Below are 66448 nucleotides of genomic sequence, written 5' to 3'. Positions count from 1 at the left end.
GCTGAGATCCCAGAGAGCCAGGGTGGTTGATGGTAGAACTGGATGTGTTTATTTCAGTTTTATGCTACTTTTTTTTAAAGGTGAAAGTGTCTGGGCAGCTCCAGCAAAGGCTGTGACACTGGAGGCTTTTGGAAATGGATGGAGATCTTTGTGTCACCACACGATTGGGATTTGCTTGTGAAGTATGCGGGTGTTGAACGGTCTGGTTTATAAAGGAGAAAAAAATGAAGGAAAAAATTTGGCAGGGCTGATTGTTCCTGTCTCTGTTGTGGTTGGTTACAGCCAAACAGGGCAGGTTTTCTGGTAGCAATTCCAGTGCTTAATTATAGTTCAGTCACATCCGCAGTCCAGGGCACGGATTCCTTCATGGGCAGGAGCTGTTTCATGTAGCAAAGCCATGCTGGGCTGTGTCTGATGGCTGCTGGAATTCTGGTGGGTGATTTTCTTTTTGTATCAAAGCTAAATAAGCATAAGCAAGAGCGTGATGGTTGGGAAGTGAGCTGTGAGGGGTGATGTGCTGTGAGCTGGAGCTCCCTGAGACAGAGGCTGTTTTTGTGTATTTATGATGCTTTAATGCACGGTCATTGGTTGAACAGCAATGAGCATCACGGTGGTTCATCCAGATCTGTTGCTGCTTATTCCTTTGCAGGGGTTCACAGGGCTCAGGTTTTGTCAGATGGTCAGTTCCCCACTGTCTTTAATAAGTTTGGGTAATTTCACAGTGGTTTTCTTGCCCTTAAAATCAGAACAGATAAACTGTATTTTTTTCCAAGGAGCATCTTCAGGATGAAACCTGGTCCATGCATAAAGACCACTCTGCTGGAGAAATGCACAATGCAAACAAAGTGTGCAGCTCCCAGGATGGCCCAAAAGTTGGCCAGGAGGAGAGGAGACAGAGGAGGAGAGAAGGAAGGGAGGAGGTGCTTAGAGCACATGCCTTGGGAATGGCTCCTGTGCCAGAGCAGGGGCAGTGCAGAGCAGCTGTTTGTATGACCCACAGGGTGCAGTGACTCTGTGGCTGAATCAGATGAGGAATGTCCTGGTTCCATCCTCCAGGAAGGTGCCCTGGGGTGATGCCAGAAGGGCCCAGCCTCTGCTGTTCCCACAGTGTCAGCAGCTCAGGGTGGGAGGTGATGTGTGGTGTGTGACTGATCTGACTCTCTCATTGCTGGGAGAAGAGAAACAGCACCCACACTGTGCTTTGAGCCAGTTGAACATCCTCCTGCCCCTTTTACCTCTCCCCAGCCTCATAACACTTCTGTCCCTTTGTCATCTGCACCCAGATTCTCACCTGTCAGGAGCCACAGGTCTCTGCCAGAGAAGATCCACCAGCCCGAGCATGTTGGATTCTTATGGAACACAGGAGCTTTCCTGAGAAATCTGCCTTGGTAGCTCTATTTTGCCCTAATTAGGTGGCTTTGCTGTGGGTTCCTAGTCTGCCCAGCTGTGGGAGTCCCTCTTCATATTGTCTCATCCCTGCTTATCTCTCAGTTTCTGTAAAAACCCACCAGCTCCATCACACACAGTCCTGCTTCCCCATGGAGCAGGACCTGCCTCTGTGTGGTGGCCTGCTGGTTGAGCACATTGTGTGTTAAACCTACTCCAGATCATGGGGAAATTCATGCACTTGTTCAGTTCTAGCAAGTCCTGTGAATGCCTGATCTAGCAGGGTTCCCTAAACCTCGAGGGAAATAAACATCTTCACAGAGAAGAACAGTCTAAATAGGGATGGACTAGAAATTCACCTTTTGTGATTCAGAACCTCTGTGATCCAGGATGGAGCTCTCAGTCTCTTGCTCCTTCTGCCCAGCTCCTCATCTTTTGACTATTTGTGCTCCTGTTTAATTCAAAAACCCTTCCTGCATCTCTCTCCACTGAACATCTTGGTATCACCTTTGTTTTCCAACCTCCCCTTTCCCCATAGAAACAGACCTGAAGGAAAAATAATATGGAGGAAATTAACTTCCCTGAGCCTTGATTCACTCAAACTGGGATGTTGGATTTCTGCTGTATAATTCTGGCTGGGACTTCTGAGCTGGGTCTGGATTTGCCTGGAAGAAAACACGATTTTCTTCTCTAAGTCTTCTTGCAGAGCAGTTATTTGTATATGTCCAGCAGTGTGGAGTGAAAGGGAGACCTCAGGGAAAACCACAACTCATTTACAGCTTAAATGAAAACTGAAAATGAGTTGAAAACAAGATGTGCAAGATTTCAAATTCTATCTTTTATAAACAACAGTTATTGCCTATGGATGAATGGATGTAACAGAGGGATTTAATCTCTGTAAACAAGAGAAAAATGCATCAAAATAGACCCTCAGGCATGTGGCAGGACCTGGCTTGGGAAAAATGGTGAAGAAGAGGTTGAAGCAACCTAACTGCTACTAAGGGTTTTATTGGCACCAGGAGCTCTGTGAAGGAGACAAATAGGGGCATTTGAGGCCTTTGCTCTTTGTATTTGTTTTTTATTAGAGCCATCAGTTTGAGCACATATTTGCCTGCCCAGGTGGATATTTGCAGGGCCTGAGGAGCCTGAACTCCACAGCTTGGAGTCTCCCATGCCAGCCTGGCCACCTCTCTTGGGGCTGCAGAGTCAGTGCCAAAGGTACAAAAATGGAATCTCAGAATGATTTGGGTTGGAAGGGACCTTAAAGCTCAGCCAGTCCCACTTCCTGCTATGGGCAGAGACACCTTCCTCTAGCCCAGCTTGCTCCAAGCCATGTCCAACCTGGTCTTGGACATTTCCTGGGATGGGACAACCTGTGCCAAGGCCTAACCAACCTCACAGGGAAGAGTATCTTCCCAATATCCCAACTAACCCTGTCCTCTGCCAGTGAGAAGTTATTTCCCCTTGTCTTGTCCCTCCATCCCTTGTCCCCAGTCCCTCTCCAGCTCTCCTGGAGCCCCTTCAGGCCCTGCCAGGGGCTCTGAGCTCTCCCTGGAGCCTTCTCTTCTCCACGTGGACACCCCCAGCTCTCCCAGCCTGGCTCCAGAGCAGAGGGGGTTCAGTCCTCAGAGCATCTCTGTGGCCTCCTCTGGACTTGCTCCAACTGCTCCATGTCTTTCTTGTGCTGAGAACTCCAGACCTGGATGCAAAGCAGAGAAAAAACAGAACTGACCTTGCTTTAAAGCCTTTAAACCAAGGTATTTTCAGGCTGGTCTGTTACATTTGTTAGCAAGGCCCTTTTGGCTGTGCAGGTTTTGCATCCATTTATTTTGCTTAGTTGTGTTTTGTTTTCTCTACTGGGTGAAATCCCTCTTCATCTTTAGGTGCATTTAGAGGATTTCCTCCTAGTGCCTGTTTCACAGGTCTGTTATTGCTCATCTTATCCCTACTTGGACAGGAGTTTGGTAAGAACAGAACACCCTAAGAGTAGACTTGGAACTTGCTGAAGGAAGTTGGAGGCTTATGGCAAGGTGAATCCACAGAGATCATCCCCCTGGATTTCCCAAAGGTATTTGGCAAGGTCCCTCAGCAAAGGCTCCTGAAGGAAGGAAGCAGCCTTGGAACAGGTGGCGAGATCCTTACAGGGGAAATTGTTTGTTAAAAGGTAAAGAACAAAAGGGAGAAGGGCGGAGAGAAGAGACTGGGTAATAAAAAGGATGAAATTTAAATGTACATAAATATAAAATGGTGCACAGGGAGAAAAACCAATTTTACCTCTATTTATAAAACAACGGGTTCCAAGTTAAGTGTTACTGTCTGAAACGTCGGGGTTGTTACAGATTGTGCTGTGAAAATGTCAGTTCTGTGGTCAGCAGCCATCCAGAGTAAACCGTGTGTGTCAATTGCTGGGGAAAAACAGAACAAAACAACCCCTGCTCCCTGTGGCTGCAGGCATCTGGGGAAGCTGAAAATCACTGGAGCTCTGAGGTGTTTTGTGTGGGAAGGAACATTCCTGGAAGGTGTGGGGCTGTGCAGGGCTGCTCTCACCCAGCCCTGGAGGGTAAATCCTACAGAGAGGGGAACGGGAGCTCTGTGCAGACCCTCCTCTTCCTCGAGGACATAACCACTGTCAGCCTGCCATTTTCCAAGGAGTCACCTCTAGGTCTGCCAACAGCCCCATCTCCTGCATCACCTGTGAAAGCCAGTGTGCTGACCTCTGCCAGCAAAGCTGATTTATAAAGTAGAATTTCTACAGGGTTTGTTTTGTTTTGTTTTGTTTTGTTTTAATATGTAAGCTGGGAAGATTCCCTTGGAGGCTGGTAGCTTCTGGGAAGGTGAATCTCTGCTGAGCTGGAGAGAGCAAGTGGTGGAGAAGCACTAAAGTGTCAATTCCAACCTGGAATGCTGGAAGTCCCAGCAGGCTCCAGGCTGGGTGCCTTGCTCTGACCCACCAAAGTGGGACAAAGGGAGAGGCAGAAAACCTACCACAAACCCCACCAGGCTGGTGACCAGGTTCTGGAGCTCAGGTCCTGGTGCCCTCCTCAAGCAGATGCCAGTTCTTTTCCCCTAAAATTAGGAACAAGTTCTTTGTGAAGACTGAAAAAATCCAGAAAAAATCTGGTCTCTTTGTTGGTGTCTGGGGCTGGTATTTACCAAGGCTGCTGTGGAGGAAGGAACTGCTGTTCCTGGAGCCCTGCCTGGATCACAGCACTGGTGCTGCTGCTGCTCAGTGAGAGCTGAGCTCAGGGTCCTTTTGCCAGTTGTTTTCCAAGAAAGCCCCACTGGCTGCCCTGAATTGTGCTCCCACTTCCAGCCTCCAGTACATCTCTGAGTAGCTGTTCTGGTGCTCTTTCCAGGCTTGAAATCAGGGTTATGGGCTCACATCTCCCACAGACACTTCATGAGGTCAAGCCTTAGTACTCAGCAATTAATCTGACATCTCCTCAGTTACTGAGGGTTCATGGTAGCACTGCAAAAGGGTAGGAGCTCCGTGATTTCCTTTTCCCAGCCTTTCCCAAGCTTGCTTAGCAGTGCCACTGGGATGGAAAATACCTGTTCCTCTGCACCACCAGCTGAAAAAGAAGGGAGATCTGGGTGCATTTGGTTGTGCATTTAATTAGAGCAGTGCAAAAGCCTTCATCCTGTTTGAAACCCTGCAGCTTCCCACTGCTCATCCCTTGTCCCCTGGGGCTGCCTGTGAGGAGCACTGAAGGAGTGGGACTTAACCTTGTCACACTTCAGTTGGTGCCATAATTGCCCAGGGCTCTTTCATCTGCCCTCTGTAATTGGGATCACTTTATCCCTGGCTTCATCCTCCCTAATCCTACAGGTAACCCTTCAGCTTGCTGTTCCCAGTGGAAGATTGCTGCTCAGCTTTCCAAAAAACACCCTTCCCCAGGGTAAGGAGAAGCCAGACTCAGCTGTGCCAGAACTGAACAGCACCAGGATCAGATCTTCCTTCACATCCAGCACCTTCTCTGGACCTCACCTCCTCCTCCTCCTCCTCCTCCTCCTCCTGCCCTTCCTACATCCCCAACCTTCTGCAGACACCCCAAATTTCCATCACTTTGGCCACCATGAGTGAATTTGAAACTATTTTGAAGAAAAGGCTTGGGAAGAAATTTGAAGAAATGTCCATCTACTTTGAGCTGTGTTTTGTCAGTGCAATGGCAGTGCAGGACACTGGGAGAGGGACACAGGCTGAGGGAAGAAATAGAGGAGGGACAGGGGTGTTTTTGTCTGTCCAGATGCAGCACTGGCACATGGGCACTGTGAGGGGACACCAGAGCCTAAGCAGTGGTCCCAGCCACCAGCACCACTGGGAGCAGGGCCTCAGGTCTCCTCTCTGCTGACTCAGTGGGGGAGACGAGGGTGCCATGGTGTGAATGTGAGAGCTGGGGCTGTGGTGCTGCAAATGCCACATCTGGAGTGAGCACTGTATTCATGCACCCCATGGCCCCCTAAAGGGTCACTTCCTTGAGTGGCAAGCCCAGCACTGCCTGATCAGCCATTCTCCTGCTGAACACAGGGAAGGAGCAGGGTAAGAGAGCGGAGTGAGATCTCCCTTTTGAGCCCAAGACCTCCAGCACACCTGGACACGAGGCTGGCAGAGGTGTCACACTCAATGGCTGAGGGAGGAGAAGGCCCTGCCCATCCCTGTGGCACATCTCTGGAGCAGTGAGGGAGCCCATGCTGATCTGGACACCCAAGAGGACACACACAGTTTGGGAGGATGCCTGGTTACACAGGAACACTTTGGGATTTGTTTTTTTCTTCCTACAAGCTTAGAGCTGAGTTTGCAGTTTGAACTCTGACCCTCTGCTGCTGAAGGGGAACATGTCACCTCCAGTCCTGAAGGGCATTGCTAATGAATTCCCTCTGCCATTTCCCAGGAGAACGGGGTGATCTCATCCCCACCAACCAGCACCTCCTCGCAAAGTTATGGAACTGTAAATCCAGCAGAAGCTGTCAGGGCTTTTAGGACACTAATTAGCTTTCATGGGTCTCACCTGGACTTCCCTCTATGCACATGGACCCAGGAACCACTTGAGCTCAGCGCTGGGCCTGTGGTCTGTCACTGATCTGTGTTGTGGGAGCTCAGCAGTGCCTGACTGAGTGACTGGCTTGACCTGGCCCCAGGCAGGCTCTCCTCCTCACTAGGGACCTGCCAGGACCATGTCTGACCCTGGTTACCCCCACCAGACCTCACCCAACCTGCTCTGGTCCTGAGAGTATCTCTGTGTAAATATGGAACCTGGAGGAATCCCTGTTGGCTGCAGGCAACTGACAATGAGAAACAGAGCACAACCTGTGCCTTGGAGCCCTCTGATCAAATGTGTCCAGTTTCACCAGGAATTCACTTCACTGAGCCTGGGGCACACACTGTCTGTGTCCCAGGCCCCCACTACCTGTGTCCCTGCATGGCTGGGCACAGCTCCATCCTATTCATGGAAAAGGAGGAGCTCATGGGGAATGTGATTATCCATGGAAGGCTTGGGTGTAGGAATCAGGGAATAGTCTGCAAAATCTCGAAGGGAATGGAGAAGGCGAGAAGTGAGGCTCTGGTGCTCGTGCTCTGCAGTGAGTGGGATCCTCCGGGAGGCTGCTCGGGAAAGTGCAGGAGCTGGGCAGAGCCGGACGGTCCTTCAGGCGAGGAGCTCAGAGCATCCATCCCGATAATCGGGTGCGCAGGGACATGTATTGGGAGAGGGGTCTGAGCTAAACTGGAAGTGAAGCTCCTGACTGAGCTCCGGTGCAAAAAGAGCGTGGAGAAGGTGGAAGCACGGACTGGCCACGACGGAGAGATTTGGGAAAGGGGATCGGACTCAGCGGTGACTCTGCCGCCGCTCACCCCAGCGGTGGGTCCGTCACGTCCCCGGGCTGACACAGGCGGGCACGGGGAGGCTCGGAGCGTGTCGGGGCGGGCGGGGCCGGGCCGTGCAGCTCCCGCCCCCGTGGCTATAAGCGGGCGGCGGCGGCGGCGGGCGCGGGTCCCGGCGGCGATGGCGCTGCGCTGCCTCCTGCTGCTGCTCTGCGGAGCCGCGCTGGGACCCGCCGTGCACCTCGACTTCGCCGAGCACCGCAGCCAGGCCGCCAAGATCAAGGTCAACCCCCGCGGAAACCTCTGGGCCACAGGTACCGGGCGGGGGGCGCGGGGACCTCCCGCACTGCCCCGTGCGGAGCCCCCCGATCCCAGCAGGGCAGGGGAATGCTGGCAGTGCCACCATGGGCAGGGGGAGGCCAGTGCAGGCGTGAAGGCACCTACACCTGCATCCCTGGGCAGCAGGTCCAACATCCTCAGCAGACTGACCAGTCCAGCATCCCTGGGTAGGAGGTTCAGCATCCCTGAGTGGCACCTCTGTAACCCCAGAGATGCTGTCAGCAGGAACAGAGAGAAGTTTGCCAAAAATCCCATGTGCAGTGAGGACCTGGGGTTTCTGGGTTTCTCTTGACACCCTGAGCTGGTTTGGGCATTAGGTCACTTTGCTGGTGCAGGGAGGCTGGTGAGAGCTCAGCTGTGTCCCCCCAGACACGCCGTGTGTGTGTTGCAGGTCACTTCATGGGCAAGAAGAGCGTCACAGGCTCCCCACACCTGGAGACTCCAGAGGAGCCTGCTGTGCCAATGGTCTTTGGTCCCTCTCTACGAGCCTTGCTGGAGGACATGATGGAACTGCTGACCCGGGAGCTCCTGAAAATCCTCTTGCAAGAACGGCTGCTGGATGAGAACCAGGGGAAATACGACCTCGCTGACCAGGTGAATATTGATCTTGGGGGGAGATGCTCAGAGTAGAAAGGTGGAGGAGCTGTGCTGGAGATGGGAGTACCTGCACAGGTGCTAGAGGTGCAGTCCCCTCTTTATCCTCTTTTTAACCCTCCTTAAAGCACTTCTTAGGACTCACCATAAAGGGAGAGAGAAGTGTCCTGAGGGTTGTGTCTGGCTGGGCAATGACAAACAGTCCCAGGTGCTTGGGAAGGGTCTGGATATGAGCAAGTAACACTGTGATGGAGCTGTGACAGTGGTGGTCTCCAGGGGTTGTTAATGAGCATCTGCATCTTCCTCAGCCAAATGCAGAAGAGGATGGTGTCCCCTTTTCTGAGGACAGGGAAATCCTTTCTCCCTCTTATTTCCACAGTGGGAGACCAAGAGGGATGCAGGATGTGCAGGGAAAGGCATCTGTCAAACAAAGAGCTTTGGCTCTGTATCACTGTGGTTGGAATCCCTCGATGCTGAGGGCACAAAGCTTTGCAGAGGGTAGGTGTGCATTGGTCCTGCTGCTGCAGAGCAGCTTTTGGGGAGCAGGGAGAGGGCAGGAGCTCCACTGGTCCCACTGTGTATCAGCAGATCCTCTGCCTAACTGGCTTTTACCTTGGAGGTCATTCAGCTCCTGGTGAAAAACCTGCCCCTGGGAGCAATGCACAGGCACAGATCCTCAGGCAGGATGTAGAGATCAAATTGGTCAGTCCAGGGATGGAATTTCTGATCCACAGATGGAATTAGCATGTGGGGCTCTGCTTGTCTGTTGCCTCCTGCACAGTTCCCTGGTGTCACCCTTTCAAGTCACTGCAGGAAGTATCTGGGAGTCTAAAAAGGATGAAATCCTCTTAGGTCAGTCCTGCCTGTGCTGCCCCACAGAGCCAGATGCCTGAGGAGCTATCCAGTAGCACTGCATGCAGGTAAAGCTATTTCTGCTATGCAGGGTTAGGCAGGGCTTGCTCCTCTCTGGCACAGGTAGAGCAGAGTTGCAGGACTGTTCAAGCCCCTTTTGGACTCACTTTCTGCAGATTAAGATAAACTGATGCATCCCAGAGAGCTGTTCTCATTGGGTAGAGGGCTTTTCACAATGAAGACAGAGCTGGGCATGGCTGAAGGCACCAGCTCACCCCACTCCCTGTGTAGTGTGCTGTGCTGTGCTGCTGTGGTGTTTGCTTCTCAGATGCAGCTGGAAAGATGAGGGCTGTGGAGGTTCTGGACCCTTCCCCATCCCCCTCAAGGAACCTTTAAGCAGCAGGGCACTTGTTGGGAGGATGGGAGAGCTGGCAGATGTGCTGCCCTGCCTTGTTTCTGAGCCTGTGGTGTGAATTTGGTAAAGGTGCTCCCCGGGGCTCTCTCCTGCATAGATCACTGCTCACATTGCAGATATGCCTGTGCAAAGGCTGCCCTGAGTGCTGGTGCTGTGCCACAGGTTCCAGGTGGGTGCCAGAGCCCTGCCAGCCCTCCCAGTGCTCATTCCCAATGCTCAGGGGCAGGTACTGGCCAGGTGTGGCACTGGGGCCAAAGCTCTGCTGCTGGAGGTGATTTGTCCGTGGCCATGCAGGTGCTGGCCAGTTCCAGTGCCTCTCTAGGGCAAGGAGGGATGCCATGCCCACATGTGGTGTTACAGCTGAGCTGCTTGATGTGCAACTGGCTCCTGCCCCTCACTTTCTCTTCCCAAAGCCTGAAGCCTCTCTATGGCCACAGCCCTGGTCCCCTTGGTCACCTTGCTGGGTGCTGTTTCTGGTTTTGCTCCTTGGGCACCTCTGAGCACCTCACTTCCCCAGCTCCTGCCCTCCTGCTCCTTTCTCCCACCCATCCCCAGGGCATCCTCACATCTGTGCTGTTGTGGATATTACAGAACTGCTTCTCCCCAGTGCCTCTAAGTGCTGTCTACTTTATACTGTTCTATGTGACCTTATTTTTTCTTGCTCTTGTGGTTGTCACAGTGCCAGTCCAAATTCCTGCCGCCCTGACAGCTTTCCTTGTCAGCATGACTGTTGTTGGACACCAGGTGTCAGCACCCAGCCTGAGCTGATCTGTGTGCCACATTCCTATCTTCCTCACGGGCTTTTTCATCGCTCTGCCCTGTGAAACTCCCAGCCCGTGCCCTGCTCAGGATCTGTCATTTCCATCTTATCTTTCCAGCCATGTGTGGCAGACAGGGCTTGGCTCTCAGTGTGCTGGGGATTCACAGTGCTGCCGTGTTGCTCTGTCTGACAAAGATTGGGCTGGCAGATAAGAATCCTTCCCATCCTTTGTCATCTCCTTCCTTGGGTGTGTGGCATTGATTCCCCAGGATGCAGAGACCATGTGTGTGGGATGGAACAGCCTTGGGGGTGTGGGGAGAGCCCTTCTGCCTGAAGGCAGGTGCTGCCCTGTGTAGCTCTGGGATCTGTGGTCAGTGCCAATCCCACAAACCCCTCTGTGACTCTTCCCTGCTGTGTTTGCTGTCTCTTTTTGCCTTCTCACATTCTCTGCTGAATGAGGCTCTCCCCTGAGCCTCAGCCCTGCTGTGCTCTCTCACTGGAATGAAGTTTCCCTCTGACATCCGAGTCGTGGTTCAGCTGTTGGAGCACAGATGGGAGGCTTTTGGCTCTGTCCTTCTCATGTGCCATCCCAAGCCAGCCCTGAAAGTGCCATTGTGCTCCAGCATTTGTCTGATCTGCCCCATGGTACCCAGCATGGGTGATGATGGTGGTGGTTGTGTGCCTGCCCCTATGTCTCACCGTTGTGTCTTGTTTTGTAGGAGACAGGGCTTTTAACCAAGGTGCTGGAGAAGTACTTTTCAAACTGAAGAGGTGCAGCTGCAGAGGATGAGGTCTGCAAGGTCAGCTGTGTGTGGTGAACGGAGGAGAGCATCGTCCTTGTGGGTTTCTATAGCTACATCACTTTTATTTATTCTTTCTGAAATATTGTTAATAGTGATGGTGTGTGTGAAAAGCGGAGCCTGACGCTCCGCCCCTGCCCAATCCTGTATAGCTCCTCTATGTTTGGTGTTTTCTTGACGTCTGATGTGCCCAGGTGAATAAAACTGGCTCTTTGCACAGACTCTTCTCTGGGGGTAGGGAGGTACACCCCCAGGGCAGGGGGAAAGGGGAGTGGGAGCACCTTGGGGCAGGGTGAAGGGAAGCTGCTGGCTCTCAGCACTCGGGGGGTTGGATTCAGTTCCTGCAGCCTCTGCTCACTGAAGGACACCCTGACATGATAAAACAGCACACTTGGGTGAGCTGATGGCACCACTCACCACTGGAGCATCTTTGTGACCCTCCTTATTGGGAATATTACCAGCAAAGTCTTGGCATTGGTCAGTTTCTGGCTCAGTCACAGTCCTGGCCATGTGGCACTCAGTTAACTACAGGCTCCTTGGCCATCAAACCCTCAGTTATTTAGGAGGCTGCTTTGTGATGATGGCTTGGTGCACCCTCACCTTGTGCACACAGTTAAACACTCACAGGGGCAGAGGTCAGCCCTGGGGCCCTTTGTTGTGTGGGATGGCTGGAGAAGGGAGCTGGGGCCTGGCTGAAATGGGTGATGGAACGCTCCCATGAGCAGACTCTGGTTCTGTACCTTCTGAAAGTGCTGCTCACAGATGAACCCTATGGCTGCCAGCCACTTGTGGGGGTCATGGGATCATAGAATGGGTTGGGTTAGAAAAGACACCTTGTGGCCGTATTCCAGGACAGAGACACCTTCTATTATCCCAGGTTGCTCCAAGCCCTGTCCAGCCTTATGGGTCTGACCCACACTCTGAGGCCCAGCCTGGCAGAAACGTGGCTAATATTAATTAGTGAGATGGCACAATCAGGTGTGTCTTGAAAGATCAAAAAGGTTTTACTAGAGAAGAAAAATAACACAAAACCCAAAAACATAGCTGAGCACAGCACGGAGACAAGTCTACTTGCTACAACACCTTCAAAAGCATGGAGTTTCTTTGTTCTCTCTTAGTACTTAACAGCTTAGGTGGGCTTTTTGGCCCTTGGCCCAATGAGATGAACAACAGGCTTGGAGTTACATTCTCAGAGTCCAATCCACACTTCTGTGCTGGCTCCAAGCCAATTACAATGAGGAAACCCACAGAACTTTCCAGCTAACTCCCTAAAACGTTTAAAGGTAAATGGAGACTCTTTCCCTGTTTGGAAGCACCTGCTGGAGCTGTAGGGATTGCATCACCACACAGCCTGGCCTTGGACATTTCCTGGAATGGGGCACCCCCAGCCGCTCTTGGTAGCCTGTGCCAGGGTCTCACCACCCTCTCAGGGATCAATTTCTTCCCAATATCCCATCTAACCCAGCCTTCTGGCAGTGGGAAGCCATTTCCCCTTGTCTTGCCTCTCCAGGCCCTGGTCCCCAGTCCCTCTCCAGCTCTCCTGGAGCCCCTTTAGGCCCTGAACGGGCTCTGAGGTCTGTCCTGAGCCTTCCCTCCTCTCAGCGGAGGAATTGCTGCTGTGTCAGCCTTTTCTTGGAACATCTCCATGGCCGTGGGGAAGTCCCCAGGAAGAGCAAAACCTGGCAGCAGAGCTCAGAGTGATGCCATAAATGAAACCATAAACTTTCACACTCTGTTCCCCACAATTCTGATAATAAATTCGACCTGATCCTTTGATCTCACAGGAAGAGAGCCCTTTGTCCGAGAACAGGAACTTCAGAGCCATGTCACACCAAGCCAAGGGATGATCCAGCATCTGAGGATGCTGATAATTAGTAGAGGGATCAAAGCCATGGTAGGAGACCTTCCTAGCATGCTCCCTGTCCCTTCAAGGATAGTTCAGATCCTGTGAAGCCTCCTCTTCCTCACTGGAGCAGTTGCTTGGCTGCAGCCCCTGGGAAGAGCAGCACCTTGAGCCTCCCAGGTTCTGCATCGGGCTGCTGAACAGCCCACCTGTGGCACCACCTGTAGCTATTCCCTTTGTGAGTCCTTCATGGTCTCCTACCCAGCAGCTTTGCTCAAGGGGTTTTCCACTGTCCTGCAGTCATTTGTGCAGGAATCCTTCATCTAACATCTACTTTTTTTGCCCAGACTCACTGCTGTGTTCTGGGATGTGGGTGACCCCCGGCTCACCTTTTCATTAGCTGGAGTAAAGCCTTGACTTAAAACTAATTATTGGCAAGAAAAATAATGACACTGTGGATTGTATTTGACACTGAAGGAAACCAGATGCCCCTCAGACAGCAGTGTGAGGGACTGACAGCCTAATGGGGTTCCTGACTTGATCTGTCATGGGACCACCCTGTCAAGGTCACAGGAGGGGGAGCAGGTTCCTGGCCATGAGGCACCCAGGTGAGATCCTCATTCTCCCTCTGACCCAGCCAGAACCTGTCCAGCTGCCTCTCTGTCTGTCTGTCTGTCCCCAGCCCCCCATCACTCTCCTTTGGATTGAGATAAAGGGTGAGGTCACTTGTTAACTGCTGCCATGGGCAGAGCAGGCTCACCTTGGGGAATATAAGTTAATTTATTGTCAATTAATTTAAATATTTGATTCAAGATTTGGAAAAAAACAACCCTCCCAAGCATTTTCACACCTGGGGAAGGCACCTCCCCATCCCTTTGCCAGGCTCACTTTCAGCACCTCTCCTTCTCCCTGTTGTCACTGCAGGTGACACTCCTTGTGTCCCCTTATGGAAGCACCAGCTGAAGGCAGGAGGGATACACCTGCTCCTTCATGGATGAGTCTTCCACAGGCACTGCCTTCCCTGGCAGTGGTCCATTCTAGGAGTGCATGTTCCACCATGGAGCATCTTCATCCTCCTCCTCTGAGCTGCTGCACAGACTGGAGCAGTGTTGGGCCCCCGAGCCCTGAGTGCCCAGTTCCTGCCCTGGGCACCATCCTACCACCACAGGATGGCTCAGGCTGGAGAAAATCTCAGCAGATCTGTAGTCCAGCCATCTGCCCACAGCAGCATGAGCCCTGAGCTCAGACTGGGTTACTCAGGGCTTGAAAACCTCCATGTATGAAGGCTGGGTCCACTGCTCAGCTGTTTCAATGTTTCTGTTTCTCCCTCACAGGCAAACAACTACTCAAACCCTAAAGGGCTATTATTCCCTCTTGAATTTAGATTACAGACTGAGAGGGTCAGGAAAGCTTTTGAGGATGCTCATCATTTTTTGGCAATTTGCTGCCTCTGCCCTGTCATCCACCTTTCTGACATTCACCTGCTGGCCCACAGCATGCACAGGTTCAGCACAGTGTCCCATCGCTCACCAGGTCATGTTCTTTGGAAAGGTCCAGGACCAAAGCTTGGTGCCCAAGCTTAGAAAATGAGTAAATTCTTCCCTTTGGGTCTTTTCCCAGCTCCGATTTGTTCCTGTTGCTCCTCTGGTTTGAGGATAACCTTCCATGCTGCTGCTGGGGCTCAAGCCCTTGCTCCCACCAGAACTTGCTGTTTCTGTGCCCTGCAAGCAGAGATGCAACAAGGCCCCTCAGGGTCACTGGGACAACTTTCCTGGGGTTTTGTGACCTGTGACACATTTCTTTGGCAGCCCTGAGAGCTCATGGGCAGCTGTGACCATTGCTGTTCCTGGGCTTCCCCCAAAACCTGAGGCTGTGGCACGACCCCAGGGATGGGAAAAGGACACGAAGTAGATAAATAGACACAAGTCACCTTCACGATTGACATTTGTGTCTTTGGTTGTGGGACTGACTCAGAGTAGGAGCTGGCTCAGAGGGAGGGCAGTGAAAGTCCACTGCCACCACTCGGTGTCATTGCTGTCCCAGGCTTAGGGAAGTTCTCGCTGACAGGGGACACCCTCCTGCTGTGTTCCTGCAAAGACATCAGGCCCCAGCTTGGGGTGCTCCCTCCTCTGAGGTGCTTGGGGACCTCTCTTTCACAGGAGACCAACAAGGCAGGCAAAGAGGAAGGGAGGGAAGGAAACAGAAAGGGAAACAGGCTGTCACCAGGAAGCTGAACAGTCAAATTCCATTGCCATCCCCCATACTCCTCCAGGGAAAGCTCCTCACATCCTGATATGAACATCCGTGACCTGACCAAGGTAAATCCATCTGGGACAACCCAGGGAAGTGGGTTTCCAGAGCTTGGCACTGTATCCAAATGATTTCCAGGAAGCAGGGCATCCTAGTGCAGAGGAGGTGAGGTTAAATGCAGTGTACAGTCTCAAACCATATAGAGATTCCAAGTGGCCAAAAGGGCCAACAGCAACTGAGTTGTAGCAAAACCAGTGTGGCCACAGCCCAGGGCAGTGCCTGTGCTGGGCACTGCTGAAGCACCTCTAGCCCTGGGAGGAAGCTCTGGGCCTCTCACTCTTAGAGGGACATTGAGGGGCTGAAATATGTCCAGAGAAGGGAATGGAGCTGGGGAAGGGGCTGGAGAACCAGGAGCTGCTGAGGGAGCTGGAGGGGCTCAGCCTGGAGAAAAGGAGGGTCAGGGGGGACCTTCTGTCTCTGCACAACTCCCTGACAGGAAGGGACAGCCAGGGGGGTCAGGCTCTGCTCCCAGGGAACAGGGACAGGACAAGAGGAAATGGCCTCAAGATGTGTCAGAGGATGTTCAGGTTGGACATCAGGAGAAATTTTTTCACAGAAAGGATGATCAGGTATTGAAAGGGGCTGCTCAGGAGAGGGAATCCCCATCCCTGGAGCCGTTCAAGGAACGACTCAATGTGGCATTCAGGTGCTCTGGTCTGGTTGACAAAGTGGGGATTGGTCACATATTGGACTCAATGGTCTTGGAGATCTTTTCCAACCTGTGATTCTGTAATAAGGTGTACAAAGGACTTTTCCTTATATGACCCACCAGCTCACTTTTGCCTATCACCCACCAGCCTCTGGAAAAATCACACTGGTAGAGATGGCACTGAGGGGTGATGGGACCTTCAAACATTGAGATATTAACATTTAACAAAGGCAAATTACTATTCAGTCAACAAATTACTACTCTGTCCTGCCCAATCCAAACCTTTAGGTACAGTAGAATGGGACAAAGTTCCTACAGTGCACATAAAGAATATGCTGGATAAAACAATCTGGGTTATTCCTGCCTCAGGCAAAGGCAAATTCCTTTTTACTCAAAGACCTGAGTGCACTTCATGGGTGATGCTGGAGGATGGGAAAAGCCAATGTGTGCCTCAAGGCAATTTGATCTAGGGTGATAAGAGCCAATAAATTCAATTGTATGAAGTCAGTTGGTACATAATGCTGTGTATTATCACTTCTATGGCACTTCTGTATGCTCCCCATCCCAGCAGGCACATCATAGCACTGTCTGGATTTGGGGATCTGAACCTCACTCCCCTATGATCATCACATTAACAAAGGATGAATTTTGATGAAACTGGACAAGAGCAGTGGTGATGGAAAAAGAACTGGCTTTAACATGGAACAAACTTTTGCTGCCCTGAAAGCTGGAACCCAGTGTCATGGTTGAAATGAACTCAATGGACTTTTACAGGCATAGCCCATCAGCTGAGGGAATGACCTGTGTGTGTTTATCCATCAGAACACAGGAAAGGTGAGGGGGGCTTGGGAAGTGTGAACCTGGCGTGCCCTCAGTGACATGACTAAGGGGTGGCTACTGCCCTACTTTTACTGGGATAGAGTTCATTTTTTTCTCAGTAGCTGGTCCAGCGTTGTGGTTTGGATTTGGGATGAGAATAATGTTGACAACACAGGAATGTTTTGGCTGTTGCTGAGCTTACTCTAAATCAAGGACTTTTCAGTGTCCCACGTTCTGCCAGTGAGGAGTTGCCCAGGAAGCTGGGGGAAGCATGGCCAGGACACCTGAGGGATATTCCATACCACAGAACATCATATTCAATATTTAAACTGGGAGGGATTGGCCAGAAGCCTCTGCCTCTCAGGGGCAGCCTGGGCATTGGTCAGCAGATGGTGAGCATGAACTGTGTACCCCTTGTTTCTCTTGGGTGTTCTTTAACATTTTTTCTTAAATTACAGCTATTATCATTAGTAGTAGTAGTAGTATGAAGTCTCACTAGTATTATTAGTATTTTTATATTTTTGTGATTTTTCAGTCACCAAACTCATCTCAACCCACAGAATCTTTTTTCTTTTTCTTGTGGTGAAGGTCAGGCCCTTGGCTCTTGGCTGAGACCTCAAGAAGAGACTCAACTAAAGATGAGCAGGGAATGTGCAGTGGTAGACAGCAAGAGGCCTGCAGAGACCTGGTACTTCTGTGGGAGCCCAGCAGTTCAGAGTCCATTTCACACTGGAACAACAGTTCTCCAGTCTGACTTGGAAATGAGAAAGGGCCAAACTCCCTGGACAATATTCTCCCAGCCTGTTCTCACTGCTCTGGTCTTTAGAGGAAACCCTGCTCTCAACCCTCTTCCTCAGCCGAGAGAAATCCCAGCCTTCTGGGATATGAAATGACTCCAGCTGTTGCTGGTCCCAAGCCAAATCCTCCCCCAAGGGATGTGTTCACCCTGGCCCCAAGGAAATGCCTTGCTCTGGATTGGGATGGACTGTGCTTCAGCAGCTACAGCATGGACATCATAGAACACAGAGCCTTGAAACCCTGAGTGTTCTCCTGCTGTGAATAACCCAAGGAAAGAGGCACAGGTGCTTGGCTGTGTTGGCAGAATCACAGTTCCCTGCCTGCCCAGTCTGGGAGGTCTCAGGGCTGTGTCTGACCCAAAGTCCTCTCCCTGCTCAGGAGATGTTCTTACAGCGTGTGCATCAAGTGCTGCTCCTTGGAGCAAGAGACAGGGATCATCCCAGCTACACACCCACAAAGTCTTCTTTTATGGGCTTTTTAATGGTGTGAAAACAGGTCTAGAGCAGCAGGGACAAAATACCTGTGCGGTTGGATGAGAGCCCTTCTGCCACAGGGCTCTCCCCACAGGACTCCAAAAATCATCAGGGTGCTGGAGTGCAGTGAGAGAAGGTCCAGCACAATCTCACTGCCATTTTCTTTTCATTTCTATTCATTTTAACCTCCTTAAAGTGTTGAGAAGAAGCCAAGGACTCCAATAGGAATAAGGTATTTATAAATTTTTTGGTTATCCAGACTCATGGAGTATAAAATACAATGAGCAGGATACACCTGACATAGCACTGAGAAATTGCACCAGCTACAGCTCATGATGCTCATGGCCCTGCTGTGCTGCAGAGGAAGGTGCCATAAGCCACCTCCAAGGTGTCCACCAGCCAACCTTTGGACTCCTTGGACAGTATTGAGACTATGCCAGGAATTGTAGAGCTGCAGAATTGCCATGGAATTGATAGATTTTATAAAATATGTGTAGGTCAGTACCACAACACTGAGGTGTTTTTCTACTGTGGAAGGACAAGCCAAGCAGTAATTCAGGACAATCTCCTTCCTAAAGGAGCAGTCAGAGGTGGATGGAGTAAGACCCCCTCCTACTCCAGGTAGGGTATAGAAAGAGTGAGAAAGAGTGAACTTAGGACATTCCTTTCCATTTCCTGCACTCACTGCTCCCACAGCCTTGTCGACATCTCCCAACCTCTCACGTGCCAAGGAACACTTTTGCCTTCAGGAGTGAATCTGTATCTGTTCCAAGTGTTTTCAAGCCAAAACCAGGAAAAACTGGTCCAGGGTGGTGGCATTGATAAGGGAGCCACCATCTTCCATCATGGACTCTAGAAGCAGCTCCAGCCTGGTCATGTTGCTGGTGTGAGAGGCAGCAACCTGCTCCAGAACCTGGATCCAAGTGCCATGGAAAGGGATAAGGGAGCTCCCTGCAGGGCAGGAGGCCTTGTAGGAATACCTGGGACTTGGAAAAAGGATGAGTCTGTTTTTCTTGCCTGGGAACATTTGCAGGTCTAGACCTTAAAAGACCCTGTCCTTTCATGGAGGGTCAGCTTCCCAGCTCCCTGCCAGGTGTCCTTTCCCTGGAGGGAGGATGGGAGACACATAGCCTGAAAAGTTTTAGGGAACCAGCTCTGCTGGGAGATCTGTGAGACTATGGTGGGAGAAACAGAGCCCTCAGCCTCATGTAAATTCTGGTGGGTGACTGCTGAACCCCCTCACTCACAGCAGGACTGTCACCAACTGCAAGACACTATCCCAGGGTGATGTTTGCTGGGACAGGACCACTGGGAGGGAAGAGCTCTGAACATTGTCTTGGGGTGATTTTATACTGATGCTTTATTCCCTAGCTGTCTGCTTTACACCCAGAGAATGGCTGTTGTGGCTTTAAGATGGACCAGGGTGTGGGGCAGGGAGCTTTGGGCTTCTCTGTGATTTTGGTTCAATTTCTCCAGGGTGGACCATTGTTCTTTTTGTGGGATTAGTTTTTAGCTAGCTTGAAGTCAGAAGTCTCCCTTCCCTTCCCTTCCCTTCCCTTCCCTTCCCTTCCCTTCCCTTCCCTTCCCTTCCCTTCCCTTCCCTTCCCTTCCCTTCCCTTCCCTTCCCTTCCCTTCCCTTCCCTTCCCTTCCCTTCCCTTCCCTTCCCTTCCCTTCCCTTCCCTTCCCTTCCCTTCCCTTCCCTTCCCTTCCCTTCCCTTCCCTTCCCTTCCCTTCCCTTCCCTTCCCTTCCCTTCCCTTCCCTTCCCTTCCCTTCCCTTCCCTTCCCTTCCCTTCCCTTCCCTTTCTCCTTAGAGGAAACACTCATTCCAGGGCACTTCCTCCTGAAATTTGTCTCCAAAACCGAGACCATTGTCCATCAAAGCTTTTGTGACACCCAGACTTGGGTGAGAACATGCATAGAAGACCTGGCCAACCCCAAATCTGCCTTGGATATCTTCCACCACAATGTTTTCACTCTGCTGATCTGAGATATGGAAGCTCATACCCCTCAGGAGATGCTGTGAAGGGATTCCAATGCTGGCAGGGAGATATAAGACAGAGGAGTTCCATGGAAAAATGTCTATTGCTTAAAATTGGCCTCTAATGCCAGGGATTACAAGAGAAAATTCTCTAAGCTGCAACCAGGAATGAAAGTGCTAATTACCACACAGTGCATCATTAACAAGTCCCAGCAAAGTTGAGGCAACAGCTTTGAAAAGCCCCAGCAAAGTTCAACTCCCTGATGATTACATTGAACTGTCAGGAAGGGCTGTCATCTGTGGGGACAGTAAAATCCCTCATAAAATGCATCCCACAGCCAATGCACTTCCTGAGACTCAAACCAGGGCAGAAGAGCTCTGTTAGCTGAGGGAGAAACTCTGGGATCAGTCTGGAGGGGCAGTTTGGGAGCTGGAAATCCATTTGGTCTGTGATGGAGAGGAAACACCTGTAACAGATGCAAGGTGGGAAGTGACATTCTTACCCTCCCACCTCCCAGGGGGTCAGTTTAGACCCTCCCATGATCCTTCCCCATATCCCTGTTGCAGAACTGGGATTAGGGCAGCCTGGAAGGCCCACTTGGGGTCTGTCGACAGTAGGTGAGGGCTGGACCTGCAGCCCCTCATCCAAGCTGGGTCCAGCCCCAGGAAGGAGCAGGGAAGGAATGGGACCAGCCCCAGCCCCTTCCCCACTCAGACACAGGTCTCAGTGCCCAGGGGGTCAAACACAGAGTCTCTGGGTGGGATGGAGATTTTTGGGAACACAATGGGACAGCTGGGTTTCTGTCCCCTGTATCTCTGAGAACACATGGAAACCTGTAACACTGGCAGGAGCTGGAAGGAGCTGTTTGGGACTAGAAGTAGAGAGGATCAAGTACCCAAAGCAAGATTCTCTTCCTGTCATGTGCCACAGAAGGTCTAGACCATGTCCAGAGACTTGTTCCTGTCCTGCACGATGTCTCTTGGGAGGGGCAGAGGGCTGAACACTCAATAGAGTTCCTAGATGAGGATTTCCTTGAAGTGTGGCTGAAACCCTTCCTGTTCCAGTTCCCACTGGGATGATGTGTGGCTCCTGCTGAGCTCTGCCTCCATCTCCTGGCAGTCATTTCACTTGACCCTGAGCTGTCTCCATCATAAGATATGAAAGCCACTGGTCAGTGTAGTGGGTAGCAACACCTTCTCCTTCTCTCAAAATGTGTAACTTCCAAATAGAACTGGAAAAATAGATCCTTCTTTCAAATATATCTAGAGCCAAACCAAGGCCTCAACAATCTCTCTGCTCATCAAGGTGGAACTGATCATAGGGGGTTCCTCCTTCCTTCCTGCTGTCATTCCCTTCAAGCTGCTCCATAATGGGCCATTCAGCTGTGGCAAAGATTCCTGGGCAAGGATCCACAGGATGGGATTCATCACAACAGAGTTACAGCTCAGCCCCAGCTGCAGCATTTTCCCTGTCAGGGAAGAAGACAGAGGGGTGATGGGGACAGCTCTGGGGCAGGGTGACTCCTGGATACAAGCACCACATCTATCTTTCTGGTTCCAGTGGCTCAGGCAGAAATCTTCACTGTCCATCCCCAAAATCACCTCCCTGCCCAGACATGTACCCACTCTTTCCTCACCGCACTTCCCAGCACTGACAGAGGTGGCTGACCCAGCACTCAACATCCGCTTGCACAAGAGCTGGTGGTTGCTCCTCCCCTTGCCCCCACCTCCCTCCCGTGACCTGGATCAAACGACTCATCTCTAATCCTCTAATCAGAGGATCCATCTCTGAGAGAAGCAAAGAAGCTGCCCAAGGAATAGGGCTGCCCCAGGAAGGGCAGAGTGCTGACAGTGGGAGAAGAAACTCCCTGGAAAATGTGTAGTGTTCCCTGGGAACTGTGTGATGTAATGCACGCCTTTACTACCTCCTGAAATGCTCAGAAAATTTAACATTTAAAAAGGAGGAAAAAACAAACACCCAGTTGTAATAATTGCCTCTTGCTATATGCAGAGTGCTGGGTGAGGGGTAAATCAAGCAGTTTTCTCACACTTCCCAGGATATGATCTCATCAGCACTCCAGGGAAGGGGAGCATCCCACTGCCACAATCAGGCCCCATTTCCATCACTGCTGGGGACAGGTGGGAGAACCAGAGCATTTCTGGGAGCTCTCCTGAAGTCTTTGCACACAAACCTTGTGTTGCTGGTCACCTTCTTTAGAGAAGAAGGGGAACTCCATCCCCCTTGTTTTCATTTTTGGGAATAGGGTGTCGCCCCAAATGATGTTTGTGATGCTTGTCTGAACAGCCCCAAACCCTCTGTGCCTCAATCCCTCCAAAGGTAAACTCCACACATTATCCACGCCAGTGCAGGGCCCATCCCTCTGCTGCCTCTCCCAGCTCCAGGGAGTGCAGTGAGGGATGGTTTAGACCCTCATCCCACACATCACTTCACATGGTTGCATCTTCCCCATCCTGAGTATTTTCATCCTGCCAGTTACCAGCCACCTCCTCAGTTATCCTCTCTGGAGGGAGAGGTGGTTCCACTTTTCCAACAGGTCCAAAGCCCCAGGTGTCCATGTGATCACCCCTGAGGATCTGCTCCATTTGCTGTGAAGTTCACATCTCCCTCTCCTTTGCCGAGACTGTCATAGCTGGAGCTGGTGCCATGTCCCCAGCAGATAGCTCCACAGCACATCTCTGCACACACTCCTCACCCAGATCACCCTTGCCACCCTCTAAATTTTTTTAAACAGCTCCTGGGGAGGGATTCAGAGTTCAGATTGGTTAGACCAGTTGGGGATTTGAGGGGAAATGGCAAAGTCTTTGCCCAAAAAATGCCTTTATTTCCTGTTGGGCATGAATTAAAACTTGTTTTTACCTCCCCCTGCCAAGGGGGTGGGTAGCCAGCCACCCATTCATTGGGATGCAAAAAAGAAATATCCAGGTGGTGGCTGTGCCAGTTTCAGAGGGAAGACCCCAAACATGGGTCAGGAGAGTGTTTCTGCTGGTCCTTCTCACTATCAATACAACCTTCTTCGGCCAACTGAAATGCCGAAGTACAGGTGCAAACCCCAAAAGTTTGAATTTCCATGATCTCCATTCCCTGGCCAGGTTACAAACCTGAGCATCTTCTGCAATGGGGCTGGGAGCACCTCTAGACACCTTGGCCAGTGACCAACAGCTCAGCCAGGACCTTCCCAGGGAAACCCCTCCAGGCATGGGGTCAGGAGCAGGGTCCTACAGGAGGCTGTGCAGCCACAGCCCGAGTTCAGTGGTCTCAGCTGGGAACCTGCCCCGGGCAGTGCAGGGGAGGGCTTTGAACCCCTCTGCTCCCACCGGGATCCGGAGGGGCCTGGCTGCTCCAGGGTCTTCATGCCATATGGAAATGGACTTTTTTACTGTCCTGCAAGAAAAGCCAGGGGGATGAAGGCAAACCCTTCCCGTGGCTCCCCTGTGTGTCCTGGGACTCCGCAGAATGCCGGAGCGGGCGGGTTAGGCTGGCTGATCCAACCACCTTTGGAGGCGGGCGCTCTCAAAAACACCGGGAGAAACAGAGCCGTGACTCCCCAGGCTGGCTCCTGGCCCGCAGCCTTGGCAGGGAGTGCGAGCGGGCGGGCAGACAGACAGACAGCATCCCGCCTCATCCCGCCTCGTCCCGGCGCTTCCCGGAGCATCCCGGCGCTTCCCGGAGCATCCCGGTGCCCTTTCCCGCTCCCAGCCCGGAGCTGTAGAGGAGGTAGGCTGGGGCTGGGGAAGGGGATGTGTGTGTTTCTGCTGCAGCTGCAGGGATAACCCCCATTCCCGGGGGATGCCGAGCAGCCCTTTTCCAGCAGGAAAGCGAGTTGGTCAAGTGCTGTGGTAAAAACAGCGTTTGGTCTCCCAAGCAGCGTCCCACCGCTCTCCTCAGCCGGCTCCAGTGGTTGGCACCCCCGGGCAGGGACAGGCACTTTCTGTCCCCTCCGGGTTATTCCCGTTCCCTCGGACCATGAGGAGTTAACTCCACGGGCGGGCTCAGCCTGTGTTTGTGTGTGATTCACCCAGAGCCCCGAGCACAGGGGAGCACAGTGTGGGCAGGGCTGGGGGATAAAGAGCCGAACTAGGGAGGGTGGGAGCACAGGGAAGATTTCGGGAATGAACAGAGGACGGGAGTGAGTGGCCCAGTGCTATTTGCATGTCCCTCATTGGGGACAACCTGAGTATTGCAGCAGATGCCCTGCGGGCTCCAAACCAGCCTTGCTGTGGGCTGTACACTGTGAAGATGAAGGGTTCCCTGGGAGATACCCAAGTGTGTGCTCAGTGTGGGATTGCAGTGTCCAGGGGCTCTGGGATGCACACACAGCCATGCCAGGGACAGGCAGAGTGCTGGCAGGGAGGCAGGAGAGAGTTCTCTGGAGAAGGCTGCTTGGAGGGGATGTGTGGGGATGGATTTCTCATCACTGTAACTCTGGGTGCCAATTTTGAGTCCTTCCAGGCAGCAAGATGACACTGTGGAATGGCTCCTACCCCTTCTACCCTGGACCCAATGCCTATTTCCCCTTTGACACCACCCGGGCTGTCATTGTCACCATATTCCTCTCCATGCTGGCCACGTCCATCATCATCCTGCCAGGGATCCGAGGCAGGGGGGTAAGTGGAGGGGCAGGGGCAGTTCAGAGCTCTGGTCCTGCCTGTGCATCCCACATTCCTCCTCCTTCCCAGCCTCCATAACAGACTTGGCAAGCAAACCTGCCCAGAAGTTTGTGGCCAGAGCTCTGGGATCTCTAGAGAGCCACAGGGTTGAGCTCCAGCCCATCCCAGCATGAACACTCATCCCACAGACACCAAACTCTACCACCCCAGGTTTCTGAGGAGGCTAGATCTGATCTTGGCTGGATTTCTCTGTGAACAAGCCTAAATGATTTCACCACAGTAGAATAGCAGGGTGAGGCTCAAAGATCTCACCCCACCTTCCCAGAAACCTCAATTGAAGAAGGAGGTGTGTACCAGGCATGTCCCAGCACTGCTCTGTGTGCCCAACAGACCCTGCTGAGAGCCACGTCAGGTGCTTGTTGTGTGCCTGGTTTTGCAGCAGGGCTGCTTGAGGGGCTTCTGTCCCCAGGGAACACTCTGCACATGTCTGGTCACTCCTTTCTACAGCTGTGGCCAGCTGTCAACACATCCAAACAGATGAGGTTTGGATAAATGTGGAAATTGTAGCTGAAGACTGTTAGAGGGAATGTCTTCACCCTTCTTCCCAAAATAATTGATGTCACAGCTTTCTCCAATGGATTCTTCTGATCTTCTTCTGTCTGGATCTCCCTGCCTCTCCCCCACCACAGCAGGGATGCCCTGGCCACAGATGTATCCCATACCTCCTACCCACAAAGCACATGGGGTGACTCACCAGGGGAAGGACAGCTCTATTTCTCACCATTTGATGTTTCTAAATGATGTGCCTGATGCTGAGGTCCCCATGGTAAAATCTGACTGACATCTGTCCCTCCACTCTGCTCATCCCTCACAGCGACTCTTCTGGTTCCTGAGGTTGGTGTTGGGGCTCTTCATGGGAGCAGTGATCCTCAGTGAGTACTGGGGTCCTGGGGGGAAGCTCATGGGTGCCCCAGAAATGGAGGGGAAAATTGGGGGAGGGTGAATAGATCAGTCAAAGGCCAAGCCCAGCCCTAGGATGAGTTCAAGGGGAAGATGAACTCATATCTTGTGTCTGGGAGGTGATTCCAGCAATTGATGGATGGCACCCATCTACCTCCAGTCTGAAAGCTGGTGGTCATATCCAGGGCAGTCACCAAAAGCCCATCACCAACTTCCAGGGAATTCAAGAAAATTGGCAGGGGCTTAGATGAGAAGCAGTGTCCAGACAGTGCCCACACATCACCCCCACTGCCACCAGGACTGGGATGTGCACTGTGGCTGGGGAGAACCCAAGTGGGGTTTTCAGGGTCATGGGTCAGGGTTGATATTGAAGAGAACATACAGGACTTCTGCCCCTCAGGGCTAACAGCACAGTCCTGACCCTGAGGTGATGATGAGGGATGAGGTGGGTTATGCTCAGACCATGGTGACTGTCCTGGCAGGTGCTTCCAGCACCAGACATCTTGCTGCCAGGCTGTAACTAACCCCTGAAGTCTTCACAGCTGTACAATTCACTAGAGACTGGGAGACTGGCTGGGTGCAGGCAAACACCTCCTACAAGTCCTTCAGCCCTGCCCAGGTGAACGCCGACATCGGGCTGCACATCGGCCTGGCAGGGGTGAACGTCACGCTCAGGGGTGAGTCTGGTGTCCCCACCTGGAACTCTGGAGTGGCCACGGCCCCAGGAGGGACACAGCTGCCCTTGGTCCAGGGGCCCTTGGTCAGTGTGGAGGCTCCTGGGCCCCTGCTGTGCCCGTGCTCCTGGCTGGCAGTGCCCAGGTGCTGCACAGCAGGGCCTCAGCTCGTCCCTCCCGCAGGAAACCCAGTGCGGCAGATCAACGAGACCATCGACTACAACGAGCACTTTCCCTGGAACTTTGGGGCGGATTATGACCACAGCTACAGCCAGGGGCTGCAGAAGGGGCTGCCCAGCCCCATCCTCTACGTGGCAGAGAAGTTCACCGTGCAGAGCCCCTGTGCTGTGCACAGGCAGTACCGCATCGCCGGCCACTACGCCTCAGCCATGCTCTGGTGAGCCCTCCTGTCCCTGGTGAGCCCTCCTGTCCCTGCTGAGCCCTCCTGTCCTGGTGAGCCCTCCTGTCCCTGCTGAGCCCTCTTGTCCCTGCTGAGCCCTCCTGTCCCTGCTGAGCCCTCCTGTCCCTGCTGAGCCCTTCTGTCCTGCTGAGCCCTCCTGTCCCTGCTGCAGGCACAGGAGATGCAGGGATATGAAGAGCTTGGCTGCCTTTCTCCATGGCCTTTGGGATGGGTGAGGTTGCATCCTGCCAGGAGGGAAGCTGTGTGCAGGGAGGGGTCCCTGCCAGGCACTGTAGGCACTTAGGGATAAGCAGAGAGGAAGTCCTGGTTCTCCCTGCTGGATAAATCCACAGAGCTGGGCACAGGGTCAGAGGAAGGTCATGCAGGTCCTTGCTGAGATGTGGTGATGATGGCAGAAGTCCATCCCCATGGATGGAGTTAAAGCTGCTGTCCTTGGTTGTAAGGGATTTATTGAGCCGTGGTAGACATGCCTCATGCTTTCATGGTCAGCATATCTCGTCTTATTACAATTTGTCTTACACTTTTATACACTTCATAACTAGCTCATACATATGGCAAAAGTATAACTCCTTATTGGCTCTCAGCCAATGACGCACACGTTGCTAAGTCTTAATCCCACTGTTAGTGTTATCCTTATCTTTATGGCTTACTCTTCATTCCTCAGGAAGCTTCTGCATTTTGTTAACTAAACCAGATCTGCCTCAATGACATTTTGACCTTTTAAACTTTTACTAGCCGCATAGTATATGTCCTTTGGAATGCAGCCATTCTTCAGTCAGGCTCTCTACATCTCCCCCGTTTTCTTTTACAGCAAGTAAGGCAACATTTTTTGATGTAAATGCTGACATTAACATGCGCTGCAAGCATTGCAAAATACAAGGCAAAAGTAACAATAACATAAACAGAATAACTATTCCTACAAGTATAAATTGAACCAAACCCTTAAGCCATCCTGTAAGTCCCCAGTCCCCAAGATTAAGTCCAAAGAATGTATCATCCCTGCATAACAATGCGGTGTGCTGCTGCAATTGTTTTATCTTGGCATGGATGGACTTAGAGTTATTTTTTAAGTTCATGCAACAGGGGAATGACGTGGAGCTGCACGTCCTCCTCAGATTTGATGTGGAAGGAAATCTCAAAATGCTTCTGTATTGTTAGCAGCAATGGTGCAAGTGTTGTCTGAAGCCTGTGACGCTTTTTTTTTTTTTCCTCCGGACTGCTTTTGTGGATTTGCAGGACGCGTCCATCTAGCAGGAATCCATTGAGAGCCTGTAGGGGTGGAAACACATACATAACCTCTTCCCCAGTAAAGAACCTGAGCAGGGCTTTGCCACACACCAGTTTTAGGGTCTCTATAGGTAACATATACAGGAGGGACGGGTGCGGGGTCCTTCTGAAAATGCATCATGACAGGGGGCACATCCCTGTCAGCAAACAGGCAAAGATGATTTAATACAAACAAAGCCCTAAGCAATTTTTCTGCTGGAATGTGTAGATCGGTATATTTTTCTAAGTACCGCTTCAGGGTGCCATTGGCTCGTTCTACTACTGCCTGACCTGTAGGGACATGAGGGATTCCCCTAACATGTTTAATGTTCCAAAAACTAACTAATTTTGCAAATCTCTGACTGGCATAGGCAGGCCCATTGTCTGTTTTGATTTCCTTAGGAACACCCATAACTGCAATACAGCTATGCAGGTGTCTCTCAACGTGCTTTGCTTGTTCTCCTGCCTGTGCGGTTGCCCAAATGTAATGACTATAGGTATCAATTGTAACGTGAATATACTTCAGTTTCCCAAATGCTGCAAAATGAGTTACATCCATCTGCCATAATTGATTAGACTCCAAACCTCTGGGGTTGACTCCTAGGCCAATTCCTTGGCCTCCATTGTGGAAACTACAAGTGGGACATGCTTTTACTATTGCTCGAGCTTCGTTAAGTGAAATTTTAAACTCGCGAGCAAGTCCTTTGGCATTCTGATGAAAAATGCTGTGACTTTCTCGTGCTGCCGTCGTGCGTGGGAGAGGAGCTGGTTGTTGTATTGCTACTAGCTTATCTGCCCTGGCATTGCCTTCTCTTAAACCTTCTTCCAGTTTATGGCTTCGGATGTGTAGTATGGAGTATGGGTGCTGTCGATTCTGTAGTGTTCTCTGTAGCTGCATGAAGAGTTTTCCTAGCCGTGGGTTGTTGACTTCCTTGATGCTCGCATCTTCTATTCTTGACGCAACTCCAACAGTATACATTGAATCTGAGATAACATTTACGGGCTGTGCAAAAGTTTGAAAGGCTCAAATGACCGCCACTAATTCCAAGGTTTGCAGGTTGTCTTGTGGAGTGGCCTGAATAATGTGATGATGCCACTGTTCTTTGATTTTCCATGTGACAGCTGCTTTTCGTGATCGTCAGTGAAAACATTAAGCGCATTCGGGATAGGCTTATTCTCCTGAAGGGGTTTAACAATCCACTGCCATTGTCCTAACTATTGCAAATGCTTCGGGGCCAGCGGTGCTGAGGTGATGTGGCTAGGGGCATTAAGCAGGGCTTCCGCAAGTTCTGAAGAATTAAGAAGATACTAGTCCATTGTCGCCTTGTGTCGCGGTGCACTCACGACGTATGTGTTCGGTACGTCCACATCGAAAATACTTCATCCGAGCTCCTGTGGGAGCTGGACGGCGCTGCACTGCCGGGGCCTGAAGGGGTGCAAGGGCAGCTAAAACCTGTTGCTGAGCCTGTGCCTGATTATTCAGACCTTCACTTATCCTCTCCCCTATTTTTTCTAATGCCTGTATCATAAAAACTTGACTGCCAGCCGGGAGTGCTGCAGCCTTGTCTAACAAGTCAGGAACAGTCCAATCTCCTGGTGCAGTCGAGATAAGAGACCGGGTAGATGAATTTTCGTTCTGAATAACACATTGTTTCAGGATTGCATCACGCATGTGATCAGCAACGCCTGCTTTGGATAAAGCAGTCATAATCTTATCTACAAATGCACCAAGAGGTTCCTCACGACCTTGTTTAATTCCCATATAGATGGGGAGACCTCCCGGATCCCGAACTTTATCTATGGCTCTTTTTGCAACTGTCATAGCCTGTCTAAGCTTTTCTGGTCCTAACGCAGCCTGCTGTTCTAAAGGAATGTGGTTACCATCGCCCATGAGCTCATCTAATGTAATTCCCTGAAGAGGATCTCCCGCAGGGCGCGGCAAAGCCACAGAAGCGGCTGCTTCCTCTTTCCAGCGCGCCTCAAAAAGTATTTTCTGGTGGGGGGTATATATTAAACGAGCTATGCCTTTAATATCTCCGGGCAACAAGACTGTGGAGTTAAAAAGATAATCTAACATCTGTTTTGCGGGCTCGCTGGTGACCCCAAACTGAGCTACAGTGGCACGGAGCTGTGCCAGCAGTTTCCAATCTAACTGTGTTACGTCCGCTCTCGGGGGCGCCCCTTGACGCTGGTGAAAAATAACAGGGAATGCCAGCGACATTGCCGGAACTTGCTCCTGGGCCGCCGCTGCCAGATCTAAGTCGCCGTCATTAATGCCCTGCTTAGCCAACGCTGCCCATGCCTCCCTTCTCTTTTTTGCCATAGCCTCCGCGATATCCGACAGGGCACCGGGGAACGGCTCCGTGGCATTACTGGGAGGGGGGGGTGGTCCGAGCGGAACCGGAACGGCAGATGGGAGTACCGGCGGCAAGCCGGACAAGGCTGACGGTGGGACCGGCGCGGGAGCGACAGGACTATGAGGAAAGGGGGGGGCTGACGGAGAAGCGGCAGGATTATCAGGAAAAGGGGGAGCTGGCGGGGGAGCGGCAGGAAAAGGGGGAGCTGGCGGGGGGCGCTCTGGGATTTCTACCGACGCGAACATAGGGGGATTAGGTGCGGAAGGATCGTAGTCCCGGTTTCGCGCCTGCGCTAACCGAGCGCTTTCCGCCGCTCGTTTTTCCGCCTGAACCATAAGTAACGCATTCTGCACTACTTTCCAAAATTTACTCATCTTTTTTGCTGGCTTATCATCATCTAACACTAAATCCCACAAACGATCTCCGTATCTGCGCCACTCAGCTAAATCATGAACACTATGAGGGTCTGAAAAGAACCCATACGAGAGCGCATGCGCCAAAAGCGCTGGCAAATCTTTATCTAAATCTACACCCTTGATATCCCGCTTCCTAAGAAAAGTAGTAAAAAGTTCATACGCCGCTTGCCTGTCCATGCTTAACCGGTACCGTTGCAACCTTCAGGCTTCGGCAGCGCGTATCGGCAGAGTGCACCGATGTACCCCTCTGGGCGGAGTGGCCTGACGACTTCTTCCGATGAAGCAAGGCGCAGCGCCGAGATCCGCCGTCTTAGTGACCCGAACCCATCACAGCTCTTTTAAGAGGGAAAGGGGAATTGGCTATTCGGGCGCCAATTGTAAGGGATTTATTGAGCCGTGGTAGACATGCCTCATGCTTTCATGGTCAGCATATCTCGTCTTATTACAATTTGTCTTACACTTTTATACACTTCATAACTAGCTCATACATATGGCAAAAGTATAACTCCTTATTGGCTCTCAGCCAATGACGCACACGTTGCTAAGTCTTAATCCCACTGTTAGTGTTATCCTTATCTTTATGGCTTACTCTTCATTCCTCAGGAAGCTTCTGCATTTTGTTAACTAAACCAGATCTGCCTCAATGACATTTTGACCTTTTAAACTTTTACTAGCCGCATAGTATATGTCCTTTGGAATGCAGCCATTCTTCAGTCAGGCTCTCTACACTTGGTGGCTCAGAGAGGCAGAGCCCCTGTGCTGTGCACAGGCAGTACCGCATCACCAGCCACTACCTGTCCCTCACCCTGTGGTGAGTTACAGCAGGAGTCAGCCCTGTCCCAAGCAATGGGGAGAACCAGGGGCAGCAGAAAGGGCTTTATGGAGCCACCCTTGTCACTGTCAGGCCATGGCAAAGCCTTGGCTCTCTGCAGAATCTGGGGTTCTCGTGCTTCCTGGCCCATCACAGATTCATAGAATCATGGAATCAAGGAGTGATTTGGGTTGGATGGGATCCTAAAACTTACGTTGCTTTAAACCCCTGCCATGGGCAGGGACACCTTCCACTATCCCAGGTTGCTCTAAGTGCTGTCCAACCTGGCCTGGAACACTTCCAGGGAAGGGGCAGCCACAGCTTCTCTGGGCAACCTCCTCACCCTCACAAGGAACAATTCCTTCCTTATATCCCATTTAACCCTGCCCTCTGGCAGTGGGAAGTTATTCTTCCTCATCCTGTTCCTCCAGGCCCTTGTCCCAAGTCCCTCTCCAGCTCTCTTGGACTCCCTCCAAGCCCTGGCTGGGGCTCTGAGCTCTCCCCAGAGCCTTCTCTCCTCTCTGAACACCCCCAGCTCTCCCAGCCTGGCTCCAGAGCAGAGGGGCCCCAGCCCTTGGACCATCTTTGTCCATGTCCCCAGACTCCTGTTATGTATCCTCTGCCTTGATGTACAAAACTGCAGTCTGAGAAAAATTCATTGAAGGGAAAACAGACATAACTGTGGGATTCATGGTTCAAAATCTCTCCCAAGGACCAAGATGAAGAGTCCTGGTTAAGACCCCCTGTGAAAGGTCTTCTTTTGCATGTCCAAGTGGCACAGACCTGCCCCAGGGGAGCAGGAGGGACCATCAAGAGGGTGCTCAGAGCTCATCTCTTGGTATGAAATTTAGAGCCCTTGTGTGTATTGTGGTTGTGGAGCCTCAGAGCTCCACAGGTCTCAGAGGTGGTGGGAAAGGCACTGAAGGGAAGAGAGAGCCTTGCAATTCCCCCATGAATGCAGCTTCCAGGTCTCATCTCCTTTTTTATTTTCAGGAAAAATAATTATCCCCACCCAAATATTCCTGTATTTAAAGGCAGAAATGTTCATGAAAACTTTTTTTTCCCCTTGGAATCAGAAAAATTTGTTAGGTTCACCTTCCCAGGGAGCTAAATCCAAGCCCCAGTCACAGGGTAGGGCTGGCAGCTGGGTGCACTCCAGGTGCTGAATCAGGTGTGGGCATGGCTAATGGTGCAGTTCTTCAAACAAAGGTGTCCCTCGGTGCCATTGTCCCTCTGAGCACGTGGGAACGGCCTGGGGGTGACCAGCTGTGCACAACCACAAGGATCAGAAAAAAAGTTTCCCTTGGTGGGACTGTTACAATCTGATTATTAGAGAGATCCTCCTCCCAAATTAAGGTGCAAATGAGACCATATGCTGGAGGCAATAGTATGGATTTTGTGTGGCAGTAAATATGAGGTAGACAAAGATAGAAAGAAATAGAAAAGGAAAGGGGGAGGAGAGAGAGTGAGAGAAAGACAGATTAAGTAAAAAGACATAACCACCCATGGAACCAGACAGTGTCCCGTTGATCCTCTTCTTCTGGTCTTCGTGGTGGGGGTCCCATGAAACTCAGAGTTCAATGCCAGTTCAGGTTTAGGTGGGAAAGCCCAGGCACGTTCCCTGCAGAGGGGGATTTTACAGAGGGAGTCTTTGATGGTTTATGACCCTTTCTAAGGCACAACCCTGCCTCTCACACCAGTGTGGAACCAGCTCTGCCCCCTCAGAAGGGATGAAATCCCTCAGGCCGAGGTGGGAACAGAAACAATGTCCCGTGTGAACCTTCCCAGGAAGAGAGGGGGAGTTTTTCAGCTGAGTCAATTGTGTAAGGGAGGACATTGGCACGACAAAAACCATCACCCTACCTCTCCAGGGTCTGTGTTTTATGAGCCTTCTCCCCCATCTGGCCCAAACCGCAGAGCTTCTGGAGTGGATCCTCTGTCTTACACACATCAGATGTCTTGCCACCACACACCCCAAACCCCTCTTTCTCCCCTCATGGGGAGGAGCCCAGCCCCAGGAAAGCACCTGCTGCCTCTGCAAATGGCTAAATATTTGAGCTATTAAACATTAATATTTCAGTCCCTCACCGGGACCTCCAGAGATCTCTACTCCAGTTCCACACCCAGACCAGGGCCAAAGCCATACCCATTTGACTAGGGGCTTCAGGAAATTCAGTACTGAACATTCCCTGGTGTGGAGATCCCTCTTCACCGCTGCAGGATCAGTCTCATAGCTGCACCACTCAAGTCATTACACTGTTTTTTGGGTTGTAAGAGACTCATTAGATCAGGCTGTCCAGCTTTCTGCTGAAGCAAGGCCAGCTAGACCAGGTTGCCTGGGGTTTTATCCCTCCATTGGGATATGGAGAGGAGACCCTGAGTAGATACGCCAAGCCTGATGTTGTCTGCTCAGTTTTGTGGTCCTTTTGCAGGCTGGCCTTTTGCACATGGCTCGTTTCCATCCTGCTGTTCTCCATGTCCATCCTGCTCTATGGTGGCCACATGCTTCTGCTCACAGCCACTCTGATCTTCTTCTCACTGATCTTCTTCTCCACTGCAAGAAACACCCTGAAGTGCCCCATCCAGTTTGGCTCAGTGTCCCTGAGAACAGACTATGGTGAATCCTTTTGGCTGACATTAGGAGCAGGTGAGTGCTCAGGTGCTCCTGGGGCTTTTCTTCTCCATCCCTACAGAGATGATGCCCCAACAGCACCTCATCCCTTCTTTCCCCATAGCTGGTCACAGAAAATGATAAATTTAGGTTAGAAGGTTTTAGATTGGAATTATCAAGGTTGGGGAGAAAAAGACATGAGCAGCCAAGAGATTTGAATGTCTGAAGGTACCTGCTGGATAGAGACTCCCTCTGCCTTTCAGGACCTGCTCCACTTCAGGGCAGCAATTGTTTCCTTTGATCAAACCAGAATTCTCCATGTTACAACACCCATCTCCAAGGAGACCAGCCCTTTTCCAATAGCAGATGGTTACTAATTCCCCCTGGATACTGCTCTTTTTCAGGCTAAACAAGCCCAGGTCCTCCGGCCTTTCCCTGTGCACAGTGGGCTCCAGGCCCAGCTCTCTGCCCCAGTTCATTGACCTCTCTTCTGTCCCGGGGAGCCCAAAGTGATGCTAGAATCAAGATGGGGAAAGAGAAATCAACACCTTTGCCTGACCTGCTGGGTGATCCACATGTCCCTGGTGTGCAGCTGGATGGAGCTGGGGCCAGCAGGGCTCCTGCAGTGGTGTCACTGTGTCTGTCTGTGCATTGCAGGGCTGCTGTGCCTGCTCCTGGGGCTGGGCATCGTCATTCTCAACTCTCTGCAGCCAGAGAAGCTGAAGCTCATCTTTAGCCTGGACAAGAGCAGCAAAGAGGAGATGTGGGACAAGTCCTGCCTGCCAGCTGAGCCCAGCTGCTCTGCACAGGATGAGCTCATGGTCCCCCTGGGTGAACTCTGCCATGTGACAGCCACCAAGCTCTGAGGGCAGGAGATGCTGCTCCTGAATCCACCAAATCCATCAGGAGCCCACGTGGGAAGAGGTGTGGCAAGAACCAAAGTGTCTCAAATACAATAGTTTGCTTTTTTATTATTATATTTCCTTTTTTTTTTTCCTGTGTTACTGCCCTCCCCCTTAGTCCATCCCAACAAACCCTGAGTCCTCCCCAGGATACAGAGATTAAATCAGAACAAGCTGGGTGAAAGCAAGTAACTGCAGACTCATAGACATGAACCAAAGGAGAAATAGAGCCCACAACAGCCCCTTCACCCTGAAGACCCTCAACAAGTCCCCTTGCCCTTGGATGCTCTTCCCATCAGCAGTTAGGAAGTGCAGATGGAGCTGTGCTCCCCAGGATACCCAACATCTCCTCTTGGTTTGAGGTGAAGAGCAGGATGGCAAAGAGGAACACAATTTAGTAAGATGCTGGAGGCACCAGACCAGGAGAGAGGGAAGGAGAGGAGGAGGAGGTGGGAAAGTAGGTGCCACAGTGCCTTGGAGATCAGCTATAACCAATTAGGGAGAGGTGAGCGGCACCTCCAGTCTGGGCTCCTCCTGCTCAGCTCATGTCAGGGGCAAGAGACATTGGAATTCTGCACACCCAAGGCAGCCACCCACTCCTGGCTGCTGGCAGCCAGCAGGACCCTTGCCTACACAGGCAGGGAGAGTGCACAATTCAGCTCTGCACCCCTTTACCTCTCTGAGGGTTTCACAACCTTTTCTTTCTGTTTTGTGCTCACTTATTTTCCCCTCTCTCTCAATAAAATAAGTTTGACTTGCCTTTTCACTTGCCTGTTGATAGAGGTGTCACTCTGAGGGCTGCTGCTGTGACATGGGAGAATGCTCTTGGGCAGGAATCATGCCCTAAAGCAGGAGATGAGGCTGGAGAGAGACAGATGTGATGGCCAAAAGGCTGGGAAACCCCCCAGCCTCTTTTGTCTTCAGGTCATGGGATCTGTCCCATACCAGCCCCAATAACTTGTGTTTTGCTGTACCATCTTCCCTTCAAACCTCATGTGTCTGCATGCAAGAAATTCTCAAGGAAGGATCCTCCTTTTCCTAAGGGAGTTTTGCTGGTTTAATCTTACAGCTTTAGCCCCAGCACTCAGCTAGTTAAAGTCCTTTTGAGGCTCCTCATGGGAAAGCGAGTGATCGCTTTCTTAGTGGGTGACCTTGAAATGTGTCAACAAGACCTTTGCCCCATTGGGAAGGATGCTGCTGCTGCTGGGGCTTTCCCAGAAGTGACCTTCAGATGTGCCCCATGGCGCCTTCTTAAGAAACCACCCCCAGATGTCCACAGTGTTTCAAAGAGGAGTTTTAGTAAAGTTTTATTGAAAATATTTCTGACACAGAACAAACCACATTAGCAATACACAAATACCATCTGACAAAAGTGTGTAACTTGTCAGCAAGGACCTCAAAAAGAACAGCCAAAATATTGAAATTATGTACTTTACAGTTAATTGGAATGAAGGTGCTCAGGTTTCCAGCATTCAGATACAGAATCCCAGAACAGTTTGGGTTGGAAGGGACCTTAAGGCTCATCTTGTTCCAGCCCCCACCATGGGCAGGGAGACCTTCAGTATTCCAGGTTACTCCAAGTCTCATCCAACCTAACCTGGAACACTTCCAGGGATGGAGCAGCCACAGCTCCTCTGGGAAACCTGTGCCAGGGTCTCACCACTCTCACAGAGATTAATTCCTTCCCAATATCCCACCTAACGCTGCCTCTGGCAGTGGGAAGTTATCAGTCCTGTCCCTCCATCCCTTGTCCCCACTCCCTCTCCAGCTCTCCTGGAGTCCCTGCCAGGGGCTCTGAGCTCTCCCTGGATCCTTCTCCTCTCCAGGTGAGCACCCCCAGCTCTCCCAGCCTGGCTCCAGAGCAGAGGGGCTCCAGCCCTCAGAGCATCTCTGTGGCCTCCTCTGGACTTGCTCCAGCAGCTCCAGGTCCTTCTCTGGAGGCAGCTTTGCAGGTGGGGTCTCACCTGAGTGGGGCAGAGGGACAGATTCCCCTCCCTTCCCTGCTCCCAGCCAGTCTAAGTGTGCTCCAACTGGACAGGCATAACTTCATTCTTCACTCTCCTTCCTTTCCTGTGGCGTATTTTTGGCCCACACTAGGCTACGAGTTTTGTCTAATAAAGTTCAAGTTTGAAGGTGAAAAGTATCACATCACCACATCCCCCATGGCAAACTCCATGGTAATCTTACTCAGTCTTTGTTTCTGGAGCAGTTTTGGTTTTTTTATTCCAGCTCCTGCAGCATCCAGCCTGCAGAAGCTGGATCCATGCCTGGCTTTCCTGGACACATCTAAACTACAAAATGTCATGTTTGTAAAGAAATGAGCAAGTTTAATCCCAGGCTTTTGCAGTGGCAGGTGCTCCCAGGGAGAAATGTCACCCACAAGCTGTTTCTCAGTTTCAGCAGGGGCAGACCATTGGAGAATCCCTGCACTGCACTGTGCCAGGGCAGGGAGCAGGAAGGACGTTCCTCCTGGGACAGGGATGCCCAGGTGAGTGTGCAGCTCATCTCTGGAGCTGTGAGCTGCTCTATGGCAGCACAGCCTGCCCCTTCCAAAGGGCACAGTCAAGGAGACATGTCTGTGGAGGGACTTGCAGCAAGGACTATCCCAAAGTGGACTTCAAAGGCAGCTGGACGGGGAAATGCATCTCTGGGGCCATCAAGAAGAATTTGTTCTGCCCTTTTGGGTCCATCTTCAGGGAAAGAGCGAGGACTTCTAGATGCCATTGATTTCAGAGGGCTGAGAGGGAGACAGGTTCTTGTTCATGACATGAGGGTTGATGAACACCTCAGGCATTTCCTGGTGCTCCTCTGCTTTGTCCTCACGGAGATCAAAGAAAGTCTTCAGCAGGTCCAGATTGAGGTGGTGCACTGCCACAATGGTGATCCCAGCCACAAAACAGATCAGGCCTGGAAACAAACATGCTCTGTGATTGGGTTCCTGTCACCTCAGCAGTGTCCCCACCCCACAGCCCTCCTTGGATTGTCCCCTGCCAGAGGACAATGCCTTTGCTTATGGGAAGTGGCCTTCTATTGTATGAGCTGTTCTAAGCATCCCTAAAACCCAGGTACAGGTCTGAAAACCCAGGCAAGTGATCCCAATGTCTTTGCACCTCAGGAACTATAAATGCCTCTATTGCCCTTGGGATGAGGATGGTGTTTTCTCTTTTCCTATCCCTCTCCACATCTCTGCTTTGCCAAGTCATGGGCTGGGGCTCTGGGGACCTGCACTTCCCAGCTAGGAGGGAAGCACTGGGACTCTTGTACACCCATAGGGACACAGTGATGTGACTTGGGGCACCCTGATGTTCTTACCAATTGCTACCATGAGCCAGAAAGATCCCCCATAGGCCATGTGCAGGGTCCTGGTCCCAATCTGGATCAGGCACATTGGGGAGTTCCTCACGGTGGAAAACGAGAGCAGGGAGAAGATCATGAAGGCCCCTGTGACCAGGAGCATGTATCCTCCATAAATGAGGACAGGCATGGAGAAGAGAATGTTGGAGATTATCCATGTACAAAAGGCTACCCTGGAGACAAGAGAAGACAAACAGACGAGTGATGTGAATGCCATGGATTAGGATGCCCTGTGTGAGATTTCCATGTGGATGGAGGAATCTGGGCTCCAAGTGCACTGCATGAGGTGGAGAAGATCTGTGGGCAGGCAGGAATGACCCCCAATCCCCACACTGAGCAAGCACACATGCCAGGCTCACACTACTACCTCCAGAAGGCAGAAACACAGATTTCTTCTTCCTGTTGCTCAGCCCACAGACAGCACCAGCCTCAAGGAGGCTGTGGCAGCCCCCTCAGTGTATCTGGACCATCTCAGTTACCTGCCCTTCCACACATGGGGCACCACAGACCCTGAGAGTAGCAGCCAGGACTGAGGAGTTGGGCTATAGAGGAAGGCCTCAGCTATGGCCCAGGAGCTCTTGGCACCACCAGGTTTCTCCCCTAGTTTCTGTGTCCCTGCTGTCAAACACCAAGCAGGGAGAACAGCACTGCAATGGCTCTTGATGGCCAACAAGGGACCATCTCCTGTCAGCTGGGGACCAGCTCTTCCCCAGCCCAAGTGGGCTCTCTGACCTTGCAAAAGAGTCAACACCAACTCCACAATAACAGCAGTAGCGTCTTTTCTTCACCTGATCCCAATCTGAGATAAAAAATACACTCACAGGTAGGGTTGGGAGAGTTCTTCATGTGTCCATGGGCCGCTCTGAGCCACCAAGGACAGTAGCTTCAACTCTGTCCACGGGGATGGACTTCTGCCATCATCACCACATCTCAGCAAGGACCTGCATGACCTTCCTCCTTCCCTGTGCCCAGCCTTGTGGATTTATCCAGCAGGGAGAACCAGGACTTCCTCTCTGCTTATCCTAAAGTGCCTACAGTGCCTGGCAGGGACCCCTCCATGCACACAGACCCCTCCTAGCAGGATGCAATCCCACCCATCCCAAAGGCCATGGAGAAAGGCAGCCAAGCTCTTGACATCCCTGCATCTCCTGTGCCTGCAGCAGGACAGGAGGGCTCAGCAGGACAGAAGGGCTCACCAGGGACAGGAGGGCTCACCAGAGCATGGCTGAGGCGTAGTGGCCGGCGATGCGGTACTGCCTGTGCACAGCACAGGGGCTCTGCACGGTGAACTTCTCTGCCACGTAGAGGATGGGGCTGGGCAGCCCCTTCTGCAGCCCCTGGCTGTAGCTGTGGTCATAATCCGCCCCAAAGTTCCAGGGAAAGTGCTCGTTGTAGTCGATGGTCTCGTTGATCTGCCGCACTGGGTTTCCTGCGGGAGGGATGAGCTGAGGCCCTGCTGTGCAGCACCTGGGCACTGCCAGCCAGGAGCACGGGCACAGCAGGGGCCCAGGAGCCTCCACACTGACCAAGGGCCCCTGGACCAAGGGCAGCTGTGTCCCTCCTGGGGCCGTGGCCACTCCAGAGTTCCAGCTGGGGACACCAGACTCACCCCTGAGCGTGACGTTCACCCCTGCCAGGCCGATGTGCAGCCCGATGTCGGCGTTCACCTGGGCAGGGCTGAAGGACTTGTAGGAGGTGTTTGCCTGCACCCAGCCAGTCTCCCAGTCCCCTGTGAACTGCACAACTGCCAGGAAAAATAAAATTGGGATTAAAGGAAGTCCGGTTTCAGGCTTTGCTGTGCTCAAGGGGAGAATCACAGGTGAGTGGCAGCATTCCCACCATGGCACTGGAAGGGAGTGTTAGGAGGGCAGGAATGCTGACTCAGCCACTAGGACGTGCCCCAACCAGCTCCCACACCCTGCAGAGCTCAGGTCCTCCCTTTGCTAAGCATCTACTCCCTGGATCTGGGAGCAGCAGAGCTCAGATCCCCAGGGATGAACATCATGATCTGATTTCTCCTTGGACATCCTCTCCAGAACTTCCCTGCAAGCTCCGGACCATGGCAAGCACCACACCACCCAGGGACAGGGTTCAGAGATGAGCCTGTTTGTCAGCCACAGGAACAGGGGTGAGTCTCATTTCACACATCTAGCTCCCTAAACTGCACTGTCAGTGAATAGTAAAAGCCGTTGTCAAAAGGAGGCGGTGGGGAGGGGTAGGAAGTGTCATCACAGCTTGGATAGTCATTCCAGCTGGGAAAAAAAGAAAAAAATTAAAGCTTTTCTGATATATGTTTTTTGGAACAAGGTATCCTTTTCTGAAGCACTTCCACTTTGCAGTGAGCTTCATTTTCCAACAGGGAAAGTAAAGCCGACGATTTGATGTCAGGCTGAACAAAACTCTCCTGAGAAAATGTTCAGTTGCTGAGTCAACTTGTGAGGGCACTGATGCAGTGGGAGCCCCACAGGAATGTTTTTTGGCTGCAGGGGTGAGTGTGCCCTGCTGCTGCCAGACAGAAACTCTGACGCTGGCTGCAGAACAATTTGTTCTTCCCGTGTGCCCAAGCAGAGCCCGACTGCAGCCTTGTCCCAGAGTGGGGCTGGATGGGTCTGCAGGCCTGAACTGGATGAGGCTGTGGAATCAGCCCTGCCCTCCACCCCTCCGCCACCTCCAGCCTGGCACCAGGTTCTCAGGTGGCTCTGGTGGCATGTCCCAGAACCTGGACATCCCCGGGGTGGCAACTGAATGCTGGGATGGTCCATCTGTCCTGCAGCTGGTCCCAGCCTGGCTGCCTACTTCTAGTGCCTGGTCAAATCATAGCTGAATCTTTTAGGTTATCATTATCCCTCCCCTTCATCCTCCCTCTCCAAGCAGTCCTGTAAGCTGTGGTGTCCTTCACAGCAGGAGGAATGCTCTGATTTAGGGTCAAGGCTGGTTTCTCTTGCCACCTGGCATCTTCTATCACCCCAATGCATCTTTTCTCACCCATCCTGTTGCCTTGTCTGAGTTGGAAATCCCACTGCCTGGTTTCCACCATCAGTTACTACAGGAGATTTCCTGGTTTTTACTAAATTAAATCCTCTCCTTCATCTCCTCTGACCTAGTTCCTTGGGAGGTCTTTACTCCACTACTGCAATCTCTGCCCTGCCTGTGTTTTATTACAGCCTGCTCTCTCTACATCACTGCAAGGCTCCTCACAATCTCCAAACATGCCTGGCTGCAGCCCCAAGAGGGCTCACACAGGGGGGAGAAATAATGGAAAATTGGTCAGGAGGATTGTAAACACAATAGAAAACCCCACAGATCACAGTAACCACTGTCCAGCCTTGTGTGTTGGAGAAGTGAAACATCTGTGTTTAGACAGCTCAGGAGCACCTATTGAACAAACTTGAGATCCAACACCATTACAGGAAAGATCAAAGAACATCAGTGAACTGCACCTGCACAAATCCCTGAAACAGGTGAAAACAGCAGGTTTGGTGATCCTTTGGCAAGGATCGAGCTCCATGGTGCTGGTCCCCTCCTTATCTCTACCCAGTGCTGCTTTGGGGATGCCCTGGAGGGCAAGGTAATGAAAATAAATCTGCTCTTTGCATTTCATCTATGCCTTCGTGGTTGTTCCTGCACCCTGCCTGTGTCAGGTCATACACACAGTCGGAGGAACACAGGGCTATGCAGCCTGATGGAGCTGGAGCTGTTTGAGTTACAGCAAAACTCCCAGAAGTAGCCACAGGCACCTCCAAGTGGGAACTTGGAATACCAGGGAAGCGAAAGCCGTTTTGGGAAGCTCCACAGCTCAGTGGTTGTGACCCCCAGGTCACATTTCCCAGACACAGACCCTGCCCCAGGGTTTAATCCTGCCCCCAGACCCATCCCCAAGCACAGCACTCACCGACAATCACCACTCCCACGAAGAGGCTGAGGAGAACACGGAGAGTCCAGTACAACCTCTGCAGGGAGACAGGGACAGGGACATCAGGCAGGGAGGAACAGCCCTGGGTCTCCTGCCTCACTCTAAACCACCCAGGAAGGTTCCAGCATCCAGAGCAGGGGGAGCAGTTTCCCATGCCCAGGGTCACGCACCGCCCGTCCACGGATGCCCGGGATGATGAGCAGGAAGCTGCAAGCCAGAGTCAGGAACACCACGATGACGATGATGGTGCTGATGTCAAACCCAGCAGCCTTCCTCTGCTGCGGGTAGAAGGGGTAGATGCCATCAAAAAGAGTCATCCTACACCTCCAGGAGCCTGTAGGAGAGAAGTGGTCACAGTGAGGACCCTGCACTGCCCTGCCTGGATGACTCCAGCCTGTGGTGGCTCAGCTCTGGAATAACCAGCTGAGGGAGGTTCACCCGAAGGGTCCCCAGAGGGACAAGGAAATGTGACGCTGCAAGCAAGAACACTCCCCAGCAGAGAACACGCCACTCAAAAGCCCTCAATGGAGGAGAGGAGGTGCCTGGGGCAGGGCTCCAGCAGCCTGAGGGACAAGGAACCACAAGCCCCTGTCCTGCTGCAGTGTGAGGAGCAGCCCTAGAGCAGGAACCTGTTGAGCAGCTCTTGCCCTGTTGAGCAGCTCTTGCCAGGTCTTCCCCTCCAGGAGGGGCAGCCAGGGCTTTTCCCTTTGGGGTGAACTCTTAGGGGAAGTCCCCAAGCCAGTGACCTCTGCAGAAGCATCTTCCTCCAAAATTACAAGGAACCACTGAAAATGTGGATTTCACAATAGCAAAATCATCCCCAGCCAATGGCCAGCAGTGCCAAGTGGAACAAAGCCCACTACTGCATTTCCTCCAAGAAGATTTTCCCCAGGAGCTGCTGGTCTGGTGAAGGAGGAAGGATTGGTCCTGCACTTGGTCTGGAGGGGCCAGAAGCAGGATGAGGGTCCAAAGAACACTCAAAACTCTGAGCACATCTCAAGGATAAAGGAAGCTAAATCACATAAAATGAAAAGGTGTGTCATTCCCATAGATGACTTTGAACTTCCTCTGGCAGTCAGTTCCAGAAATTACACACCTTCTCTTAGATCTTTTTTACCAAAACTGATAATATGCTTAGTCCTCTTGTTTTGCCTGTTTAATAGCCTCTCTGCATGTAACTGCCCCAGGAAGTTTGCTAAAGTCAGGGACTGTCAGAGCTATCTGACTCATGTCCAAATGGCATTTTATTCTGTTCCTGTACGGAGGAGGTGATTTTATTCTCATTTTCCAAAACAAGTTTTAATCATATTTTTTGATAAGATCCAACCCAGAACAATTCAGCCACAAAAAAACTGGTCCTAAATCCTTAGTGGTGAGTAGGGATCACAATAACTATCATAAAACATTTTGCTTGGACAGCCGAATTTCTTTTCAATACATAAAGCAATATTTGAGTTGAGAATAACTTTCTGTCTAGCAACCCAGATAATAAATAACAGCAAAGAGTGGAATGGAGACTGGGATTTTACACTGGCTCTGGACCTGAATTTAGCTTGACTGCTACAGACCAACAGAGCTGTCATGTGCTCATACAAATCTTCTTTGGGGCTGTTTTGCTGTAGCAGCTTTGGGTTATTTTCTTGGAAAGCCAAACCCAGAGAAAGGCAGCCTTCCAGTGCTATGATTACCTGGCAAGCAGGAGCTGTAGCTGATTCCCAATGCTACTGAAGTCCAGCAAAAGTGCCAAAAAACCAGTCAGAGCTGCTGCAAGAAAATAAATAAATGAGTAATTTAACCTAGAACAGATTAAATCATAATGGCTCGAATTCCACTTGTTTCCTGGTATCTTTTCCCAAATTTCCTATGAGATATAAGCAGGAAAGATTTCCAAGTCTGTATTCACCAAAACACAACTCCTCAGAGTTAAAAAAAAAATAAAACCCAGAACATAACAGGGAGAATCCTGTCTTGTTAAATCTAAATGTAACTTTCAACCAACACCAATGGACGTTTGCATTTCTGTACGCTGGCACTTGTTTCATAGAGAATTTCCAGGGAAACAACTCTTTTGCTCTCTGTCCATCTTTCTCCCTTGACTGCCCTTCAGGCACTTTTGCAGCTTTCAAATGGAAAAGTGGAAAAGTGATGCCTACAGCTCATGGCAGGAGAAACAGGACTTGTTGCATCCTGGAAAGCATCCTCCACTCTGGAGCATTGCTGTGACCTTAGAGCCCCTGTAGTTCCCTCTGTCACAGTGTATGGAGAGGGTAAAAACTGGAAACATCTTCAAGGAAGGATCAACAGTTCAGCAGATATAGACAATTTAATCTTATATCTTAAAATATTCTGGACTTGGAGGAGAGAAAAACAAAGGAGGCAAAAAGTTTGCCCAAACTCCTGAAGTTTCTCATTACAGAATCTCCATTTTCCTGCTCCAGAATGAATCGAGATAAAAGGAATTTTTGGAAGTGCTCAGCCAAAAACTCGCGGTGGCAGAGCCAGCAGCAATCCTAGCTGGGTTGTTCAGGGCTGCAGGCTGGTATTTTCCACAGGGGAGAAAAAAATAAATAAATAAAATCCCGTCCCCTGGAAACCAAAATATCAGAACTGCAATTCGCAGGTGGGGAAAGAGGGGCCAGGGGGCAACCTGGCTGCACTTTCCTGACCCTGTAACAGGGTGGAATAGCCGGAACCGAGGGGTAACTGAGGATGGGAAGCATCCTCCCCTGGCAGAGCCGGGACCCCGCGGGCCGCCCGCAAAGAGAGGGGTCGGGGTGGGCTGGGGCGGGGGGAACCCCCTCCCACCACCCACCTACCTCCTCCTCCTCCTCCTCTTCCTGCTGCCGCTGCCGCTGCAGGCGGCGGCCCGGGCGGCTCTTATAGGCGGCGGCGGGCCGGGCCGTATGTAACCCCGCGCCGCGCCCGCCCCGCCGCACTCCGCCGCGCCGAGCGCAGGTGAGGCCACCCGCGGGTCACACCGGGGGACACGGCCACGGCCACCGGGGACACGGGCCTCGCTGCCTGAGGGGGGGATCGGGACACGGGTCTGCGGGGGGGCTCGAAGGATCGAGTGCACTCGTGTCCCTGTTGAGCGGAGGAAAGGGAGATAGAGCGATGGGGACACGCGTGTCCCTGTTTGTGGGGGCCGGGGGGGACAGAGGGATCCCCTGGTCCTTCTCACATCCCCGTTGTGGGTGTCTCTGGGGGCCGCGCGGGTCCGCACGGGGAGGGATGTCCGAGGGACCGAGCCCACGCGTGTTCTGCTGCGGGGGCGGCATCGGGGCCGCGCGTTCCCTCCCGCGGGGGGTTCTGCTGTCACTTCTGGAGGGGACAGGGGCCGCCCCTCCTTTTCCTGCTCTGGGGGTGCGGTGGGATGGGGCCGTGCCCGGGGATGGAGGGGGTCGGGCCGTGTCCCCGTGTCACCCACTGCACGTCCCGAGGGCTCTTTGGTGATGGGCTGGGGCCGTGCGTGCCCTCCCTCACCTGCAGGGTGCACATCCCCGCCGGGGAGGGAGAAGGCACAGAGGGACAGAGCGTGTCCCTGCGTGGGGACAGGACACGGCAGGCACGGGCAGGGACCCCTCACGTCCCTCCAGGGGACAGAGTCCCGGCTGTGCTCTGGGGCATTGGGGCGTCCGGCCCCAGGGGGCAGCTGGGGACACCGCTCATCCCTGTGTGCAGATTGTCCATGGGGTGTGCACATGTCCAGGACACTCTGGGATCCAAGGCTGGGGACTTTTAGCCCGTTCTGAAATCCCAGGACTGGCTGGTGTGTGGGGGATGGTGGCAGCCCCAGGTGTGTCCCACCAGCACTGGCAAGAGATAGAAATGAGCTGTGACTGCCAAGGACCATAGGGATCAGGGTCCAGGCTTCTGGAATGCCTTGGATCTGCTGTCCTCTGGGTGACCACACTTAGGTTCTGCCATGGGGCTGATGCTCTCTCAGGACACTGGTGTGTTCCACAGTCCCAGCTGACCTGTGGCTCCGGGGAGAGCCCAGGAGTCTCTGGGAGGCTGAAGCCCCAGCTTTAGGAGAGCCAAACCTGCTGGGATCAGGTGGAACAGGAGACCCTTGCTCTGCGGGAAGCTGTGCGTGTGCACTTTCTGACTTAGGATTTTTGGAGGGGTGTGAAACTCCAGGCTTTGACAGGGCACAGGGATGCTCTCTGATGGGAGAAGACAAGGCTGACAAGCTTTATTTCAGAGGAAGGGAATGAGTTTCCAAAGGTGGCACAGGGAACCTGTGGAAAAGCAGAGTCTGGAGGGCTCATCATTACAATATTCCTGGAAAGTCTGACAAGACTGTGACAATAATCCACTTGCCAAGCTTTTCCTCAGCAAGCTGCACCATGGGCTTCCTAGATCAGTCTGCAAGATCACCACTGTATCACACTAGCCATGATCCAGACAGGAAAACCTCCAGAGTCTTGGATTGATAAGGCAATAAGTAGATTTTAATTTCTGCAGCATAAGGAGATAAAGGGTTCATGAGAATTGCCATCTTATCTCACAGCTTGGGACATGAGTAATTCCCATACCTGAGGAAAAGGGAGGTGTGCTCAGAGACAGAAGGAATTTTGAGACACTTGTTCTGCTGGAACTCTATGAGAAGACCCAGGGGAAGGGGGAGACAATCTGTGCTGTGGCTGTGGTGTTTTGCTTTGAGCCTTGGCTTTGCTCTGTGTCTCCTGAGCTGCTTCCGTGGCACCTTCAGACCTCACTCTGGATGGGGGTTGCAGCTGTACATCTTGAGTCAGGAGATGAATCCAGCTGTGTCCCTGGGGTCTCTAGCTGTGTCTTGCTTTCTCCAGCACAGGAGGCTGTGTGGATCTCACCCCACAAAGCAGCAACTGCTGCTGATGCTCAGGGAAGGGGCTGCTTCAACAGGGAGAGCTTTCAGGCAGGAGAGTCCCAATCCCATGTGGTGATGGTGACAGCACTGTGTCACTCCTGGCAGAGGTCACAGGCATCTCCATGTGTCACCATTAGCCAAACTTTCATCTTCTTTGTACAGAATGGGGCTCTCAGAGCCTCTAGTTCCCACCAGCTGCACAAGGTAAATCTCACATCCAGCAGACCACGCTCAGCACTGGGCTGGGGGGTGGAAAGGATGTAGGATGGAAGAGCTGTTGTGATGGTCAAGGAGCGTGGAAATGTCGCTTCTTGAGGCACAACTTATTTTCTACTGCAAAAAACCAAAAGTACAGGAATCTCTGGCAGAAGGACTGACCATGGGTTACATGCTCTGCTCACAGCCTGGTGATGAGTGTTTAAATTGATGAATGCAATTAATATGAGTGCAAATTATAATATTTAAGTCTCAGATCACTTTGTTTTCCAAGCAGATAGTGCAACATGAACTCATGGTTTTGCAGTTTGTACCACTGGGAGTTATAGGTGAAAGATCCCATTGCAACTCTCAGGAAATCAAAAATAAAACCTACAAAACTGCTGGTAATGTGTAAGCCTTTCCAAAACCAGATTTTATTTAAATTTCAATTAAAATAATGAAAATAAAATTAAAACCATTAATGTGGATGTGACAGAGCAGTGTAGGAAAAGCTGAAACCTTTGTGTTGCTACATCTCTTGGCAGCACAGTTCTTCTGAAATAGTGCTGATCTTTGGATACACACTGAAACAGGGACCAAGGGCCATATTTAGTGGAAAACCCTGTCTTGGAGTTAAATTCAGGTTTGGCATTTCTGTGCATGGAAAGGCATTGGTAGGTAGAATTGTCACATTTGTTACTCTAAATCACTTCACAGTTCAGAACTGGAAATTCCTCTCTTCTGCCAGGTGTTGCCTGGGATTTTGAATGTTCAGCTCCCAGTGATGAAATCTGCCCTGGATCCAGGGCTTTTGTGGAAAGAGAGGTGGGTAAAGCATCATGAGGAAGGCTGGTCAGGAGGGATGGCCATCAGGTTAGCTCAGAGAGGATCAAGTTGTCTTGTCTGCAGTACTCACACACTTTGGGATGTCTGACTGTGTGCCGAGGCTTTTCCATCATGTTCACAGCTGGATTTGCTCGGATGGGTCAATGCAGGAAAAATTTCCAGCTGAAATGTGCCTGTTTCTGTGATGAAGGTCTTTCTGTAACAGAGCAGACACAACTAGATGATGAGCTGTGAGCCTGTAGCTGGGATACCCCAAGGTCCTGCTCCAGCAGAAAGGAGTTCTCAGGTCAGCTGGCACATCCTGATAGAACTTTCCCAAGGTGATGGGGTCTCACAGGACTCCTGCCAACTTCCCAAAGCCCAAATAGGAGACACTGCTGATGGATGATGGCAGCAGTGAGGTTTTACCCAGCAGCAGAAACCACAAAAAGGAGCTGAGCTTTTGGTCTTTCTATGTTTCCAGTCTTCAGGAACAGCTCACCTCCAGCTCCCTCCCTCTCCTCTCCATTTGCAGGACTCTGCTTCCGAAGATGCAACCTGCAGCAGTGATGTTGAGTTTGCTTGTGATTCTGGTTGGAGCATGGACCTTGGGGAGTAAGTGATTTTTTACTCCCTTGGGGAAGGGAGTAAGTGATTTTGGGGAAGGGAACCCAAGGGGAGATCGTGGGTGGTTGATGCCCCTAAGGGGAATTTCTTCTGATCCACAGGACATCGTATCAGAGCAACTTAATCTAGTGGAAGGTGTCTCTGCCCATGGCAGGGTGGATGGAACCAGATGATGTTTATGGTCCATTCCAACACAAATTCTATGATTCTGTGATACAGTTTTTGAGGAAATAAGAAAAAATTGGAGCAAAGTGCAGGTTGAGAGACTGCCCTATGGCAGCTGAGATGAGTACACAGCTTGTAAGCTGGAACAGGAAGTATTTGCTAATATTAGCAAAGTGAAAAGTAATAAAAGTAATAACGTAATAAAAATTAACACGAAGGAAAGAAGGCTGATGTTGATGCAAAAGCACCAAGTCTTTCCTTGACTTACGTGGACATTGTAGGAATCAGAAATAAGGAGAGGTTTCTGATCCAGTGAGAGAAAGGGAGAAAAGGAATGTCATTTGGGATTAGATTGGTGGTGGCCACAAATTGATCTGGGGACATCAGCATCACAAGCATGAATTTCTAATTTGAGCTATTATCCCTCAAAACAAGTGCAAAACTTGTCTAAAAAACTGCATATTTGGGAAGCTTCAGAAAGAATATGAGAAAAGATCACAGTATAAGTACAATTCTTTAGTGGTGGTGCTTGTTTCATGCTTTTTTCATGCTGCTCATGAAGTGGGTGTTGTCTCTTCCAGGAGCCCAGGAGAGCATCTCCTGGGAGGTGCAGCGCTATGATGGATGGTACAACAACCTGCTGCACCACAACCATGGCTCTGTGGGTGAGTGCCTTGGGCTGGGAATGGTGGGATGGGGTGAGGTGAGCTGCCTCTTGGGCATCTGACTTGCTTGGTGGCTGAGACAGAAACCTGACCTGAGCCTGAACCTGTCACCAGACAATGCCACCTCCCATGGCCCTCAGTGGTTCCTGGATGCACCTGAGAGCCCTGTCAGAGCAGTGTGGAGGGGTCAGACAGCCCATGTCTGGGCATTGCCACATTTTGCTGTGGCCCAGGCACAATCTGCAGGTCATGCTGGTGTTGGATCACTCCCAGAGCAAAGCTGTGCCTTGGTGAGATGACTCAGAATATCCAAGACAGGGAGGACCCAGCTGTTGTCAGCGGGTGTTTCTGTGACGGTCAGGGATCACAGAGCTGCAAAAAAAAAATCTTTAGCCAAAATCAACATGCAATTCAACCAGGATTCAACACAAGGCAGAAGAGTTCATGGTCCAGGCATGCCAAACCTATTGATTTTCTGCCCTGCAGAGAGCTGATACTATGTCCTGGTTGGCACTGGGAGAGGCATTTGGGATTTCCCTGTGCCATGGGTGAGCTATTTCCTTGTGCCTGCAACCAGCCCATAGGCTCAACTCTAGATGTCCCTGAGGCAGGGACCAGGACAGATCAGTCAGGTTGTTATCTAAAACATTGATGATTCTGAATCCTCATTCCTGGCAGCCCAGGTTGGTCACTGCTCTGGTAACACACTGGCACAAGGTGCAGTGGCACCTGCACAGCTTCCTCCAGAGGGCTCTTCTATATTACATGTGTGCCACCAGCCCTTTGGTAATATCAAAGCCTGACAGGAAAAGCCAGTCCTGGCACACCAGGTCTTCCTCTTCTAGAGCAGACAGATGAGACCTTAACTTTTGGAAACCAACATATGGAAACTAAGCCACAAACTAAGACAGGAATTCAGGATTTCTCCCAGTTTTGGGGAGCTCCAGTAAAAGGAGCCCACCACACTGCTGACAAGCCTTTCAAAATCAGTGAGAAATGACCTCCTGCCTCTGGGCTTTTCAGTTTTGGGACCAGCAGTGCATGGAAAATCATGGTGTTTCATCTTCACACTTGTCTCGCTGCCTCTCTGGCTGTTCCCTCTCCTGTTCCCTGTGGTGCTGGCAAACACCACAATTCTGTAGGACTGCACAGTCAACATGGGACAGCTCAACATTCCTCCATCACCCACTGGGGCACCACTCCAGACCTCCAGAGGGCAACAGGGATGCACATGGACAGGAGAGGACAACTGGAAGAGAGGAAGATGGGAGGTGGAGGATCCCTCCTGGTTTTAAGAGTACTGATCCCAGTGTTGGAAGAAGTTTTGGGTGGTGATGCCAAAATTTGCATGTTCTTGGCCTCTCTAAGAACCTGTGCTATCCTCTCGCTGTTTTCTGGGACCTGAGCACACATCCATGTATCCTGCTATGGCTGTGAACCCATTCCATGTGTTTTTTTGGTGCTGCAGGGGCCAGGCTGCTGCGTCTCCTGCCAGCCAACTATGCAGATGGTGTCTACCAGGCCCTGCAGGAGCCCCACGTGCCCAACGCTCGCCAGCTGAGCAACGCCATCGCTCGGGGCCCCTCGGGGCTGCCCTCCCGCAGGAACACAACCGTGCTGGCTGTCTTCTTTGGTGAGACCTGGGGCCTAAACCCCCTGGAAAAATGGTGGTTTGGGTGGAAAAAGGGTGGTTTAGATGGAAAAAATGGTGGTTTCTCGCACACCCAAGGTCAGGCATTGGAGTGCTCCTCACCCAGCCCTCCACAGCAGACCCACATATGGATATCATACTCACAAAGCCTTGGGTAGGACTTTGTCAGCTAGGAGAGTTTGTATGGATTTTGGTGACCTTTGCCAGTCAACCCAAGTGCTGGTATTTGTCAGTTGGGAACTTCCTCGTTTCTTTTAGCAGTGGAGGTGCCCCATGGCAAAAACACCAGGCAGATCCAATAAGAGCTGTGCTGGGCTGAACTGCTGCAAGTTGGAGCAGTTTTTTCTGTCTGCCAGGAGTTCGGTGGGGTCTTAGGTCTCCAGGCATGGAGATGTTTGGGAAATCATAGAATCCCAGAATGTTTGGGTTGGAAGGGACCTCAGTGGTCATCTTGGGTTGTAAGGGACCTCAATGGTCATCTTGGTCCACTAGGCCAGGTTTCTTCAAGCCCTGTTCAGCCTGGCCGGGTTCACCCTTGCTGCACATGGTGGTCCCCTCAGTCTACCTACAGCTGCCCTCCCTGGTGTCCTGCTCCAGGTGCTGGCAGCAGTCCTGGCAGCTTGCTGACCATGCTTTGGTGTCTGTCAGGTTTCCATGTGCTCTTGGACATCCTGGAGACAGAGAAACCTGGTTGCCCTGCTGAATTCCTCAACATCCACATCCCAGCTGGAGACCCAGTGTTTGACCCTGCTGGCACTGGGGGTGTGGTCCTGCCCTTCCAGCGTGTCCGCTGGGCAGCAGAGACGGGGCAGAGCCCCAACAACCCTCGGGAACAGGTGGGTGTGGTGTCCTCTGCTCTTTGCCCTTCATCCTAAATTCTTCTTCACCCACCTTTGGGGTCCGTAGCAGCCAAGAGAATTCGCAAAAATAAAATGAGGGCACTGCTATGTCCCTAAAAATATACATCCCTCAAGTGTTTGAACCAATGAAATGAACCCAAAGTCAACTTCCAGGTTTCACATTCAGCAACACTAGTGATTGCCCAAGGTCAAAGAATCCTGGACAAAGAAAAGGTAATTAGGTCAGTTAATTATTGCACATGGTTTTAGGCACCAAGTCCTATCATTAATAATGTATCATAAAGCTGAGCTGGCACTGCCGCAAAGTTGCAGTGCTTCCCTGAATTTCAGTCATTTTGGAAAATAAATCCAGGTTTTCCCCAATTTCTCTGGATTTTGCTGTTCTGTTTGTGTTCCCCAGATTTCTTTGACGCTGGAGATCTTCCCAGCCAAAATCACCAAAGTGAAATACCCCCCTGAACCTTTCATGTGACAAACCTTGAAGAGACTAGTTTAGCAAGTCATGTTTTGATCAACGTTTAAAAGCTTAAAAAATTGGAAACTCCAATGTTTTCAGGATAAAAGTATGTTTCCATGCAGACATTTGGCAAGGGGGATACTCACCATGCTGCCAGCAGCAGCGGGACTTCCTGCTGCAAGATCAGAGGGGACAGCTCTGGTGTTCCCAGTTTCCCCAGAGATGGGTTTAGTCCTCTTCCAGCCTACATAGGAACTCACAGATGTCTGCTTCTGGACACAGGCAAAATAATTGGGGAAAAAACAATCCCAAATGTACTCTTGAAAACCCTGTATCTGATCTTTTCCTCTACCTGCCCCTAATTCCTGAAGTTTGCATAGAGATTGTTTGTGTATTTATTTGTTTCCTGAGAGCTCTCGTTAAAATAGGGTTAGAACAGACTGCTTTGCAAGAACAAAAGAGACTGACTCAGGCTTTCCAGACCTCCTTTTTTACACCTTTCCAGTGAAATCCTGGCACCTGTTAATGCCTCTTCCTTGTGCCTGCCCTAGACCAACAAGATGACTGGCTGGCTGGATGGTAGCTCCATCTACGGCCCCTCACACTCCTGGAGCGATGCCCTGAGGAGCTTCCTGGGGGGACAGTTGGCATCAGGCCCCAACAGGAGCCTCCCAAGGCAGACAGATGGGAGAGTTCCCATGTGGAAGGCACTGGATCCATCCACGGGACAGGGAGGTCCCCAAGGGATCTACGGTAATGGTGGCATTCCAATAGCTTTTCATCCCTGACTGAGAGCAGGGGGAGCAGGAGGTCTCTGGAGCTGAACACAGAGTGGACTCCAGGAAAGGGGAAAGAGCAGAAGAGGCAAGGAGGGAGGACATATGGGTCAGGAGAGCTGTGGGAGAGCAGGCAGTTTCCCAAGGGGGAGGAAGGGTTGAGCACCAGTGAAGGCATCCCAGCAAGGACACTCGAGGCCACATGACCAGGCAGCAGTGTCAGAGACCAGCTCTGATCCCAGGTGAACTTCTTTGGGGGAAAGGGCTGCTGCTGATACAAACCCACCCAGCTTCCTTTGAATCCCTCACCTGCCCAACATTTGGTCCGTGCTGGGGGCCCGGTGCTGCTTCTCACTTGCCCAGGTTGCTGGTTTGCCTGGGGAGGAAGGAAGGGCGAGGGGACAAGGGGACACTGGGCTGGATCCACAGGGCTGGGTGTGCTCCTCCAGCCATGGGCAAAGCTAGACCCAGTGGTGACATTCCCCCACTGATGGTGATGGTGGCTCTTGCAGACCTGGGGAGTGCCTGGGGGAATGAGAACCCCTTCCTGCAGGCTGAGAGCATTGCCTGGTTTCGGTACCACAACCACCTGGCCACAGCACTGGCCCAGAAGCATCCTGCCTGGTCCGATGAGGATCTCTTCCAGCACACTCGCAAGAGGGTCATCGCCACCTTCCAGGTGAGGGAGGGAACCCCCCCAGCTCTGCTGGGACCCACCAACATCTTGCATGGTTCTGGCCCTGACCCAGCTTCCCTGTTCCCTAGAGCATTGTTCTGTATGAGTGGCTGCCGACCCTGCTGGCCACACAGGTCCCGGAGTACCAAGGTGAGGCAACGGAGCGTTGGAAACAGGAGTAGGGGGGCAGGGGAGCTGGTGGGTGGGGAAGGAGAGGGAGCTTGGCCCCTTTTCCCTCCAGCATGGCTACTGCCCCACAGGTTACCAGCAGCACCTGGACCCCAGCCTCTCTCCAGAGTTCGTGGCAGCTGCAGGGCAATTCCTGGCCACCATGGTGCCTCCAGGTGTTTACAAGAGGTGGGAGCAGCCTGGAGGGACTATGGGACTGCCTGTGGGGAGGGAGATGCCCGAGCTGGGTTGGTGACTGGGAATGGTCTATGTTGGGATGGTCTCTGTCCCTTCCCCATGTCCTGCCTTTGGCTCCAAGCAGCCGTGGCTCAGGGCAGTGGGTCCAATCCTTCTCTGTTGTTCCAGAGACACCAAATGCCGGTTCCAGAACGTGTCTGTCTCCAGTGGCACATTCCCAGCAGTGCGGCTCTGCAACAGCTACTGGAGCAGAGAGGTACAGGGGAGGGAGCACAGGGGTCCTGAGGATGTGGCAGGCTGGCCAGGGGGGCTTCATCCCTTGCTCTGTGTTATGGAGCACTCCATAAGGGAAATTGGGTGCAGAGCATGACAGCCTTCAGCTGTGTCAGGCTCAGACCTGAAGGCTGACTTGATGTGGAGAAAATGAGCCTGGAAGAGGTCCCAGATTCCCCTATGCCATGAGTCTGCACCTCTGGGGGCACCAGTTCAGGGTTGTGGGGCTACTTTCTGTCCTCTCTCATGCAAAAGGACACACTTGCTCTTCCCATGCCTCTCAGAGCCCTGGGCTGCAGCAGGCAGAAGATGTGGACAACCTCCTGCTGGGCATGAGCTCACAGATAGCAGAGCAGGAGGACAACATTGTGGTGGAAGATCTCCAAGGTCTGTACTGCAGCTGTGCCTTGGCAGGGGACCCCCCATGCCTAAATCTGTGCTGGGAGCAAGGTGGGGAAGCAGGTCCCACTGCCTCCTCCATCAGCACCCAACCACATGCTTCAGCTCCTTTTCAGTGGAGGTGCAGAGAGCTACAGGACACATCAAGCATGTCCCCCCACAGATTACTGGTATGGGCCCCTGAAGTACTCCCGCACTGACTACGTGGCCAGCTGGGTTCAGCGTGGGCGAGATTTCGGCCTGCCAACCTATAACCAAGTCCGGCAGCATTTTGGGTTGAAACCTCTCCAAAACTGGTCAAGCCTTGCCCCACACCTGGAGCCAAAGGTAACAGGGAACCGGTCTGGAAAAGGAATGTATGTGGGCCAAAGGATGATTCCAGGCAGGAACTGAATTCTGCAGTATGATAGGAAGAGGGACATCAGTGCATGTCATGGCCTGGCTGATTTTCATGCCTGCAGGGGATAACTGGGTAATTTTCATTCTTGCATTGGGGTAACTGTGTAATTACATGGCATGAATGAGCCATCCTGCCCCAGTGCTAAACTCCCATGCCAATGGGCACTCTGCTCCTCCTAGAGCTGAATGCTCTGGGAGTGATGCTCAGTTGCTCAAGTTCAAGCCATAAGCTCAAGGCTGTATGAGGCTCAGCATCCTCCCATCCCACAGATGTGTGTGATGCCTGGGAAACACACATTCCTTACACCTCCTGAGACTTGCCAACACTTTTCAGTGCCCTGGCAGAATTCCCTGTGCTCACAGATGTGTGGTGGGGGTTTCTCACCAGGTCCTGCAGAAGGTGGCTGCCCTGTATGCCAACAACATGGCTGGGCTGGAGATGCTCCCTGGAGGCATGCTGGAGGCTGATGGCTCCCTCTTCTCTACCATCATCCTGGAGCAGTTTGTGCGCCTGCGTGATGCCGACAGGTTTTGGTTCGAAAACACCAAGAATGGGTAATGGCCTTGTCCCTGTCTGGCAGCGGCTCTGCAAACCCCAGTAACACATGAAAACTGGGGCTGGAGGAAAAAGCATCCTCCAGCTTCCTCAGTTCCCTCCTGTTGCTGGCCAGTGACACACTTGTCTCCACGTCCTTTTCCTCAGGCTGTTCACAGAGGAGGAAATCAGGGAGATCCGTAACACCACCTTTCACAGTGTCCTGACTTCTGTCACCTATGCCAAATCCACAGACCTCCAGCCCCACGTGTTCGTTTGGAGAGAGGGTGAGTGCAGTGTGCAGTGGGAGGGCACAGGGAGGGAATGGCTCCAGCAAGGCAGCAAGGAAAACAGAGTCATCCCAGTGACACAGCTGGTGGGTAAATGACACAGGGAACATAGCAGGTTTGGAGTTTCTCAAGCCTCAACCTGCTATGACCCTAAGCCAGCAAAATGGGCACAAAATGCAAGGGGCTTGTGAGCAAGACGTTGATGCATGATGCAGATGTTGAAAGAGGGCTGAAGTGCAGACATGATCCCAAGGGGAAAACATATATTACTGTTTGGCAAAGTGCCTTTTCCTCTTGGAATCTTGCCATACTCTTCCCATTTACTGTATGCATTTCATTTGGGTAACATTCCAGACCTTGCAAGGTGTTTGTTTTCCCTTGGCATGCATTCATTGTAATCACATCAGGAGGTCTCCCTAGATTTGCAGCATCCAGAAGAGTGGAGGCTCTGAGCCCCAGTTTGCTGTGGCCCAGGGATGCCTCTTGGTCAGCCCATCCCAACAGGAGAGGTGATGGTTCTGAACCTCCAGAGCACTTGAGTCCGGTTTTGTGCTTGGTTTGCTCTGGCAGGCAAAGGTTGAACCCAAACCCAAGGGCTGTTCCCAAGATCTGGAGTTTAAATCAAGCACCCCGATTTGCAGTGCTGGGTCACTCAGCCATGAATCCCATCAACATCTTAATGCAGAGGTTCCTGGGGGTGATGGAGGTGAGCTGGGTACAAAGTCAGTGACACTGACAGCCTGTTTTCCCCTTGCAGGGGACCCATGCCCCCAGCCCCAGCAGCTGACAGCTCAACACCTGGCCAACTGCACGCCCATGATGGTGCTGGACTACTTTGCAGGCAGTGGTGCAGGCTTCGGGATCATCATCGTTGTCCTCTGCTGTCTGCCCCTGGGTTTGTCACTCTGTTCCTTCTTCCTGTCACTCTTCTCCTCCACCTCTCCACCAGAGAAAAGGGGCTAAGTGCCCACGGACAAAGCACCTCCCAGCAGGAGCTGCTGAGTCCTGGTCACTACTGAGGTGCTTGAGCTGGCAGGGTCTTGGGCACCAGGAGGGAGCCAAAAGGGAAAAAGATCTTTGTGATTTCTCATGCCTCCTTCTGCCATGTGTCCTCAGTGACTCTGTTTGTTGCCTGGGTTGTGGCTGCTTTCCGCAAGAGAGATTTCAAGAAGCTGCAGAGGAAGCAGGGCACCAGCGTGCGCAGGGAGGTGTCCGGCGAGGCCATACACGGTAAGGTGCCACCACCAGCCCTGCCATGGCACCTGGTGGTGCTGCTGCAGTCAGGGCACACACACTGAGGCAGGGCTGGGCCTTATACCCAGGTGGGATGTAGGGAGGAACTGTTTCCCCAGGAGCACAGTCAAGCAGTGGAACAGGGAGCTCAGAGAACTTGGTAAGCCATCCTATCCAAGACCTGACCAGATAAAGCATTGAGCAGACTGACCTGTGGCTGGTCCTGCTTTGGGCAGGAGGCTGGGCAAGATACCCTTTCAACCTGAGTCATCCTACACCCCTGTAATTCCAGTCCTTCCCAGATCACACCTTGCCTGAGGGAAACCTGTGCAGAGCAATTGCACCAATAGCTCCTGGACAGGGACAGTATCTCCTTGCTCTGCACACTGGAAAAATCCTGCCTCCCTGCTCACAGTCTGTACTCCTCCTGTGTCCATGTGCTTGAGCTCTGCAGTTAGGGGATCATCGTTATTCCTTTGAGATATGGCTGGTCATGAAATCACTCCCAAACTACCTCTTGGTGAAGGAGGCTCTCTGAGATGAGTAGGAACCTTTCCAGCTGAGTCCTGTGCTCTCTCCCACCAGCCATAGAGTGGCATGGGCCCAAGAAAGACAACTCTCCTGTCTACATTCAGCTCCAAGCTGACAAAGTGCTCAAAGTGCTGGATAGCAGAGGGTCTGTGCTCCGGAGCATCAACCTGAAAGCCCACCAAAGAGTGGAGGTGATCCTCTCCAACAACAAAGGGAACAAAGCTCTGCTCCTGAAGAGCCCCAAGGAGTATGACCTGGTAAGTACCAGAGTGTCTGGGATATGACACCTTCCCCTGGACCCTCCACAGTCCTCTGCACCACTCAGCTGGGGGCACTGGGAGCAGTGTAAGTCCTTGAAGGGAGGTTGTGGCCTCCTGAGAACCACCACATCCAGCAAATATCATGGAGCTGAGCCTCTGATGATTACAGCCAGTTGGTGGGTCCTTTGCAGGTGCTGCTCTTTAGTGAGGAGGCTGAGAGGTGCGTCTTTGTCGGGAAGCTAAGAGACTACTTGAAGGAGAGCAGATTTGACCTGCATCTGTCTGAGATGAAGGAGCAGAGTCTGATGAAACGAGCAGTCACTCAGGAGCAGAGAAAACAAATTCTGGAGACTTTCTTCAGGCACCTGTTTGCTCAGGTGTGTAGAGGTGTAGCAAGCCCTGATGCATGGGGGAAGGTATTTCTGTGTTAAGCAATGAACATTGGGGTTGGTGCTCTCTGTAAGAGTTGGTAAGCCACACACAAGGAAGCTGCCAACACTTCCAGAACCAAGGGATATTTTCCTTTGCAGAAGACAAAAGGAGATCTGCTGCAGTGATACAAGTGTCTAAAGTAACAGAGACTATTGGGTGATGTAACAGGTCTCCAGAGTGGTCAGTCACGTGGAGTGTGAAATGTCACATTGTGTAGGAGAGACATGGGACTTTCTCCATGGTATCTGCCATGAATTTTGTGCCAGAGAACCACAAGTCTTTGTGCAATAGGTCAGAAAGTAAACAACAGCCTTCTGCTCTGCCATCACTTACCACATTTCTTTTGTGGGACACAACCTGCAGGTGCTGGAAATTAACAGATCCGATGCTGGGGAGCTCAGCTTTGAATCTTCACAAAAGGCAAAGGAGTCTCTTATGTGTGAGCTGAGCAGGGCTGAGTTTGCTGAAGCCCTGGGGCTGAAAGAACACTCCATGTTTGTGGATTCCATGTTCTCCCTGGCTGACAAAGATGGCAATGGCTACATCTCCTTTCGGGAGTTCCTGGACATCTTGGTGGTCTTCATGAAAGGTGGGAGCTGGAGCTGCTTAATGCCTCTATCTGTAGCCCTTGGACCCATTTCTAGGCTCTGTCAGAGTGGAGGACAAGATTCATCCAGCAGGTCAACCTATAGACACTGCTACAGATTAAACTTTCCTTCACCTAGGACAGCTTCAGCTTGGGTTATGGGGCATGACAACATAATTGTGTTTTCTGGAAGATGGTTCATGAGGGGAGCTGTCTTCCACCACCACAGACATGTCTGCCCTTTCTCCTGAAGGGACAGAGCATGCTGTACTTGAGAGGTCATAGCAGCTGTGTCAGATATCTGATTCTTCCTAAATGACCACTGGAATGGTGGATTCATAGGTGGAGATGTTGAGTGACAGATTCAATCAAAACAACTCCCAGAAAAATCATGGCTCTGCAAAAGCACACTTTGACTTTGAAAAATAATGCACAAGAAAGAATGTATGTTTACCCAATATTTCACCTTGCACTTGAGAAAGTCAAGTGGGAGGGTGAGGCTTCACTGCTGCAGGGTCCAGACATTCATCTTTGTTGATGAAAATAGGATCTCGTTCTTACTTTGCCTCTTCCTCTCCCCATCAGGGTCCCCAGAAGAGAAGTCCAAGGTGATGTTCAGGATGTATGACATTGATGAGAATGGGTTCCTCTCCAAGGAGGAGTTTCTGAGGATGGTCAGGTACTCTTCCTCCTCCTCTCTCCTAATGTTTTCACAATGTTCATAGACATGTCTTCAGAAGCAGCTCCCAGTTTCTGTGCTTCAGGTCCTATGAAGACCATGGACTTGCAACCAAGATCCCATTTCTCCCATGAAACTGGTCTGTGACTCTGCCCTGTGTTATTTGAGGGACTCAGCCAGTGTTCCCATCTTGCCTCCTTGCTCCAGGTCCTTCATTGAGATCTCCAACAACTGCCTGTCAAGAGAACAGGCTGAGCAGGTGACCGAGTCCATGTTCCAGGCCTCAGGATTTCAGGACAGGGATGAGCTGACATGGGAGAATTTCCATTACATGCTGCGGGACCACGACAATGAGCTTCGGCTCACCCAGCTCTGTGTCAAAGGTCAGTGGGCACGAGCAGTGGGATGCCCCAGGTCCTGCAAGGCTGGAGGTGGTGGCCAGCACCCAATATGGAATCTCAAACCTTGGCCCATCCATCTCCCCACCTAAACTGCAGTAATGGGGCATCAGCTGTTGCTTCATGTGTGACGTTTTGGGTCAGTTCAGAGTTTTTCCCTGCCCACAGGAGATTCCTGAACTTGGTCTTGCACCTTCTGAATGGCTGTTTGTCCTTTTGTCTCCCCAAAGGTGTCCCTGAGGTGTTCAAGCAAAATCTGCACAACTGTGTCTCCTTCATAAAGAAAGATCCAAAAGGGTAAGCTCCCTTCCTTAGTGTCACTGTTGCTATTCCTTCTCTTGCTGCCCTGGCTCACATCTATCCTTCATCCCAAGCCATTCAACAAATGCTCCCACCAGATGTTGGAACTCCCAGCACTAGGGAAGGGGTAGGAAGTGCATGGTTGGTGCTGCAGTGGGGCTGCTGTACTCCTCCCCAGGCAAAGCCAGAAGGGGGGAATTGCATCCTGCAGAGCCCTATTGCATCCTCTGTGTGGAGATGGGAGTCCTGCATTGCTTTTCAGACAGAGAGGTTATCTTGGAGTGAATCCACACCATGTGCAATTGAAGTTAATGTAGGCAGGCTTCTGGGAAAGAGCTGGACACGTTCCCAGCTGAGCCTGAGATGGGAAGTAGAGAAAAGGGGAAAATTTTGGGAAGCACTTTGGGGAAATGGAGCTTTGGGCTAGACATAGTTCTATTTCCACAGCACCATCTCAGAGGAGAAGAAAGACCCAAGTCTGGACACTGTGAGTCACTACATGGAGCGAAAAGGCCAAGAACTCAGGAAGAGACCAGGAAGAAAGTGAGTCCCCTCGCTGGCTGTGCCTCTGGGGCTTGGGCTCATCCTGTTTGCTGTTTTTCACATCTCCTTGTCAGACTGCCAGTCAAATGGCACTGCTCCAATGAGGCTCTTATTGGCCAAGGAGCTACAGAAACAGTCCCATCTTGGCAGGACAGTGCTGTAGCTGGGTCTGGGTGATGTGTCTCTACAAAAAAAAAAAACCTCAAACAAATGAAGTGGCCAACTCCAGAAGTTGGCAGACTGGGTTTTTAGAGCACAGTTCCTGCCTGTGCTCCTCTGCTTCTTGGGCTGCTGCTGGTTCACCTGGGTCGCCTAAGAGCTGCCAGAGAGAACTTGGTCCTCCCTGCTCTGGCAGCAGCAAGTATTTCTTCAAGGACGCAGTTCAGCTGTTGTTATTGATGGCCAGAATATCTTGCTTTGCCTTAATTGCACCAATTGAGGAAATTCTCCTTTTGTGGATAATTTTTGACAGTTGAATATTACTGTGAAATTTTCTTTTACAGTTCTTATCTACCATTTCACTTGTGAGTCACTGCCTCTACATTTGTTACAAGCTTTTGAAGGCATTGTAGAGCAGGCTGACCTGAGATCACCCTCTGACAGTGTGCTCTGCAGGTCACCCCTGTCACTGATGTGCAGGGGCACTTTGAGAGGAAACCCAAACCTGGGCCCTGAGCCAATGCTTGCCAGGGAAACCTCACGGTGACACAGCACTCCTGTGTTTGCCAGGGTGAACCAGTACCAGCTGCATCTGTACACGGAAGCACAGCGGAAGAAGTACGAGAGGAACAGGGTTCAGCAGAAGATCCAGGAGTTCAAGCGCTTCGTTGAGAATTACCGGCGCCACATCGTCTGTGTCGTCCTCTTCTCTGCCATCACCGCTGGTGTCTTTGTTGAGAGAGCCTACTGTGAGTGCCCACCCAGCCCTGCTGCCTGCCTGGGGCATGATGGGGACTTGCCCAGCACAGCTCTGGGCAACAGTGTCAGTCCTCCCCCGGACTGAGGGTCCCCAAAGGATCACTGAGGTTGGAAGGGATCTCCGGAAGGGTCTGGTCCAATGCCCTGCTCAGAGAAAACCCTTTTCCAAAGCTGAATGAGGCTGCTGAAGGCCTTGTCTGGAGAAGGTGTGAAGAGTTCCAAGGATAGTGATTCCACCACCTGTGCTGGTTTTTGACCATCTTCTCTGTGAAGAATTTCAAGAATTCAAACCTGAATTTTCTGTAGTGAAACTTGTGCTCTTGCCTCACATCCTTCCACAGTGCATCCCTGAGAAAGACTTGTTCTGCGTTCCCATGAAATGGCTGCAGACAAGCAGCTGCCCTGACCCCTTCCTTTAGCCTGAACAAGCCCATTTCCCTCAGCCTTTCCCTTACATAAACATAGCTCTGTGATGTCCTCCAGCTCCCACCCATCCTGGTGTTCTCCACTGGACTTGTTCCAGTTTATGGACACCTCTTGTATTGGATTCCCCAACTGAGGCCACAGTCCCAAGGTGCAGATTCCCAGGTGGACATTCTCCTCCCTGGATCTCCAAGGATACCCTGTCATCCAGCAGTTCTGGCTCATTGTGCCCCTTTCCCCATACAAACCCAACCCTGGTGTCCTGTTTTTGGTGGAGTCACATAGGTGGTTGTCCCTTTGTTGCAGGAAGGGTCATGGCCCTCAGGGCTGGGCATGTGACACCCCTTCTGCTCTCTCTCTCCAGACTATGCCTTTGCATCCCCCAGCACTGGAATTGCACAGACCACCTTCGTGGGGATCATCATCTCCCGGGGAGCAGCTGCCTCCATCTCCTTCATGTACTCCTACATCCTGCTCACCATGTGCCGCAACCTCATCACCGTCCTGCGGGAGACCTTCCTCAACCACTACATCCCCTTCGATGCCGCTGTCGACTTCCACCGCTGGATTGCTATGGCAGCCCTCATTTTCTCAGGTAGGTTGGCTGCTGGGGGATTGCCACCCACAAGCAGAGGACCAGCCCATCACACCATGGCAGGACCAGGCAGAAGCTTAGAGACATTGCAGAGACACAGAGGCCTTGCACTATGGAAGAGGAGGAATCTTTGGGTCCCTGGAGACACCAGCAGTCTGACACATTTCCATCCACATCAAGTGATGCTTCTTTCTCTGTGTTCCTGTCTCTTACAGTGCTCCACACTGCAGGTCATGTAGTGAATGTCTACATTTTCTCAGTCACACCTCTCAGTGTGCTGTCCTGCCTCTTCCCCAGTGTCTTCACAAATGATGGGTAGGTGGAATTTGAAGCAGAGTCCAGACAGGGTGTCCAGGTCATGGACAGAAATGAAAATGGAAATTATTAGTTTATTCTAGTTATTCCATGATGCAATGTCTTGTCCTTCTCCAGGTCACAACTCCCACAGAAGTATTACTGGTGGTTCTTCCAGACTATTCCAGGTGACAACACCTTGCAGACAGACCTGCACACCTGTGCCCAGCATGGGCAGTTCTCTGCCTAGTCCAGTTAGAGCTCCTATGGGGCTGCCCTGTTCTCCCCCACAGGGCTTCTCAACTCTTCCTCTTACAGGCATGACAGGAGTGCTGTTGCTTGTGGTTCTTGCTGTGATGTACGTGTTTGCCACCCACCACTTCCGGCGCGTCAGCTTTAAGGGCTTTTGGATCACTCACCACCTCTATGTGCTGCTCTACATCCTGGTAAAGGATTTGGGCTGGGAGGGAGGGATGGTGCCAATGCACTGCAAGCCAGTAGGTCAAATCAGTGCAGCTGATGAGATGGAATAGCTTGGGGTACTCCCAAGGGAGGTGCTAGTCCCAGTCCTGGCTCCTCACTGCTGTTGAGCTGTGGCCAAATCATTCCTGGGGTGATGACTCACCTTGCTAAAGGGTTCTGCTCCCTGCCCAGGTCATCATCCATGGCAGCTACGCACTGATCCAGCAGCCCCGTTTCTACATCTACTTCATCATCCCAGCTCTCATCTACAGTGCGGACAAGCTGCACAGCCTGAGCAGGAAGAAGGTGGAGATCAGTGTGGTGAAAGCTGAGCTCCTGCCCTCAGGTACCACAACATCCCTGGCCACACAGCCCAGCCCAGCCCAGGCTCCCTGCAAGAGCATCAGGGGCTGCAGTGATGCAGGAACATCAACTCCTCAACATCTCCAACTTAATAGAGCCCCTTCCCCCATCTTCCCACAGGTGTCACCCACCTGCAGTTCCAGCGGCCGCAGGACTTTGACTACAAGTCCGGGCAGTGGGTGCGCATCGCCTGCGTGGCGCTGGGCACCACCGAGTACCACCCCTTCACGCTGACCTCAGCTCCGCACGACGACACGCTCAGCCTGCACATCCGCGCCGTGGGGCCCTGGACCACCCGCCTGCGGGAGCTCTACTCTCCCGAGAACCTGGCCCTCCTTGGCACACTGCCCAAGGTGAGCCCTTTCCATGGGGACATCTGAGCCCAGGAGCGTCTCAGCAACTGGTTGTGCCAAGCCTGAGGCACTTCTCCAGCCCTGAGGGCTTCCAAGACCTGGGCAAGCAGCGACTTCTGCTAACAGCTGACTCTCTTCCAGCTGTACCTGGACGGGCCTTTCGGGGAGGGCCACCAGGAGTGGAACAAGTTTGAGGTGTCGGTATTGGTGGGAGGAGGCATCGGGGTGACACCCTTCGCATCCATTCTCAAGGACCTGGTCTTCAAGTCATCCATAAACTCCAAGCTGCTGTGTAAGAAGGTAAGAGTATCTCAAAGACAAGCTCCCCTGAGAGGTTGGACTCAGTGACCTCAGAGGTGTTTTCCAACCTAATTGATTCTGTGATTCTGAGATGCCTCCTGCTGCTGCTGGCCTCTTTGGGGGTAAAATCCTCCATGGAGTCCATGGACATTCATAAAGATGCTGGCCCCACTCTGGGCCTCATTTCAATGTGCCACAGATCTACTTCATCTGGGTGACGCGCACGCAGCGGCAGTTTGAGTGGCTGACAGACATCATCCGGGAGGTGGAGGAATCAGACAAGAACAACTTGGTCTCTGTGCACATCTACATCACACAGCTGGCCGAGAAGTTCGATCTGCGCACCACCATGCTGGTGAGCCTGGATATCCAGTGGGGTGGATGCCAGGCCATGCCTTGCCAGGCTGTGCAGGGCCATGCTGGGCTGTGCTGGGCCATCTGACATGCACCAATCTCCCTTTCAGTACATCTGTGAGCGGCACTTCCAGAAGGTGCTGAACAAGAGCCTGTTCACGGGGCTGCGCTCCATCACCCACTTTGGGCGCCCTCCCTTCGTACCCTTTTTCAGCTCGCTGCAGGAGGTGCACCCTGAGGTCAGTGTCTGCCTGGGGGTAGGAGGAGGTGCACCCACTGACCATTGTGGAGGACTGGTCCCAGCCTCTCCACAAGGTCCTGGAGACCTCAGTGGCATCTGCACCAAGAACAGAGTGGAAGGGGAATGAATCCCTTTCCCTCTGGGGCCAGGCTGAGCTGCAAGAGTCAGCAATGCCCCAATACGAACCAAACACCCCCTATTGCAGGACTCCTACTATAACCACTGACCAGAGCTGGGAGGGCTCCTATCCTTCCTCCATGGCTCTGGCAGCTCCATGGGAATGTGACAACCTCCCCAAAATTCTCTGGAGGCTGACAACGACTGCTCAGCCAGCATCCATGCCCAAAGCTGTCAGAGAGCAAGGGATCGAGAGGGTCTGGACTGTGGGGAGAACTGGTGCTGCAGTCTGACCCCTTTGTCTCCCTCCTTCCCCAGGTGCAGAAGATTGGGGTGTTCAGCTGTGGCCCGCCTGGGATGACAAAGAGTGTGGAACAAGCTTGCCGGCAGATGAACAAGAAGGACCAGACCTACTTTGCACATCACTATGAGAATTTCTGACCCTACCCCACACTGTTCCACCCTCTGGCTGCAGCTGCATTTTTTCACCCCAGCACCTAGCAGCCATGGTCCTGAGCTCCCACCCAACCACCCTTCCCAGGTGAAAGCCATCCACAGCTGAGAGCAGGGATACTGAGACCTGCAGAGCAGAGACTGGTGTGTTAGTAAAGCCTTGCCATCCCAGCACTGCCCTACATGGCCCCAGTGTGAACCCGTGAGCCCAGAGCATCCTACTACCATCCACGCATCCCATCCCTGCAGCCCCACACCCAGGGTCACGCTGGTGTGTCCCAATCCAAAAAACCCCACTCTTTAAACCCAGCTCTGCCACCTTAATCACACAGGACAGAGGTTGTGCTGTGCTGGGGGACTCAGGGAATGTCTCTGACCAGCTTTTGGGAACAGCTTGGTGCCTGCACAACCTGAATTCACAGCACTTTGTCCCAAGACCCATGTGA

General features: G+C 52.0%; 4 protein-coding genes across 4 annotated transcripts; 3 read left to right on the top strand and 1 right to left on the bottom strand.

The window, feature by feature from the left end:
- Positions 1-6945: 6945 nt before the first annotated feature.
- NMB (neuromedin B) lies at positions 6946-11156 on the top strand. Its single transcript, XM_083870856.1, has 3 exons — positions 6946-7521; positions 7938-8140; positions 10887-11156. The coding sequence occupies exons 1-3, from the start codon at positions 7389-7391 to the stop codon at positions 10932-10934; spliced, it is 384 nt and encodes a 127-aa protein (XP_083726982.1). The 5' UTR covers positions 6946-7388; the 3' UTR covers positions 10935-11156.
- A 13162-nt stretch (positions 11157-24318) lies between these two features.
- On the top strand, positions 24319-35269 carry DUOXA1 (dual oxidase maturation factor 1; the record flags this gene model as incomplete). Its single annotated transcript, XM_083870631.1, has 6 exons — positions 24319-24465; positions 25343-25400; positions 25971-26105; positions 26286-26499; positions 33806-34020; positions 34642-35269. 6 exons carry the CDS (start codon positions 24319-24321, stop codon positions 34848-34850), a joined length of 978 nt encoding a protein of 325 aa, XP_083726757.1. The 3' UTR covers positions 34851-35269.
- Positions 35270-37599: 2330 nt separating this feature from the next.
- DUOXA2 (dual oxidase maturation factor 2) lies at positions 37600-42470 on the bottom strand (the record flags this gene model as incomplete). Its single annotated transcript, XM_083870650.1, has 6 exons — positions 37600-37793; positions 38199-38413; positions 39456-39669; positions 39850-39984; positions 42133-42190; positions 42324-42470. 6 exons carry the CDS (start codon positions 42468-42470, stop codon positions 37600-37602), a joined length of 963 nt encoding a protein of 320 aa, XP_083726776.1.
- A 6109-nt stretch (positions 42471-48579) lies between these two features.
- Positions 48580-65990, top strand: LOC310914474 (dual oxidase 2-like; the record flags this gene model as incomplete). Its single annotated transcript, XM_083870630.1, has 33 exons — positions 48580-48643; positions 49402-49485; positions 50954-51118; positions 51785-51972; positions 53005-53206; positions 53742-53908; positions 53995-54055; positions 54166-54262; positions 54440-54527; positions 54829-54931; positions 55107-55270; positions 55731-55897; positions 56046-56164; positions 56925-57062; positions 57284-57397; positions 57986-58188; positions 58383-58568; positions 58987-59212; positions 59795-59888; positions 60096-60271; positions 60517-60583; positions 61034-61129; positions 61859-62037; positions 62835-63065; positions 63281-63380; positions 63498-63547; positions 63678-63805; positions 64014-64167; positions 64305-64537; positions 64679-64837; positions 65037-65192; positions 65302-65430; positions 65868-65990. 33 exons carry the CDS (start codon positions 48580-48582, stop codon positions 65988-65990), a joined length of 4611 nt encoding a protein of 1536 aa, XP_083726756.1.
- Between the last annotated feature and the right edge of the window lie 458 nt (positions 65991-66448).

This window comes from Zosterops lateralis, assembly GCF_965231275.1.
Source record: "Zosterops lateralis genome assembly, chromosome: 13".
Lineage (NCBI taxonomy): Eukaryota > Metazoa > Chordata > Aves > Passeriformes > Zosteropidae > Zosterops > Zosterops lateralis.
The sequence above is the reverse complement of the archived record's forward strand: the minus strand, read 5'-3'. Positions and strand labels throughout refer to the sequence as shown.

Bases quoted from the DNA above. Each gene is read 5' to 3' on its own strand.
- NMB (XM_083870856.1), top strand. From the start codon at position 7,389: ATGGCGCTGCGCTGCCTCCTGCTGCTGCTCTGCGGAGCCGCGCTGGGA. The intron at 7,522-7,937 runs GTACCGGGCGGG...TGTGTGTTGCAG, and splicing joins CGGAAACCTCTGGGCCACAG to GTCACTTCATGGGCAAGAAG. The intron at 8,141-10,886 runs GTGAATATTGAT...CTTGTTTTGTAG, and splicing joins AATACGACCTCGCTGACCAG to GAGACAGGGCTTTTAACCAA.